Source organism: Acomys russatus, chromosome 23 (assembly GCF_903995435.1).
Source record: "Acomys russatus chromosome 23, mAcoRus1.1, whole genome shotgun sequence".
NCBI classification, from domain to species: Eukaryota; Metazoa; Chordata; class Mammalia; order Rodentia; family Muridae; genus Acomys; species Acomys russatus.
Genome location: NC_067159.1, coordinates 19258904 through 19330992, shown reverse-complemented (window position 1 = coordinate 19330992; position 72089 = coordinate 19258904). Strand labels below are relative to the sequence as shown.

The 72089-nt window shown below is 38.6% G+C and overlaps 1 protein-coding gene across 1 annotated transcript; it reads left to right on the top strand.

Moving 5' to 3' along the window:
* The first annotated feature begins 28995 nt into the window (after positions 1-28995).
* On the top strand, positions 28996-67742 carry Plppr4 (phospholipid phosphatase related 4). Its single transcript, XM_051165522.1, has 7 exons — positions 28996-29607; positions 48527-48712; positions 54100-54229; positions 57480-57675; positions 62461-62518; positions 63241-63414; positions 66362-67742. The coding sequence occupies exons 1-7, from the start codon at positions 29386-29388 to the stop codon at positions 67688-67690; spliced, it is 2295 nt and encodes a 764-aa protein (XP_051021479.1). The 5' UTR covers positions 28996-29385; the 3' UTR covers positions 67691-67742.
* The last annotated feature ends 4347 nt before the right edge of the window (positions 67743-72089 follow it).

Sequence of the window (72089 nt, the reverse complement as noted above, 5' to 3'; positions counted from 1 at the left end):
ATTGTTGCAAATGTTCACACTATATCATAAGTTTCACCCAAAGCTCTTTTGTATGTTTGGGGATTTTTTGTTTTGTTTTTGTTTTTGTTTCTGCACCCAAAGCTCATGATCAATTAGTCTCTTATTGAAATCCTGATCTCCTTAGGTGGCTTCTTTTATGATTGTAATATAGAATTATAAACAAGGTTGTAAATAATTATTTTTTATTTAATTCATATAATAACATATAGTTCTCTGAACCTAAGTTTGAAACAAATGTAGTGCTTATGTCTTTTTCTTGGCCAACTATATAGTGTGAATTCCCATAATAGAGTTTAGGCATTGTTGAAACAGTGGACAGTTGGTATCTTCCCAATTCTATTATCAATATTACAATGACAAAGATAACTGGAATCTGCAAATCCAAATTAAAAGTTAGAGAGTGGCACTATTTCCGTGTTTCTCTTGTAAATCCAGACCAAGCAATTCTGATGCTTTTGATGCACCATGTTGTAGATGTAATTATATTCTCTTTTCAACAACCTTTGAAATCCGTAGATGTATATAAAGTGCAAATAACCTATGAGATTCCACAGGAACGCCCCTCTGCCAAGACAATCTCTACAAGCCTGTACAGACTGAGTGCATTGGGCACCCTCTGAGGAAGGGGGTTTTTAGCAGCCTCTCTGTCTAGTGCATTCCCTGAACCCTAGTCCAGTAAGTAAGATGATAGAAGGCGATATCTAACCCAGCACGGCTGAAAGAAACCTTCTGACTAGCAACACAATGAACTCCATCCAGTACCACTCGTACTTCCAGAGTGTTTGTGGCCCAAGGTCATCCTACCAGGGACATCCAGGGGCAGATAGTGGTGGAACAGCAAGAGTTTAAACCCACACATTGTTCACATTGCTGTGGAGGCATATAATGGAGCTTCTGTGCATAATGAATAAGATGAGATAAGCTCCTTTTCTAGCAACTTCCTAGAGGGAGTCTCGGGAAAACCGTGATATCAGTGAAATTAATGTGGATGTTTTCAGAATATCCATCCAAGGTCTCAGAACTCAGGAAACGCCTTATAGATTAAAGTTCAATACACTCCCAACAGTGTGCTAGGATTCCTCTTTCCCCATGTCCTAGCCAGAACTTGCTTTTTTGATGATTGCTATTCTCACTAGGCTGGTATAGTAGTTTGAATTTGCATTTCTCTGCTGGCTAGGCATGTTGAACACTAATGTACATATATATATATATTTGGTCTCTGATGGGATTGAAGATAAGATAGTTTAGTCTTATAATTAAGCTTAGTTGGTTAGGGGTTAAGATGTTTTTAGGTCTAGATAGATGTTTTAAGTTAATAGAGATGAGCTATTATAGACATTGATTTTCATTCAGATATTGAGACCCAACAAGATAAGAAAGATGTTTGCTTTAAGTTTGCCAAGTACAAATAGCCAAGTCACTATCAATGTAACAGTTTTGTAACTCCTGATTGTTTCATGGTTCTTCTTGTTGTATGTAGTTTATTTTATTTATGTGCAATAATATAAATGTATATGTTTTTTAAAAAAGAAATGTGATTATAATAAAAAAGGAAAAAGTAGTCTACGAAACCTTTTGTGGCATGTTCATCTGGTTTTGAGAAGTGGACAGTTTGTAGAGCTGTCACAGGAGAGTGGGGTCTCATGGGACTTGTGGTTCCTCTGTTCCTGGCATATCTGTGATGGTATATGTTTTCCTTACTCGTAGCTCTCCCCAATTTCCCTCTGCTTTGATTTTGTTCTCTGTGTGTTCTCGCACTTCACTTGGATTTATTTTGGCAGGGGTGAGGTGTCAACTGTAGTAATAATTATTAGGTTTGGACAACTGCATGGGAAGATAATATGCTCTTGACTTCTGTCCCTTTGAGCTTTAAAGATAGGAGCACCAGAGTTCTATTAAACAATATTCTGGGTTCTGCCTCTAGGTGCAGAGTGTTTTCTGCTCGACATTGCTTTCTTTGAAGTTCCCCAGGACAAAGCTCATAGAGAATCTCAACTCATCAGACAGGAGTCCGTTTGACAGGGGATCCAGCTTCCTCTGCTTAAATAGCCACTGATCAAAGCCTTGCCCTCCAGTCATCTGCTCTCTCATCTCTACTCTTGCTTGTGGGCTTCTTGCATTCTGTGTTCTATCTCTCTGGCCTTGGATAGCCTCATTGACTCACACTGGGGACAGTCTTCCTATTGATAATTTAGCAGAAAATCAATAATCAATGCTGTTTCAAAGTCACACACCTGGAGGCTTCCCTAAGCAACCAGAGTCAAATAGGTCTGAGCTTTACAAGTCTAAAAAGAAATTTCTATCAGCAGGAAACAGAGAACAAATTCACAGGCGTGTGTTGTAGCAGATAGAGTAAAGTAGCAGAGTCTCTCAGGGAATTTGTCTGAGATAAGAACACATACAAGGTAAGCAGAAAACACAGTGTTTTCTATATTCTTTGATTTTGCTGCATATTGAAGCTGAATTTTTGTGAACTGTGGCTTTTGGGGTCACTGTCATCTAATCCTCCTGCACTTTTGGTGTAGAAACAGAACTGGGAAAGAAGACAAGTTGTAGACAGCCACACAAGTAGTTAACAGCAGCATCCATTCTAGAAGTCATGAAGTGTGGCTCCTGGACAGGAAGCTGGAAAGCAAGCTGTGCCCCACCTGCAAGTTAGGATCACTGAGGTACCACATAGAAGCTATTACTTAAAGACATAAAAGCTTTCTATTCCCAAGCATCTCAGAAGCAGTTTCTGGAGTGGTGCCCTAATAGGCAATGAGAATTATTGGAGCTTCCCAAAGTGCCCCTTCAGTCCTCCAGGGAAGTTTGCTAGCAGAGCAAATCTGGTTCACTGTACTCAAAGCAGCACGAAATGCCATATATTTTTAAAATAAGAATACCATCCTTCAAAAGAATGATTCTGAAGGAAATTCTGAAACACAAACAAATGGCCTATGTAACTTAGAAACAAAGAGTGTAGTTTGTGAGAGCTTGTTTTATAGGTGGAATAAATAATAGCATTGCTCTCTTCTCTTGCTTCCTCTGAAACAGAATGTAAGCCCTTGATGAAAGAATGTAAAACTTCAAATATCTGTACATTTTGGGAAACACTGAGCATTGATTCTTTTTCTCTCAGCCCTAGATGATTTATGTTTTATGTCTTTTGTGCCCATGTTGGGAGGAAGCTTATGCATGCCACAGTGTATGTGTGCAGGTCAGAGGACAACATGTAGCGATTGGTTCTGACAGTGTGGGTCCTGGGGATTGAACTTAAGTTACCAAGGGTTAGTGGCCAGGGCCTTTGCCCATTGGACCAGCTCAGTACCCAAACCATCAGATGTTCTTTTATGATAACTGATAGAGAAAAATAAGAATAAATGATAGTATGATCTTCATATTGTCCAAGAACCACAATGAATTCTGGGTAACACAGATAATACCAAATCCTACAAAGACTCTATTTCCTTTGATATTTATATGCTAATTAATAAACTTTAGTTGATAAATTAGGCACAATAAGAGATTGAAATCTATAGTTAATAATAGAGCAGGTCAATTAAAATAGTATACAGTGGAAAAGGTTGTATACATATAGTCTGGTTTTGTCTTTTCTGTCACTTTGTGTAATATATATATATATATATATATCATTGTACTATATTCCCCCTCCTCCTTATAATAATATGAGATGATATAATGCCTATATGTTGACATAAAGTGAAGAAAATGATGTAAGCATTGTGATTTATATTTAAGGTCTTACATGAGGTTATATGAACATAAATACTGTGATACTTGAGCCGGGCATGGTGGCACACACCTTTAATCCCAGCACTCAGGAGGCAAAGGCAGGTGGATTGCTGTGAGTTCAAGGCCAGCTTGGACTATAAAGCGAGTCCAGGACAGCCAAGGCTACACAGAGAAACCCTATCTCAAAAACCCAACAGAAATACTGTGATACTTCAACATTTAGCCAGATAACAAAAATTGAGTGATTGACAGGTGTAAAGGGCGTACAGAATAGAAGCACTGAACAGTAGATGAGTCATGTTCCAAGCTGAAAAAGATACCTAGGGAAACAGATATTCTGGAATGTGTGTGTGTGTGTGTGTGTGTGTGTGTGTGTATGAAAGTGTCCATATGTACACAGGAATGTGCAGAATGTGCACACATGCATGTATGTATGCATGTTTGTGGAAGATTAGAAGACAACACTGTCCACCATTTTGTGAGGCACCATGTTTGCCTCTAAGTCCTCTAGTTCTAGAATTTTATAATTAATAATTTTGGACTATGATTGATGTCAGGTAACTAAAACTAAACAAAGCAAATGGATGATAATGAAGAAAGTCAAAGAATTATATGGATACAATATAACAATAACCATTGAAGTGGGTTTTCAACCAAAGAAGTCACTCATGTCTAAAAAGGCAGCTTTCTTGACCTTGGATCAATTATTTTTGAAAACCCTGTAATAGCTTTCTCTTTTATTTTAAATGTGAGATAACATATCTATATAATATATGATAAAATATCTATACTAACACAAGAAAGCATTACCTAAAACATAAAAAATAATTGAAACACAATAAAAAAAAAACATTTAAAGCAATGCTGCACCAAAATAGTACGACAAAGCAAAAAAGAAAAAGGGATTATTTTGGTTCATAGTTCAAGTTAGCAGTTCACCAGGTTGCAGAAGTCATGGCAGCAGAAACCTGGGCCACTGGTCAGATGTTTCTGCAGTCATTAAGCAAAGAAAGATGAGCACTTGTGCTCAGCTCATTTCTGCCACTTTATACAACCCAGGATCACAGCCTAGGGAATGATACCACTCAGAGTGGGCAGATCTTTACACCTCGTTTAATGAAGATACTCTCTGGCAGGCATGTCTACACGTGCATATTCCAGATGACTCTGGATCTCATCAACTTCACAATTGTGAAGTTCCACCAAACCAGATATGAGATCGTTACTCTGATCTTACAATAAAGACTACATCCATTTTCCACTTTCCTTCAGAACAACAGAACTCTAACATGTTAAGATTGTATGATTCTTTTCAATTACTTTCCCCTGGTGGGGATGCCTTGTCAGGCTTCAGTGAAAGAGCATGCCCTCAGTCCTGCTCTGACTTGATGTGATGGGGAGTAGGGGAGGGGGTGTATAGGGAAGAGAGAGGGAGGTGGGACTTAGAGGAGAGGAGGAAGGGACTGTGGTTGCAACATAAAGTGATTAAAAAATATCTGATGAAAAAAGATTGTATGACTCAGAAAAAGCATTTTAAATTTAATCCTGAAGTCTCTTTTTTATTTATTTAAAATTATTCATAATAACAATTTCAGGCTGATAAGGTGGAGTAAAGATTAAATGAGATAGTGTTCTGAAGCTCTTTAATGTAGTTCTAGGCACAGCATAAATTAATTAATATTTGTTGAATCAACAGCACATTTATAAGCACACTTACAAAGACAGTTTTGTTTTAAATTTTGCTTTTTAACATCATGAGTCTTAGATGCAACTTTACCACTTGACACATGGAAGAACTTCCACACATGTGCATCTAAAAGACATTTGAAGAGTTCAAAAAGACTTCCAATAATAGCCAATTTAGAAAATGATAAATCAATATCCATACACTTTTAGACAGAGTGTAAATGTGAGCTTAACTGCCAAACTCAAAATAGAGCTGGGAAACTTGTAAATTCCTGGCTTTAGAAATTAAAAAAAATCAATTACGAAAGTGCAAGATGTGAAGAATATAGCTTGGAAGCAAGTCATAAGAAAAATATTGGAGCTAAAAGTAGACATAAAGCCAATACAAGCTAACAATGTAACACTGCTAAAGTCCACCAAGTTATTAATAATTAGAGCAATTATCAAGACAGATGTTTTAGGCAATCCAGTCCTTAGTCCTACATAGATATACCAAAGTTTGCAGATTAGAAAAGAGAAATTTGAAAAGGAGTTAATTTTTAATATATTTTATTAATTTATTCTTATTACATCTCAATGGTTACCTCATCCCTTGTATCCTTCCATTCCTCCCTCCCTCCCATTTTCCCCTTATTCCCCTCCCCTATGACTGTGACTGAGGGGGATTACCTCCCCCTGTATATGCTCATAGGGTATCAAGTCTCTTCTTGGTAACCTGCTGTCCTTCCTCTGAGTGCCACCAGGCCTCCCCATCCAGGAGACCTGGTCATATATGGGGCACCAGAGTTTGTGTGAAAGTCAGTCCCCACTCTCCACTCAACTGTGGAGAATGTCCTGTCCATTGGCTAGATCTGGGAACACAGCTAATGTATAAATGAGCTCCTTCAGATTCTGAATTTAACATCTATTCGCTGTCCCATGTAGACTATTTATTTGAAGGTGTGATGTGGTATTCAGATCAAGTGGGTTGTGGTAGAAGATGGTCACTTTAAAACTGACCTTCAGGAGGATCCCATGGAAAATGCTGATATTGTATAAGAAACAGTTGTGGAGACAAAAAACACATATCATTTAGAAGAGAAAATGTTCACATTAAAGAAGTCTAGCTGCTAACAAGCACTGCAGCTCTGACATTCAGGTAACATGATCAGATGACTGGTTTAACCAGCAATGCAGACAAGTTTCAGTGGAGTACACGGTAGGCTGATATCATGAGTACAGCCAGCACTATATAAGGCCTCTTCCAAATGTAGCACATTTCTTTTTCTTTTTTTTTTTAATTTTTAAATTTTATTTTATTAATTTATTCTTATTACATCTCAATGGTTATCCCATCCCTTGTATCCTCCCATTCCTCCCTCCCTCCCATTTTCCCCTTACTCCCCTCCCCTATGACTGTGACTGAGCTACCAAGAAGAGACTTGATACCCTATGAGCACATTTCTATTTACTGACCATGTTTCATTCCTGTGGAGTTTAATTTCATTGCTCTAAGGAGAGCTACTTTCTAATTTCAAGGGTTTCTTAACTTAAAATAATTACTTTCTTTTTGGTGCTACCTGACTTCCCCTCTTTTTTTTTTTATGAGAAATACTCAAAAGCCAGCCATGACTATCAAAGCTTGCCCCTCACTTCTGCTTAGGTATACACTTCAGGTTTGTCACTGATCCATAGCTTTGATGAACTAGGCTTTCTGTCCTGTCTTCTGTTATCACTTCTCTGACTCACACTAGTCCTAACTCAGTACATCTATTTAACGTTGGCACACCCTTTTCCTGCAAATAAAAGGTAATGATTCACCTGGGCACTTATCTCCTCTCTCCCACCTGTCAGATTCCTTTGAGTAGGCTTAGAGTCCACTGCCTACCAAGATTTGGACTTGACGTGGACTCTAGAAATTAAGGGTTAAGTAATTGTCAGAAAAGTAAGATGAAAACTTTTCAAGATGGTAATTTGCTGAAATTTAAAGTAACAAATCAGCTTGCTAATGCATGTCCTTTTTAACATGAAGTTTTGGGTTGTAAAGAACATGATCTCATATCTACTTGTCCTTGGGTAAATTGTTACAATGTACTTCAGAGAAGAGAATATTTAACTGTAAGTATCAACCCAATAAACCTGTGAGAACATATTCTAGTCATAAAATATAAACACAATCGTTTAAGTGAACAGTCTCCACGAATCTAGCTTTATGATATTCATTGTATTCTTTTTTCCTAAACTTATCTCCGGATTACATCTCCAGTTTACTTTGGGGTGATACTGATAGTCCTCAAGTAAGTAATGATTTGTATCAGTGGACCATCAGATCTATATTACCCACATGCCAGGCACTAGTCCAAACCCACACTTTTTTTCTTTTAGCAAAAGTCTATATTAGATGGATTTTAATTTTGACAAAATGTATACTCATAACTCTTACAAACAAATGTATGCCTCTGCCCTCTCAGCTTTTTCCTTGGGCTTTATCCTTCCCAAACACCTCTCTCTGCCAACCCATTCTTTTCTGATTAATATTGAATTCAACCCAATTCCCTTTCCATGCATTAAATCTCTATGAGTTTAGCTAAATGGGTTTTCCTAAATCAAATTCCTGAATTCTTATCTGTATTTCACATGTACATATATACAGCACATCGCATACTTACTTGTGATTTTTTGTTTGTTAATTGATCCATTGGGTTTGGAGAAAATCATACGCTCTCAGAACACAAATATTGGTTGGAAGCCCAAATTTAACCTCAGTGTTCTAAGAAAACAGCCATGGAAAACTCTTCTCTGAGCACTAGAGAAGACTAAGGGATGTATGATTAAGGGCTAAGCGCGTAAATGTTAATTTGCCCTTGCTCATGTAAATATCTCCCACCACAGCTCTTGTGTGAGACCCTAATTAATCGTAGTGAACTAGAAGAAAAACATGAAAATAGGAAGAAGACTAGGGCAGAAGGTGGAATTTGGTGGGAAAAAAGAAGGGGATAAGACAGGAAATAGGAAAGCTACTTTTGAAGGCTCTGGAAAGCAGCTTGGAAAGTTTTTCCTTGGATTCACGAAGGTATTAGACTGTGTCTAGCCAGGTGTAGAGTCAGGGTTGGAACGCTGTCTTAAAACAAGATATTTTAAGACAAAGCCAAATTTAAGCAACATCTGTCCACAAAGCTACCCCTACAGTAAATATTAGAAGGAAAACTCCAACCCAAGCAGGTTGTCTAGATCCAAGAAAACACAGGAAATAAATAATTGCACAAAAGAAGAGAAACACACACATACTAACACCCCCAACATCAAAATAGCAGGAATTAACAATCATTAGTCACTAATATCTATCGATATCGGTGATCTCGATTTCTGCCCCCCCCCCAAAAAATAATCAGGCTAACAGAATGAATGTGAAAAGAGGATCCATCATTCTGTGGTATACAAGAAACACACCTCAGCCCCAGGTAGCCATTACCTCAGCATAAAGGCCTGAAAAAAGGTTTTCTAAGCAAACAGACCCAAGCAGCAAGTTGCAGTAGCCATTCTAATATTTAGTAAAATAGACTATCAACCAAAATTAATCAAAAGAGATGGAGAAGGATGCTTCCTACTCATCAAAGGAAAAAATCCACCAAAATGACATCTTAATTCTGAACATCTACGCCCCAAATACAATGGCATGTACATTCATAAAAGAAACATTAATAAAGCTTAAATAACACATCAAACCCCACGTGTTAATAGTGAGAGATTTCAAAATTCCTCTCTCACCAAGGGGGACGAGTCATTAAAATAGAAACTAAAAAGAGAAATAATTAAAATAATTAATGTTGTGGATCAAATGGACCTAGCATATATCTGTATCTATAGAACACCCCATCCAAACACAAAAGAATGTAGCTTCTTCTCAGCACTTCATGGAATCTTCTCCAAAACTGATCACATATTCCATAGTGTATATGTACCACAGTTTCTTTATCCATTGCATTTGACCCTGTCCCCTAGAGGGGGAGACCTGGTGGCACTCAGAGGAAGGACAGTAGGTCACCAAGAAGAGACTTGATACCCTAGGAGCATATACAGGGGGAGGAGGTCCTCCTCAGGAACAGTCATAGGGGAGGGGAATAAGGGGAAAATGGGAGGGAGGGAAGAATGGGAGGATACAAGGGATGGGATAACCATTGAGATGTAACAAGAATAAATTAAAAAAAAAAGAAAATTAAAAAAAAACTGATCACATAGTCAGTTACAAAGCATGTATCAACAGATACAAGAAGATTGAAATAACCCCTTGTATTTTATCAGACCACCATGGATTAAAGCTGGAACTCGTCAACAACAGAAACAACAGAAAGCCTACAATCTTATGGAAACTGAACAACTCTCTACTCAATTATCACTAGGTCAGGGAGGAAATAAAACACTTAAAGACTTTCTAGAATTCAATTAAAATGAGGCCACAACATACCCAAACTTACAGAACACAGCGCTAAGAGGAAAGTCCATAGCACTAAGTGCCACCATAAAGAAACTGGAGCGATCTCATACTAGCAATTTAAAAGAACACCTGAAAGCTCTAGAACAAAAAGAAGCAAACACACCCAAGAGGAGTAGATAGCAGGAAATAATCAAGCTCACAGATGAAATCAATAAAATAGATACAGGGAGCACAATAGAAGGAATCAAAAAAATCAAGAGCTGGTTCTTTGAGAAAATCAACAAAACAGACAAACAACCAAACAAACTGAAGGGCAGAAAGACAATATCCAAATTAACAAAATCAGAAATGAAAAGGCAGACATAATACCAGACACTGAGGAAATCCAAAGAATCATTAGGTCTTATTCCAAAAACATGTACTCTGCAAAATTGAAACAATCTAAATGAAATGTTTGATTTTCTTGATAGATACCACCTACCGATATTAAATCAAGATCAGGTAAACAATATAAATATATCTATAACCCCTAAGGAAATAGAAGGAGTCATTAAAATTCTTCCAAACAAAAAAGCCCTCAGGCAAGTGGTTTTAGCACAGAAATCTACTAGACATTCAAAGAAGAGCTAATACCAATACTCCTCAAACTATTCCACAAAATAGAAACAGAACGCACACTGCCAAAATCATTCTATGAGGACACGGTCACCCTAATACCTAAACTACAAAAGAGTCAGCAAAGAAAGAAATTTTTAGACTAATCCCCCTCATCAACATTGATGTAAAAATACTCAATAAAATACTCACAAACCGAATCCTAGAACATATCAAAGGCACCATCCACCTTGATCAAATAGGCTCCATCCCAGGGATTCAGGGATGGTTCAATATATGAAAATCTATCAAAGTAACCCACTATATAAACAAACTGAAAGAAAAAAAAACCACATGATCATCTCATTAGATGTGGAAAACACCTTTGACAAAATTTAACAACCCTCTCCATGATGTCTTGGAGAGATAAGGGATACAAAGTGCATACCTAAACATAATAAACGCAATATACAGCAAGTCAATAGCCAACATCAAATTAAATGTAGAGAAACTTAAAGCAAATCTACTAAAATCACAGACAAGACAAGGCTGCTCACTGTATCTTTTCAATAAAGTACCTGAAGTTCTAGCTAAAGCAATAAGACAACTAACTAAAGGAGATCAAGGGGAAACAAATTGGAAAGGAAGAAGTCAAAGTATCACTATTGGCAGATGATATGATAGTATAAAAAAAGTGACCCCAAAAATTTTACCAGGGAACAGCTGACAAACACCTTCAGCAAAGTAAGTAGACACAAAATCAACTCAAAAAATCAGTAGCTCTTGCTTATACAAATGATAATTAGGCTCAAAAAGAAATTAGAGAAACAATACCCTTCACAATAGCCACAAATAATATAAAATACCTTGGTGCAATTCTAACCAAGCAAGTGAAAGAATTGTATGACAAGTACTTCAGGTATTTGAAGAAAGAAACTGAAGGAGATATCAGAAGATAGAAAGATCTCCCATGCTTATGTATAGGTAGGATTAACATAGTGAAAATGGCTATCTTACCAAAAGCAATCTACAGTTTCAATGAAATTCCTCTGACACTATTAATGGTATTTTGCTGTGCTTACAGACAGGAGCCTAGCATAACTGTCTTCTGAGAGGCTTCACCCAGCAATTGATAGAAACAAATGCAGAGACCCACACCCAAAAAAGCAGGCTGAGGCCGTGGAGTTTTGAGGAAGAGTGGGAAGAAAGATGGCGGGGGCGGAAGGGGTTAAAGATACTACAAGACAACCTACAGAGTAAATTAACCTGGGCCCATGGGGGCTCACAGACACTGAAACACCAACCAAAGAGCATACATGGGCTGGACCTAGACCTCCTACATATATGTAGCAGATGTGCAGCTTGGTCATCAAGTGGGTCTCCTAACAATGGGAGGAGGGGCTGTCTCTGACTCTGTTGCCTGTCTTTGGATCCCTTTCCCCTAGCTGGGCAGCCTTGTCCAGCCTTAGTGGGAGAGGATGCACTTGGTCCTGCTGTAACCTGAGCTGCCAGAGTGGGAGGAAGGGGTGCTCCATGGGGATGAGACTGGGAGGGGAGGATAGTGGGGCTGGGATCAGTCTGTAAAGTGATCAAATAAACAAATAAATGAAAGGAAAAAAAAAAAAAAAGAATGGCTACTTAGCCCAGAAGTAAGGAACATGCCCAACCTAAACAAGTGGAGATAGTTGTAAAGAAGTGGGGAAACCTGTAAACAGGAGAAATCTGTTGGGAAGTTGTTCCAGTAACTGATGCTAAATGGTTTTCCAACATACCGTAGACAGACTTAGAAGTACATGAGAAGAATAACAGACTCTGAAAACAGAAGCTTAAAATTTTTATCTTGTGAAAATGTGTGGATTCACTTATTAAGCAGTGGTAATGTTAGACTGAGGAAGACATGACTAACATTCTATACATGTCTCAATCTAAGTAGATTGCAACCTAATGAAATATTCATATAAACAACTGCATAAAAATGAAATAGGGACTGTTGTGAAGGTAGATGCAAAGTGCTACAGGATGATATTGGACAGGGTGTCAACCGCCTCTTGATTTTCTGCATTAGCCTCTCCCACAGTGGTAAGAATACAGGATACTGTCTTACTTGTCTATTGCTGTGAAGAGACACCATGACCAAGGCAACATATAAAAAAGAACATTTAATTCAGAGCTTGCTTACAATCTCAGAGAAGTGACTCATGATCTTCATTGCAGGGAGCCTGGAAGAAGGCAGGCATGATGTTTGGGTAGCAGCTGAGAGCTCACATCTGATCCACAGGTACCAGGCAGACAGAGAGATTGGGCCTGGCATGGGCTTTTGAAACCTCAACACCCATCCCCAATGACACACCTCATTCAATTTCCATCTTTCAAAGGTCACATATATTAATGTCATTATGTTGGGGATTAAGTTATCAGTATAAGAATTGGCTTGGTAAACGCAAAAACCTACTAACCTTTTCCAAAACAGTTCCACCAACTGGACACCAAACACTCAAATATATGAGCCTTTGAGGGCCATTCTCACTCAAAGCCCCACAACAACAAATTCTAGATTCAATGAAACTCCCTGTCTCAATAATAATAAGAACAACATGGAAAATGATGGAGGAAATCATTCAATATGAACTTCTAGTCTACTTGTGTGCACACACAGGTGAGTGCACCCATACACACAGGTGAACACAGATATACCTCATACACACATACACCATGCACACACACACACACACACACACACACATCAGAAAGAAAGTGTAAGAGAAAGTACAGTCCGGTCTTGTGTCTACTGAGGGGTTATTTTCTTGTTCATGTCATATTCTTCTTACATCATCACATGGTAGAAGACACAGTGCCTTTGGCCTCTTTGATAAAGGCACCAGTCTCATGCATGAAGGCTCTGACTGCATGACAAGACCACCTTTCAAATGGCAAATCTCTGAATGCCATCATGTTGGGGATTAAGTTATCAGTACATGAACTGGCTTGGCAAATGCCAAAATCTCCAGATCGTAGCAATGGGCTATGTGCTTCTTGAGGTGTGTGTGTGTGTGTGTGTGTGTGTGTGTGTGTGTGTGTGTGTGTGTGTGTGTGCATGCGTGTATGGTCTGATTTTTTCCCTGAAAACTTAAGGAGGTGAAAAGAACACCATGTAGGTAGGGGAAGAGTGTGCCAGGTAGAGCCAACCCACTCATCAGCACTCTCAGGATAAAGACAGATAGGGTCTGCTCCATTTCTGTAAACTTTTGTCTCAAATGTAACTTACCAAGTTTCCGTTCCTTGTCCATCTTAATTATAACAGTCTCTTCTCCATGTGCCCCACACTCTGGCTTCTCTTTAGACTTATTTTTCTTCCATTATCTTCAATATCTAGAATGTCTTGACTTTTATACTTATTCCTTCTACTTCTTGAAGGGCAAAAATTAGGTTGTTTTTGCTTATTGCTCACAGCCCATGGCCAGATAGTTTTCATGTGTAGTAAACAGTCAACAATTATTGAATGAACAATAAGTAGTGGATTGCTAGTGTAGGGCTGCTGCTACCCTGCTGCTCACATTGTGTACAGATCACACACATCTTCTGCAGGTCCACTACTCTCAGTTTCTTTGATTCCTTCCCTTAGTAACGGTGAAGTAGTCCAGGGAAATTGCAGTGCTCAGCAGGTGCTCTTATCTAGTTTTTCATATTTCTTTTGCTTCCGCTCATAGTATTTCACTTTGAGGAAATAATTTCCAGAATTCAAAGCAACATTACATTGCAATTTTCTCCCTGTGGCTTTTTGAGGATTGTAGTCTCTGAATAGAAAATAGGTAGGAACACCCAGGATCTTATCACAAATAAGCCCTCTGTTTCCTGTTGCTACATGGCTGTAGCTTGAACCAGGAACCAATCTGAGGAGGAGGAATTTATATTTTTCTAGCTTCTTATGAGTGGACCAAGTTGACTGATGTGGGATAATAAAGCATCGGTAAAGGTATTGGGTGTTTCTCAATTAATAAAATGTTCTCCACAATGTTAATAAAAAACAGTTGTGGTTTTCCATTTCGCATATTGCATTATCATAGGTATGATTTCTGGAAATGTGATAAGTAATATATCATTGATTATCCAGACCTCTTGAGCCCTGAAGTCTGAAATAAGCACACAGAGGTTCTTTGCGTTAGTTAACAAGGTTAAAGGGGGCTATACACTGCATCTTAGTCCTACATAGATTTTTTTCTACCAACTTTTAAATACTATTCAGAGTAAATATGTTGAAAAATTCTCAAGGAAAACATGTTGAATAAATAAAATATTTCCCTTGACAAGAGCTGTTGGCAGATGTGAAGAAAGAAGAACCTTTACTCGGTGCTGAAGGGCTGTAAACAGGGCAAGGCTCCATAGAAACCATTATGGGGACTCTAGAAAAGCTGGAAATAGAACCATTTGATCCTATACTCTCACTCCTCAGTGTATGTACATTAACATACCGGAGACACTTGCTGTAAGTGAACACTCCTCAGTGTATGTACATTAACATACCAGAGACACCTGCTGTAAGTGAACATTCCTGGGCAGTGCCATACTTTCTTACATTGAACCTTCTCCCAGGCTGTGGTCGACTAAGACAACTTCAGTGATCACAGAGAGCTTGGGCTACTACAGGACTAGATCATAAATTTCAATCTATATTGAGCTATTTCTAGCACACTACTCCAAAAAGCTCTTCTTTGTGCACCTCTGTTCTGAGTCAATGTCCTTGTTAATGACCTTAAAAACGTTTTGGAATGTGTTAACAAAATCCTGGCTTGTGCCAACCAACCAAAAGCTTTAACGCAGCTGAGGGCTACAGCTGTGACTTGCTTGTTTTGCTATAATCTACCTATCTGGAGTTCCTACCCGTGTGTTTAAAAGTAACATGATTTGCAACTTTCCTAGCTATGGTTTGTATAAAACTGCCATTGATTCCTTACCAGGTTAAAATGCATACTTTTGGGTAACCAGAATATATATATCTTATAAGATCTGAGGTGAGAGTTGTATACTGATATTGATATTGTCCGTCCATTTTCCTGCTGTAGTTAGTACTTATTGTGGCCAAGTTATGCAATCAGCATCAGCCAGGATAAGAGTGGATAAATGGAGTGTGGGATGTAGAACCAATGGAGCTTTATAGACCATAAAAGGATGAAATTATGTAATTTGAAAGAAAGTGGATGAAACTGGAGATTGTCATATGAAACAAAATAACCCAGACTCAGAAAGAGAAACACTGCATCATTTTTCTTATATGCAGAACCCACATTTAAAATTATATGCATTTAAACTTATAAACATAAAGGGGTGTGTGTGTGTGTGTGTGTGTGTGTGTGTGTGTGTGTGATGTAGGTCACAATATTGGAAAGGGGGTCAAAAAAGAGAAGGAAGAGATCTTTAGGCCCATTACTTTATACACTAACCAAATAAGAATAAGAAAAAAAGGTAAAAAATAAAATAAAATAAAATAAAGACTTCTGGCTAGGTGTGGTAGAGTGTATCTGTAATGCCAGCACTCAAGAGACTGGTCCATGTGATCAAATATTTCAGGACAGTGAACCTTGCAAAATTAATTGTCAGACAGTCTTGGGCTATGCAGAAAACTCCCTTTTAAACTTTTGTCCATACAATTATTTACTTATTTCTTGTGATTTCACAAGTTACCTACAAAAACACTTAGTGAAAATAGTCAAGTGCTTTAAAAAATATATCAGTATTACAACTTTTGGTAGGATAAGGCAATGTGCCCAGCTTGAAAAGATGGCCCCATTTCCATTAAATAGTTAGGCCTTTGCCCCATTTTTAGAAAGAGAAGCTAGTGACTAAACTAACTCAAAGTAAGAAATCAGGACTAAAATATGTACTTACATTGTGTGTGTGTGCATGTTTATGTGTCCTAGGTGTGCTTCTAGAGTTGTTAAAAAGCTGCTGGAGAGTTAAAGATTAATTACTAGAGCAAAATTAAAAGAGAAATAAGAAGCCAGAGAGGCGCTTGAGTGCAAGCACTATAGAAGTTGTGGGGCAAGCATTGATTCCAGAATTCAGACCTATCTGATGAGAGCCTGTGGGCAGCAAAGACAGACTCAAGGCCTCCAGTGAGGCTTGCATCCCTCTTTCCCCCAACCTAAGCTACAGGAGACAACATCCCCAGGGTAAAGTTGAACCAGAAATAGAACGTCCTTGCATGGCATTGCAGACCTATTTTAAATTAATTGCCTGACTAAGATATCTCAACTTGTAATTCAGCTGAGGTGATTTCAAACGAGCAGCGCTGCCCAGTAAAATGAGGAACTGTGCTTTCATGGGACAAAATCTATCTTAAACATAAACTTCTACATGCGTTTCAAAAGCACCAGTGTTTCTACTGTGGTCACTAATATACTGAAAGAGCAGTTAGCTCTGTCTAGGCTGGAGGCATGAACCAATACGAACAATAGGAACTTCTGCAGGATTTCAAATGATGGAATTATTGGAGGCAGACTATAGAACATGTATTTTCAAATTTTATGAAATAAATACATAATGAAATTATTAAGTAAATAAAACTGTCATTTCTCTCTGACCCTATAAAGAAAACTATGGGTTAAGTCATGAGGACGATGGCGCCATGCCTATGTGTGTGCACTTGTGTGTGCATTCATGTGTGCCTGTGTGTATACGTGAACCACAGAACACATTTTTTTCTGTTCTTTATACATGATGTCCTTTAAAAAAAAAGGATAGTAGGGCTGGAGAGATGGCGCAGTGGTTAAGAGCACTGTCTGCTCTTCCAGAGGACCTGGGTTCAATTCCCAGCACCCACATGGCAGCTCACAACTGTCTGTAGTTCCAAGAGCTGACACCCTCACATGCAGGCTAAACACCAATGCACATAAAGTAAAAATAAATAAATTATTTTTAAAAAGAATAGTAATATGTTGCTTTTATTTTAGCAGTGTGTGTGTGTGTGTGTGTGTGAGTGTGTGTGTGTGTGTGTGTGTGTGTGTGTGTGTGTGTGTGTGTGTGTATTTGGTTTTGGGGGAGGAAGGGAGGCAGGCTCTTCCTAGTTAATCGAGATTGTCCTGAACTCACTCATGATCCTTTGGCATTAGCCTGCTGAGTTCTAGAATTACAGGAATGCATGTGCCACCCTGAATAATGTTTTCTTCCACTCCTTTAAAAGCCACCAACACTCACCTGGAGACCTACAACCATCTGTAACTCCAGGCCCAGCCACCCATTTCTGACCTCCTACATATCAGGCACACACAACTGACACACATACATACATGCAAACAAACTACTCATATACACAAAATAAGATGAATAAATGTTTTTAAAATTTTAAAGTTTTAAAAATTCTTTAAAATACTTTATCCCAAATTTCACTAAATATTCAAAGATCTATGCAAAGTGGAATGTAGGCACCTGTCCCCTATGTATGGCTGTATATTTATGTTTGGATATATGTGAGTATATGCCAAAATACCTTTTTAAAAATTACATTGTTATAAGAGCCAACAGGCAAAACATTTTCATTTCTACCAAATCAAATCCTCTTTCTCTTTGATCATTACAGCAGTTGGTTTCAGTGTTCAAATGATGTTAAGACCAAGTTACCATCTGCTTTTCCTGAAATATTGGTTAATTTACACTGATTAGCATGCCATTTTTACATAACTTTCAAAGAACTCATCACAGATTGAGCAAATTAAAGATATTTGTATAATGTGGCTTTTGCCATTTTATGACATTTTAAAGCTTAAAGAGTCTCTCTGAATAATATTTGCAAAGGCAAATAGATGCCTGAAGTTTAAATGCCACATTAAACATATCACTCTACCCACTTCACATAGTATTAGAAAATATTTTATATTTCCATAAATAATTAAACTTCACTAAAAATAACTTAGACTGTACTTTGTGTTCATGTTATTCCCATGTGTCAGTAGGAATGTCAGCGATCTACTGGGTTTAATGAATTCACACCTATGCAGTGTGACAAGAAGAGCCAAGCTCTAGACATCGCGGTTTAATTAGAAGTTGTAGAATGATTCAGTCACGACAGACTTGTTAGAAAGTGAGTATGAGGGGAAAGGGAGGCTTCATTCTGGAGACAGTGAGATCAACCATATGTGTTGGGGGCCGTGCAGGAGGAATAGCAAAACAGCTCTAGAACTCACGGAACGTGGCCCACCGATACACACAATGGGTGTGTCTCGGTGAGGCGGAACCCTGAGAAGTATGTGTCCTGAGGACCTGATGCTGTTATGGAGCATGGCTCTGCTTGTTACCTTTGCAGTTCTCATAATCCTCCTAATACAGGAATTGTGTGATTAACATAAAGGGGGCTTCCAGCCTCCCATTGGACAGTATCACTGGCGTAGGTAAGAGCAATGCTTGATCTCCTTCAGGCATTGCTGCTGGAGCAGGCTAATGATTCATCCACCACCCTTGAAAAGAACCTAGAGATACAGATTGCTAACAATCTGGGAATAGGGAACAATTTGGGAAAAAATTGTTTAGCAAGATTAAGTAAAGATGTTTTTGCTATTGGCTCTGATACAGAAGATCTTAGGGAACAATTTGAAGTAAAGAAAAAGTACACTCTTAATAGTAAAGGTAGGTACTTTTTGAGGTTGGTGAGCAAAGACAATACCCTAGATTAGGACCAGCTGACTTGATGCTCTCACTGAAGCTGAAATTCATGATGACTAATTTCTTTCTTTCTTTCTTTCTTTCTTTCTTTCTTTCTTTCTTTCTTTCTTTCATATAAGTGTTCATTTTTTCTTGTTTCTTGTTTATTAAATATTTTTACATATACATTTATCTTATTACACACATATATAATAAACTACCTACAGCAAGAAGAACAAAGAAACAATCAAGAATTATATAAATTATTAGTGTTTTGGCTATTTGTATTTGTCAGCCTTGAAGAAAACACCTTTCTATCCTGGTGCATTTAAAATTCTGAATATAAATCAATATCTATCATATCTCATCTCTATCAACTTAAAACATCTATTTAGACCTAAAAACATCTTAACCCCAAACAACTTAGCTTAATTGTAAAACTAAACTATATGGTCTTCAACCCCATCAGCGACTTGAGAAAGAATAAAATTGATTGCCTTCGGCTTCCTGATATGAAATAATAGAAATTATTAGTGAGTAGATGAGCACCTTTAGAATTTAAAGTAAAAATGGCTGATTATTTTTAAATAGAAGTTTAGATTTGTGATTTTTTTATAAGATCTTCATATGATTACTTTTTAAGATCATTGATGCTTTTTTTGTAACAGTAAATTGCAGCCTGCCAATAAAGAAAAGCTGTATGAGAAATTACCTTGCTTATTCTCTGTTAATATATAACAAGTTGCTTAGTTACAGACGTATATGGGTTTTTCATGTTTGTTTCTCACCCATAATACATAAAACATTTGATCATGTGAAGGTACTGAGGAACATGTTTTTCTTACATATGCTCATTGTAGCCATTTACTTAAAGAAACTAGTGTGAATTTTGTACTGTTTGAAAGATCTTTCTGGGATATATAATCTGTGGTGGAAATAATAAAGTTGTTGGAACTCACTCTTTGTGGAGTTTGTTCCACCCACCAAGGTGTGTGTGTATGTATGTATTATGTATGTATGTATGTATGTATGTATGTATATACGTACATAAATGTGTAAAGTGAGAGAAACTTGAAAGAAGAAGCTTGTTGAAACCTACCTACTGAAGTCTGTCTTACTTCATCATCAAATGTGTGTGTGTGTGTGTGTGTGTGTGTATGTGTGTGTGTGTTTCTTTCCTTTTAGACACTTGACACCATCAGTGGAAACCCCACTAGAAGCCAACAATCCTAGCTCCTGAATTCCACTATCAGTGGGAGCCATCGCCAGTAACAATCAGCCTGGGCCTGGAAGGTTGCCCTCAGAGAAAGTCTGCAGGGTCACCAGTCAACTGAGAGATCTTTGCCCTACCTCAGTTTCCTCAGTTGATATCAAAGCTATTCTTCAATACATATGGGAACAGTGTGAATTCAGGCTAAAGTCCAGAATTAGTAAGGACATAAAAGTGGATACTCTAATTCTTGTGAGCTTTGTGATCTGTGTCATAGCTAATTGACATTGTCATTAGCACCAACATGGCCAGCCCAGGATGGCATGAATGCACTAGTGCCACAGTTACATAACTGCTCTTTCCTGACTACTCAGATCCTACGTTTTTGGGTTGGGGTCATTTTGCTGGTTAGATTTCTCTCAACTTGACACAAACTATGTGGGCTCCACAAGGGAAGCACGCTTCTCAGCTGAGAAAATATCCACATCAGATTGGTCTGCAGACAAGCCTGTGGAGAGTCTGTCTTCTTGATTAGTGATTGATGTGACAGGGTCCAGCCCACTTTGGGAATGATAGCCCTGAACAGTTGGTACTGGAGTATATAACATCATTTTAGACTCTAGTCCTATACTCTAAGCCAAAATAAACATCATTTCTTAAGTTACTTTTGGTTGCTTTTATCAAAGCAACAAATATGCAACTGGTATGCCTTGTATTAAGAGTGGTGGGACTCAATTACTGCACATATACCACTTTTTCACTGATTCACTCCAAGAAGGCTTATCTTTCTTCTGACCTGCTTAAGAAATGCCATTAACCAAGTACATTTTTAATTCAGATGGAAGAAGCCAGTCTGGAAATACTAGACATTCCAAATTGCAATCTCTATTTTTCAAATTGTAAATTGAGCTAACATTTCACATCTTGATTCCTTTAGACTGTCGGGGCCCTGACATGTGGACATCCCGGAATCACCTCTAACACAGACCTAACACACAACATGCACAATGCACCAATAAAACATTCCAGCTCCAGTTATCAGCACTGAAATATGGGCATGGGCAAGTCCTTGCCATTAATGAAGCTCCAGAGCCACCACAGGCATGGGCTTGGTCGACATCCTTGTCATCATTCCTGCCTGCATTGTGAGCGGCATCACATTAAGCATTGACATGTACCTTGCATTAAGGTTTAATTTATAGTCTAATTTACAGTCTGCATTCTGGCTCATCACAGAATGAGTTGTGGCTGGAAATCAGATGGCACCAACCACTAAGGGCTCATATCTTACTCCTGTAGAACAATCCCTTCAAGTTCTATAGTACTATCCACACTTGTGTGTTTTGTATAGTATACCTTATACAGGAGGCATTCTTGGTGATGAGTGACAGGAATTCAAAGAAATGTAACAAAGAAGTTATTGAGAGACAAGTTTACTGATGCACACATCTGAGCCTCAGGGGTAATTGTGTTGGATCTCTGTTTATAAATATGGTAATTTAATTCAGGAGCTAAAACTTTGCCATATCACATACTTCTTATTCATTCTTCCAGACTGATAACCTTCCTTTTTTTTCTGTTACATGTTTTCTTCTTTTGGTGAAGGAAATACAACCAAGAGGCAACTTAGTTGCTACACCTGTACAGTCTTGTCACCAAAAATAGAAGAATGCTCTTCCTTCTTGAAGCTATTTATTTATGATGCTTTTAAGAAGCTATTCTGATAGACTTCCATTGGTTTTATAGCCATTTCTGAACAATTAGATATCGGAACTCCTATTAGAAGTCTCATTTATTTCAGTGTTCAGTCCTTTATTAGCTCTGTGAACTCAAAAATGTCCCTACTTTCTGGGACCTCATATCAGTAGATATTTGGGTGGAAGTCCTCTTGATTCAAAAAGAGTTTACTCAATTACAAAATAATTACACAAAGTTCTGTGCAGGTATGTGTCAATGAATCAGTCTCCTCTTTTCCAGAAACACACTGGAAATCCTAATTTATCTGAAGTGACAGTATCCATTAAGTCACATCTGGTGTAATTTGGGTCCATCACAGCGAGCTGTGTATGAAAATGGTTTCCTTTCAACTATTAATAAATGCATATCAGTGGAGTAACTGCAGATAAGTAAGGAGGAGTACAGTTTTAGGTATTTCATATATTGTGTTATTAAGCCATAATTCCATTTTGTTGTGAAGTTAAGTGATACCCTGATGTTAAGAATGAATAATCTTGCTTCAGCTGCTTTCACATGACCTTCTGCTCTATGGCGACACTGCCCTGGATGCCCCTTGGTGCCCCACAAGCCTTTCTAGCACATGCTTCATAAAGAAAAATGGATGGATGTCTGCAAAGCTTAAGAGCCTCTGCTTCCCATGGCCATTTCATGACCATAGTATATTTCATTAATTCTGCTTCCCATGGCCATTTCATGACCATAAGTATATTTCATTAATTCTGCTTCCCATGGCCATTTCATGACCATAAGTATATTTCATTAATTCTTTTTCAAAAACCAGTTGGATCCCTTCTTTCCTTTTTCTTAGAACTGGTTATGACACATAATGGCTATCTCCACGACAGTTAAGTAAAGTAAGCACATAAATTATGATTCATGTGAAAATAAAATAATAGTTACAGCTCACAAAAGAGTTACACAGCTAAGTAACCTACAGATGGAAAGATGTTTGAAAAGGCTACGTGCACACATGGATATACAGAGATTAAAGGAGACAAATGACAAGTACAGTATATAAATTATTTTAGATTTCTATTGTGTGAAGACAGCCCTGGAAATTTTCATAGAGCAAATGTTTCCTCGGTAGAATTTAGGATAAATTTGCAAAACAACATTTAAGAGAAGAGGTGATGGCTAGGAACTGGGAAGTGAAAGGGTTATAGATATACTTTATTACAGCATATTTCTCAGTATCACCAAAGAGATGGTCAGAACTTTTATATAGGACTAATTATAATCCAACCTCCGATTACCTACCCATGGATCATAACTGAAAGGTGGAGAGGACAGGAGCCACTCTGAGCTAATTAAGATAATTTCTAAGTTGCAGATGCCAGGCTCTTTCTGCACTTCTTGTGAGAGTTGGAAATTATCATAAAGAATTCAGGGGTAGCATTTATTCTGAGAGACTAAAATATTATGAAACCCTTTAATTAATCGATAACTGTTCCTTCAGAATTGTTATGTTGTCCCTGTGTTGACTAGTCACCGTGACAACTCAGGCATGACAAACCTGTGGCACACAGTCAAATGCATCTAAAATAGCTATAAATGCAGCCCAATACATTTGTAGAGAACAATATCTTGCAACAATGCCAAAAATTTTTGACACCCTACTAGAGGATAGAAATTGTGTAATGTGCACACTCAATGAAGATTTGATAAAATGTTGGCATATACCAAGTACTATGCCAATGGCTCAATAAGAAAAAATGAATTAAGCATTTTTTTCACATATGTAAGAAACAAAACAAGGCAAAATGGAACAGGAGCTACTGAAGATGTATAAAGTCCTAAATATCCCAGAGACATGAAAGAACAAAGAAAGTATATAAGAAACTACGTATTTGAAGTTAGAACAGAAGGAAGGAAGAAAGAAAGAAAGAAAGAAAGAAAGAAAGAAAGAAAGAAAGAAAGAAAGGAAGAAAAGACGAAAGGTTTTAATTCAAGAAAATAAGGCTTATTCATCACCACTGCAGTTCCTGCTTGCAAACAGAATAAAATAATAAGATGCAAAGATTGGTGAGGATTAGGCTATGAATGATCTTACATACTAAGCTTCTGACTTTAAGACCACTTTCCTAGGCAATCTAAAGTCATGGGGCATTGTACTGCGCTGTGTTATATTGTGTTGTGCTATATTGCACTGTATCTCACTGTATTGTGTAGTAGACATAAACATGTTTTTGTTTTGATCCCAAGTGTTGGTTGTGAATCAGACTAGTGTGAGGGTGTGCAGTGTTTATCAGCTGACAAAGACCATGCCCTGCAAAAAGCAGCTCCTCTTCTAGAGACTCTTGATCTCAGGCTCATGGGTTTGGGCCTCACATTGGGCACCACCTGTGGGCTTTGAACTTTCCAAACTGACTTTATTTGGGGTTCTTTAATGCTATACCTCCCTTCCAACCCATCTACCCTAGGCAGGAGAGAAAAGAGGTTAATAGGAACAGGAGACATAGACCTTTTTAGACTCAGTTCCTTGGAGTGATTGCACTCTTCATCGTCAAGATTCCAGCAGCCCCACTAAACAGCAAACCAGCAGTTAAGCAAAGATGACTGCAACCTCAGCAGCCAGAACCTGGAGCAGCAGCCGGAACCCAGTACCTATTCTCTAGGAGTGCCTCACAGCAGAGCAATGGGAAGCAATGTCAAAACCAAAAAGCCAAGCCTTTCAGAGTCTGTACTAGGATGTTTATCAGCTGGCAAAGACCATGGTCCCACAAGAGGCAGTTCCTCTTCTAGAGGACAAACACCACGTGTCCTCTCACGAGTCTGTTTCCAGCAGACAAACACCACACACCTTCACACAAGTCTGTTTCAGTGTTGTGTTTGTGTTTGTATGTGTGAGAGAATGTGTGTGTAATGTGATTTTATACCCCTTTGTATGAAGGTGTGCATACTTATGTATGCACATGGATATGGAGGCCAAAGGTCAATGATGAGTATATTACTCTCTCATTCTTCACCCTATTTTTTGAAACAGAGTCTCTCTTCAGTGAACCTGAAGCTCCTTGATTGGCTAGTCTCGTAAACTGGCTAGCCATGGAGCTACTGCCTGCTTCGGCTTCCCCAGGAGATGGGGCTACAGATGCATGCTGCCACACCAAGCTTTTATGTTGGGTCTGATGATCAGAAGTCAGTTCCTCAGACCTATAGAGCAAGCAGTTTATCCGTTGAGTTTTCCCCTCAGCTCCTTCTTGAACACCTTTTGCATGAAGGTGCAGCCCAGTCATTACTGGACCTTAGGAAAATTTTCCTGGTGAAAAATTACAGGCTCGATCAGAAAAGGAAAATGTTGAAATCAGAGGAATTAAATAAGATGCTCTTACAAAATCATGGAGATGATGACAAATTAAAATGGTGAGAGAAGTGGAAAAGAGGAGTCAGGAAGAAGAAAAATGGCACTGATAATTTTTAATTATTCCTTTTAAATAGAAATAAAAGAATAGTTCATAATCAAGTTCCAGATTGCATAGTTGAGAAAAAAAATGGTGTTTGGAGAGAGAAGTCACTGAGAGCTGGCAGAGAGGGAGTGAAATCATATATGTGACTTTTGAGTACATTTCTGAAAGAATGGCACATAAATCTAGTGTATATATGGCTCAGAGAAGTTTAAGAGAAGGGAGGACACACATCTGCAGAATGAGACACAAGCAGATGGCTGAGACAGGGGTTCTAGAAGGGGAGCTTCACAAGATGGTGGAAGAGCTTGAAGCTGGACTTCTGAGGGCAAAACAAGGCCTTTTATTTTAATCTTGTATTTTTTGGTAATTTCATACACAAAAAAGTAAATTTTGCATCAATTTTACTCCTCTCTTTTCCATTCCAACTCCCCCTGTGTCCCCACTTCCTTTCAAGTTCATGATTTCTTTATTATTACATACACACATGAGCTCAATAGTTTCAATCATAAAGTAATTTATATGTTATATTACATATATATCACATATATACAATATATAATATATACCACATACAGTTATATATACCTACATGTAAGACATGTATGTACCCACCCTCTCTCAGCAGCCACTGATCTACTATAGCACTTTATCTAGGGATGGGGTCTTCCAAATTTTCTCCCATCCATGCTGGCATGCCAGCTGGTACTGTCATTACACCAGAAACCAAGCTGTAACTGATGCCCATGGAAGTGTGCAGACAATGATCACACGGACAATGATGTATTGGAAAGCCAAAAGATCTGGAGACAAAGCATGAGAGGCAAATTTCAAGAATGATGGGATGTTTAGACTGGCTGATGTGGCCATTTAATACTTTAATAGCTTCTGTTTGCTTCTCTCCAGTAAGGTATATGGGAAATATTTGCATAATGTATCAATGAAGGAAACAACAGACAATTTATGTGCTTGTGTTTCTCAACACTTTGACTCATGCAGTAGTAAATTAATATAACATTTAACTGCAAGCTAAAACAAAAATTAGGACCAGCTATATGAAAACTTTGTAGAAAAAAAAAGTAAAACCGTTTACAACATTGAGGGTACCAGGAGACCTTCTTAAATTAAAAACTGTGCTCTACCCATTGTCACTATGTGAAAGTTTCACATCTGGAAAAAGAGAGCGCATGGATGTTGAAAACTGCTTGAAGTATGCTAATTGGAGATCTAAACAGCAATGAAGAAGCAATTTAAATATGCTTCCCAGAACTTGACTGTTTTCAATGGAAATCTTGCTCTGTGGAAAAAAGGCACCCACTGGTGAAGCAGGACTCCTACATTTCAAGACATATTCAAGCACCAATAACCTTGGGAAGGTGTCCCAAATTCGTTTGACGTCATTATTCAGTCTGTTAGTTTTCTCAGCTAACAAAGAAAAAAGTTAAGTTTCTACGTTGGTTTTAGGTGTTCCTAGTGAAATGCAAACCATATTCCCTTTCTTAACAAATATTCTCCTGGGAGTGTTTGCGTGGCATTTCCATGCAAGGTCATCACGTTTATTTCATTTACTTAAGCCATATCATTACCTGAAGCACTTGAAAAGATTATGTGAGAATTTATTGCCTTTTTCTAAAAGGGAAAGTCAATAGAACTCACCGTATAGTTTTGGGAGGCAGGGTAGGTGCTGACAGGAGAAAGTGCCTGGCGACGAAAATGGACTCCCCATGAGGTGTGGGGATTGGACATTTTTAACTCAGCAATTCAGTTTCTCCCTCGCCCCCGCCCCCGTCTAAAAATAAAAACTTCAGACGGGTGAGATAGAAGATCAACTATTCAAATACTTCTAAGTTCTAAAACTAAAATCAAAGAATATAAAAGAATAAAGGAAAGGCTGGAGATGTGGCTTGGGGTTAAAGAGCACCGGCTGCTCTGCTCTTCTCGGGGGGTGTGCTGAGTTTAGTTGCCAGCCACCTCATAGTGGCTTACAACCATCTACAATGGGGTCCAACGACTTTTCTGGTATGTAGGTATGTATACAGACAAAGAGCTCATATAAGGGAAAAAACACTTTAAAAGAAGGAAAAGGAGGAGGAGGAGAAGAGAAGAATGGAAGCCTTGGCTTTTAATTTTGTAATATGCCATAGAAAATTTTGCCAAATGCCTACGTTTTGAGGGGACACACGGAGTGCATGAGTGGTTACCTGTGCAGCAGTGACCGACTTGCACCCGTGAACATATAGGTAGAGAAGAACAAATGTCCTCGGGCAGTGAGAAGCTGAAGTGGACCTCCTCCTCATCATCAGGCCCAGAACACTCAGTGAAGGCCCAACAAAGTGAATGCCAGGATCAAGGATAAAATAAAGAGTGTGGGGATTTTTTGTACATGCTGGGAAGCTTCTAGAAGGGTTAACCAGAGAAATGAAATGACTAATTGTTTTTCAGAGGTCTTTCTTTGCTACTATATGAGGAATGAGGAGTGGCATGAAGATTGTTGGGACTGTTTGTTGTCATTATTGTTGTTTGATCGTTTGGTTTTTTTTTTTTTTTTTTTTTCTTCCAATCAAAGTAAGGCATGGTAGTGGCTGTGGGGGGAGGGGGAGGCAAGTATTTCTTTTTTAAAGATAATATAGTCTTTTTCTATAGCTTCTGTTTTCTGAGTGAGATAAAGTCATCTGATTATGTGGCCTTCGAGAGGTTAAGAGAAGGCAGCCTGGAGCCCTGACCAGTGGATGGAACTATGACCCACTAAGAAAGAAGCACTAGGATGTGAGGTGGGGAGACTTATAGCTGTAGCCCCAAGATGACGCGTTGGGTTTTTATTCTGTCATACTTAGCTGTTCAGACAGACATCTGGTTTACCTGGGGATAGATACTAAGTGGGTATGGTGCATCGGGGACAGAAATGACAGCTCCACGTCAGGCCTCTGAAACCTAGTCTTGGCAGAATGAGTACGGGCAAGGCCCTGCATGAAGAATGAAAGATGAATGTTGGCAATCTAGCCCCTGGGTTGCCAAAACTCCACTGGAGCAGCAATTGAAAAAGCCAACTGAAAAGTAGGCTGGGGAGCCATAGCCATGTGCTTGACTGGGAGACTTTGGAGGTGCAAGAAATGACCTAGAACCGATAATCACAGGAGTGGGTAATCATCAGCATGTGTTGCTTCTGTAACACTTGATACTAGTGATTGCCAAAAGAATCACAAAGTTGAGAGCAACCATGGACCACGCCAACTTGGTAGAGGGCTTCGCTTAGACTTCAGTGTTTGCAGCCATGCCTCCGTAGTTATGGCCGTGACTCCCACGTTGCACTAGGGGATAAAGAGTGAGGTTAGAACATTTCCTGGACTTTCGGGCCAGTGATGGTGCCTCATTCACCCTGTGTCTTCAGATGCAGGAAACCCTTACTTTGTTCCCTAGCTGACTGGAGCTTTTCTTAGCGCTTCCCTGGGAGTTACCTCCCTGGAGATCCACAGGCAGGGCTGTCACGCTTGAGAAGCAGCCAGCCTGCAGTGAATTCCCTCCATGGCCTACTTGTCAGTACGAAGTCCGAGTTTTAATTCAGCACAAGTGGAGATCTCTTTTCTTGCTATGGACAGGGGTGCTGCGCAGGCTTCTGCTCTCCAGGAAACCAAGAAGAAGCCCAGGTAGGGGGACCATCTGAGACCAGATGCCTTGGCTCCTCAGCCTAGCTTCTGCAGAAACGAGAAGTGCTTCCCCCACTTTTTCCTATTTTTGACGTCAAGCTCCCACAGCCAGCAGAGGAGCCTGGGCGGTGGAGAGCCCAGGGAGGGTGGCACGGAGAGGAAGCCATCGCAGCAACAGCTTGGAAGAGGGAGCTGGCTATCCCTTGCAAGGGCAACCCAGGCTAAAGCTGTACTGACTGAGAAAGGAGACCTGCGGCTCAGGGAACCGCGGGGTTACTGCAAAGAGGGGCGGGGAGAAGGCGGGGGCGCTGCATGCAGCGCGCTGGCTCCAGCGGTGCCCGCGGGGAATGTGACATCAGAGGCGCCGGGCGCTTGCGGCTGGAGCAGGCAGCTCGCCTCGGCCGCTCGGTGCACACTTCGCCCGGGGAAGGACGCGGAGCCCGGCAGGCGGCCGGGATGTCGGCGAAGGAGAGGCCAAAGGGCAAAGTGATCAAGGACAGCGTCACCCTCCTGCCCTGTTTTTATTTCGTTGAGGTGAGTTGGCCCAGCGCCCTGGCATAATGCAGATCTTTTAGGACAGCGAATTCGGGTCCTAGGTAGGATTGGTGACCACACCACAGGGAGTATCAGGGTGTGAGCCGCTGTCATTCCCAAATGCTGGACCCTTTACCCCCACAGGTTTTTCTCCAGAGCTCCCCTGAGCCTTCCTGTGGACAACTGCCAGAACAGGCTGGTTATCATCAGGGGTGGCTTGTTGGGTGGCCTTCCGGGAAGAGATAACCTGTGAGAGTAGGAGTCTAGTTTTCCTCCCTGTAGTGCCAGGGTGCACAGTGTGCATCAGTGCCCCAGAGGGGCCATGATGCCTGTATTTTGAAATTTGTGTTTTTCAATTTGCTGACTGTACCTAGAACTCTGTGAGCTTTGGGTTGGAATTGAAATACACATAGCTTTGCCTAGACTATAGGAGCAGAGATGTGGTGTTAGGATTATTGGTGGCTTTTATTAACCCTCCCAAACCCTTCTCCTACTCCAGTTGCTATGGTACTCCATCTGCTTCTAAAATTAGGTCATTTCTACATGTCAATCATCAATCTGCTGGCTTTTTGCCATGGTGTGTGTGGGTGTGTGCACGGATACATACATAAATTCATATATATGTATATAGCTCAGTGTAGATCCATACATAAACGTATGACTATATATTTTTAATGCATGACATCATCTGGGTACACATTATTTGTATCTATGCTTTTATTTTGACCTGTGCAGTATTACAGTTAAGCAATTTACATGGGTTACACTCATAATGAATCTCTCCGACTTACCTAATGCAGCATTTGAGGGAGGAACAGTTTATGGGAGGGGTGTAAAGATTGACAGGTACAGGATTTCATGTACTGTGATCCACTGCATTCAGAAGACATTTTTTTAAGGAAGGGGTTTGTTAAAGTACAGGGGGAGAGGGGCTGTATTGCACAAGTTTAGGAAAAATCTAACAATTTTAAGGGTAAAATTGTATTTCATGTAACATCTCAGGTTGAATATAGAATATTGAAACTATTCCTGCATTATAAATAGCCTTTCTTCGTTGTCTTTTCAGCCAAACATGGAGGTTCTCACTTCCAAGTACAGATAGCAGATTCTATATTTGATGGCTGAGAGGCTTATCTGGATTGGGGAAGAGCAACTGTCTTAAAACTTGGAGGAATACTGTGTCAAGCCTGTCCTTAGAGATTACCATATATCTGGAAGTTTCTTTTAAGTGACTTATATTTTTAAGTGATTTAAGTTTTAAGAGAGGTGTATGTGACCTGCATAAGTTTCAGAGAAATGACCTGTGACTCCTTTATCTAACACCTATAGAAAACACACACACACACACACACACACCACAGAGGGAGAGAGAGGAAATCCTGTTTGCTTAAAATCATTGTTTTGTTTATTGTCCTTCTTTTTACAAGGCAACTTGTGGCTATTGCTTAGGTGATTGAAAATATGGGCCCAGAAGATTTCATGAACAGCATAAAGGAGTAGAAAACTGGGCTACCTGCCTTCCAGATCAGTGGCTAGACCACTTGTGGCACTGCTAATCCTTTAAATAATGTTTAAGACTTATTCACTTTATATCCAGGTTGTAGTCCCCTCCCTTCGCTCTTCCCAATTCTACCCTCCCTCCCTCTTCACCACCCCTCCCCCATTCTTTGGAAAAAGGGGAGCCCCCTACCCACCCACCCCTTGATAAAGCACTTTTTATCACATTTAAATCTATAATATTTATTGGAGAGAAATTAATGAGGTGGTTTTTTTTTGTTGTTTGGTTGGTTTTTTTGTTTGGTTTGGGTTTTTTTGGTCTGTCTCTAGGATATATACACCTAAATTCAGCTGGAAGCTGACAACACCAGAACATAGCTGCATGGCTTCCAGGAACATTTCCTGAGTAAGAGTACAATCCAAAAGAATTTAATCCTTTTCTTAAAGAATTTAAGTGGAGACTCTTGAGGAACATTTCAAGGAACACAGGGCCTTTAACCTAGGACATTAAACATAAAGGTGATTTACAATTCATAGGGATGGAACAAACATCTTACCAATGCTATGCATTTTCCAGGAGTAGAAACCATTACTTTCACTTTGACCCACTCTGACACCCTCTGTGAAATCATTTCAGGACAAATTACAGGAAAAAAAAAAAAAAAAAAAAAAAAAAAAAACACTTGAAGACGATTACTGAGTTTATTATAAGATTTGTTTTTGTTTTCACTTCCTTGTTTTGTGTTTTCTTTGTTTGGGTTTTGAAATGGGGTGCCACTGGGCCCAAGCTTTCTTCAATCTGACTGGTAGTAAAGCTGGCCTTGAGTCCCTGACCCTCTTGCTTACCTTCTGCATACTGTGTTGACAGGTATGCACCACTGGGCCTACTTCCTGGAGTTTAAATGAGCATCTATAGCACTATATTTGGGGGATAATAGACTTCTAATAGAGTCCTAGAAATTTGGATTGCAAATTACCTCCTTGAAACTTAAATGCATGATGAACCTCTAAAGAGACTGCAGAAGATGAGAGAAAGCATCGGTCTTCCAGCTATTTAGGAGTTGGCAGGAAGCATTACCCAGCTCCTTAGGAATGACTCATTTTGAAGCTAGTGGGATGAACCTTTGCAGGATGAGTCTCTTTTGCAAGATGAACAAACAAAGCTTGAATTAATAAGCCAATAGAGGCACTAGAAGAATGGCACTTGGCTTTGGGACATAGTTTCCCAAGATCCTAGGGATTAAGATAGATTGGCAAAATACAAGTAAATCTCCTTCTGTCACATATCACCATAGATATTATAATTAAAGTAACAGGAAGAATGTGAGAGGACCAGTATTCAGGGAAGAAATATTGAGGTCTTGTTATAGTGGTAACAAAGCTATCTTTCTTGAAGACATTTGAGCCATTTTAAAAGTTTGTTATTCACAATATCTACAGAACACAAAGGAACTTTATTGGTAAATTTTCACTTGGACAGAGAGAGTTAAAATCAACCTAGATTCAATTCTGGCAGAAAAATAGCAACATTTGGTTGATTGGGAACAAAATGGACCTTAAAGATAGATTGACCTGGTTCAAATATCACCTGTGCCATGCAGTGGGTAATTTTGACCATATTAGCTCTCTCATTGCACATTTCCTTTTATGTGTTAAAAATCGTGTACCCTTAATATTAATACATACATTCATCCATAATAGAAAATAAGATGCCTATTTCTTAGCTATATCATATAATCTGTGGTTAAAGCATCATGCCTGTGTTAAGGTGGGTACATTGTGTTGCTTCATTTTCTCTTTTACAGTTGCCCTTGACCTGAAGTGGATTCATCTACTGCTAGGTTGGTCAAGACCTATTCCATTAGTTTACACTGTTCCCCCAAGAAGCCATGTCTTCCTAACTTTCTAGAAGGGGTTCGGGTTTCTCAGGTTCCCTGGAATCAGTCTGTAACGTTGGTCATAGGTAGGGACGGTGGAGTGTAGGAGATATGACCTTTATTTATAAGGCCTTTAGAAGAACATGCACCTGCTTGCTCATTCTTCAGCGGTTCTGTTTTAGAAAGAAGCCACTGAGTCCATGAGATGGCTCAAGCCTGATGATCTGAGTTCACAAATGCATGGCGCCAGCACGGTAGAAGTGTTAGAAGGCGAGGATAGACTCGTTCCCACGTGTTACCCTCTGACCTCTATACCATAATGTGCACCACCACACATACACACACATACATTCAAATATGCACAATGTATTTTCCAATAAAAGAGGTTATCTATATTTTTGAAAATAAATAGATAGAAATTAAATAACACAGTCAAGCTCACAAAACAAAGGTTGAGGCAGAGTAGGTACCAACTCAGACAGACAAAATTACTCCCTCTGCTTTCTCTCCATTAAAAACAAGATGGCGCCTGGGGTGCTGGGGTGGAATGATCACTGGAGTCCAGGAGCTTGAGGTTAGTTCTGAGCAACATTTTTGGAACCCTGAATCAGAAAGAAAACAAGCAAATAAACAAGCAACAACAAAACAGGAAGATGAGGTGAGCACATTGTCAAAGGTGAGAGGGGTCTGTCTGGAGGGAGACCTTTCTAACTGACCAGCGGCTAGTGTCTGCCCCCAGGCTAGGCAAGAGCAAGGAGCCCACTTGCTCTGCCAAAACACCTCTAAAATCCTGTGGGCACAAGTCACAATGTTCAGCTTCAAAGTTCAAGCAATCCTGTCCTGATTTACCACCACACACCCAACAGTCAGTTAATGGACAGAATGTTTGAGTGTTTAGGGTTTGTTTTGTTGTTGTTGTTGTTGTTGTTGTTTTTAGTCTTTGGTTTAGCTGATAAAGAGGTCCATGGTTGACAGTAACATCCTGCAATAGTTGGCAAAGCAAGATGGCTTTTAGAATGACACCCTACTTTATGGATGAGTTGGATAATTCATTTTTTCACTGTTAACATGAGCAAAGAAAGGTCAGCTATGGCAGGACCTCAAACAAGCACATACCCAAGGCAATATTAGAATCAACCAAAAATAGAGCAATTGAGCTCTCCAAGTGATAGCTGTCTTACCTGTGTTGGTAATCGCAGCTGGGAGCAGAGCTAGCAGTAGCTGAAGGGTTTCCAGGTTTAATCAGCCCATATTACATTCAATGATGCTGGTAGTCTGGGTGGATTTCCTTTGTTTTAAGCACTATAACAACCCTCCTGTGGGCATGCTTATAATTTTTTTCTCATCAGTCATACTTCTCAAACATAATTCCATATGTATGTAAATACATAATAAGTCATTTGTAAAGTGCCCCAAATGGAAATTATGAAAGTAAAATAAATGGGTGACAGATTTATTTTTACTTAATCATTGTCCAATTTTGTGGCATACTTTTCAGTCCATGAGATAATGCCTACCTGTGGAAGTAGAAGAAATGTTTAATGTATATTCATATATTTTAAGGGGATATCCATAAAGCCAGGACTAAAATATTTTGTTTTATGTAAATACATACACATGCTCAGAACGCAGCACACAGACACATGGGAACATTGATGGTGTGAAAATATCATGTTTCTCCACTTGGCACATTAAACAGAATTAGAAACATTCTATAACCATGGCTTTTTAACCTAAAGATAAATGAAATTATTTCTTTTGAGAAAGTTTTGAAAAGAAATTTATGTTTTAACTTTAACTAACAAATCCACATTTCTGTGTTCCGCATCATCTTTTTTTCAAGGTTATGTGGCTTATTTGATCTTTCTACGGAATATCACTTATTTTCTTTTATATGAACATTAATATCAGCAAGAAAAATAGTATCACAGCATTTCTGTGTTTCCATGAACCAAAATAGTAGCTGTGAATTTTCCCTCCTTTTCTGGATCAGATAGAGTTAGTCTTCTCAAAAACTACTCTAAACGCTGCCAAGTGAGATGAGCTGGCAAATCGCCCCTCCCCAGTTAGTTACAATCCACAAAATTGATGCAAAAGAGAAAGAGAACAGAAAATAGATTTCTAAGTCCTAGAGATAGAGTTAAATGAGGGCACGTGGGCACCATCAAGTATTAAGTACATGGCCTTCTGTTAGTGACTTCTCTCTTCTCTTCCAAGACGTGACCTCTAGTATTTTTTTTCTCCAAGAGCAAATCATTCCTTCATTTATATGTCAGGAAAATATTAATTCACTTCTGTCAGTTTCGAGGAGAGTTGTAATGGTAGTGTTGTTGACAATGGTGGTAACAAGGATCTTAGTCATAATAAGAATGAAGAATGGTGAATTTCAAGTGTTCTTTATGTGGCAGAAGCTCTGGCTATATTACTAATCCTCAGAAATATCACACCAGGGGGTAAGTTTGTTCTTGTTTGTTTGATTGTTTTGGGTGTTATTGTTGTTGATGATGATGGGTTTTGTTGTTGTTTTGTTTTGCTTTTTTGCTTTTGTTTGGTTGTTTGTTTTGTGTGACAGGATCTCAGTTTGTAGCCCAAGCTTGTCTCAAACTTGAAGCCTCTGGCCTTCACCTCTCAAGTGCTGGGCTTGTGCCTAGCCTCAAACAAGGCATTATTATCTTTGCTTTTTAAGCCAGAAAATTGTAGCTCAAGGAGATAAATACTTTTACCAGAGACATTACAAGTAATGGGTGAAGCCAATGGTTTGAGCACAGGCCAAATTTGCTCACAGTGTGATTGCACCATGTAATAATGCCGGGTGTAGTGACCAAAGTAAAATAAAGAGACACTCCTCTCTTCGACTTGGCTAGCTTCATAGTATTAGAGGTCATGTGCTAATATAAGTCTGGTTCAGATTTTGTCAGCTCTGAAAAACAGATTATTTTTTTCTGTCCATTTAACTACTGAATTGACTTTGCTGGTGCTACTTTTCTGTTTGGTGATAAGTGATTTCCTTCTGGCATGGATGTTTTGAAACTATGATGATTGTGCACTAGCAAAAATGTTTCCTTTTAGCCAGAACAAATGGAATTCATCAGGTGCCTGTGAAAAATAATGAGGAGCTGCATGCATGATGGAAACGGAGACATGGGACTCAGAGTTTATGGAGGAAGGATGGCTACAATAGGTTCACAAAATGTTACAGCTAGGTAAATGGCTCTCAGTAAATAGAAACGAAGTGAAGCTAAGTGAAGCAAGGTTAGGAGAGAGATCTTAAGAAAACAGGAGCGTGTGCATGTGACCTTCTTGTAGCTCTAACCTTGAAAGTACCTTGGACACCTCTTTAGGCATACAGGGGGTCTAACGTGACATGCATCTGAGGCATAGCGGTTGCCTTTCACGCTGGAAACTTGTTTCAAATGAACTGGGAGCTTATGGGTGGCCTTGTAATGTCTAGAAGACACTGTTTCTCAGTAGTCTCCCCCCTTCCCCCAATTGCTGGTTCTTAAAACCTTTCTGCCTCTTCCTCCACTCTGTTCCCATTCTTTGTAAGAGAATGTTCTGGTCTGCAGATGAGCTCATGGCAGGTCATTCTAACTGAGCATGTGTATGTGCCTGCTGCCCATGCCTGTTTCTCAGTGCCTGCCATGACATCACACTAAACAGCACGTTACAGCAGTGAGAACTGGATCTGCCCTGTTCCTGAACTGTGGTCCTTTTATTTATTTATTTTGATGGAGCATGGTTGCACCCAAAGATGAACATACTAAAAAGTTTATTTTCCCATCCCAATGCCAAACTGCTCACATATAATCTCACAATTTCTTCACTTGATGTGAATAGAGCCTTCCTTGCACAGACAGGAAAGGAAATGCTGGGAGAAACAAGAATGTGATTTAAAACAATATTTGTAAAATAGCTGAATTTCCCACTATTTGTGAATGTAATTTTTAATTATATGCTGCCGTCTCATCTAATTCCCAAACACAGGTTAAGAGCAGATATTAACTCTCATTTACTAGTGAGTTCTCATTTACATAGACTGACACAGGGAAGTCGAGGGACTCGCTTAAATCCCAAGGGAATGGAGAAACGACTCAGAAGTTGAAACACTTTCCCAGAAAGACCAGGATTGGATCCTCAGCTGCAAAACAAGTGTCAGGTGGGAATGGTGAGCAGCCTACAGGGAATTCCCCAGAGCAAACTGGCTAGCAAGACCTGCCATATCACTGAGCTCTGGGTTTGATTGAGAGAGACTGTTTCAATAAGTAAGGTGCAGAAGAGCAATGGAACATGATTCTCAACAGCAATTTCCATATGCAAACACATCTATACTCATGTTCACCCACACACAGGCATATGTACACATGCATCACACACATGTACAGAGAGAGAGAGAGAGAGAGAGAGAGAGAGAGACAGAGACAGAGACAGAGAGAGACAGAGAGAGACAGAGAGAGAACGTCTACCAGTGCTTTTCTATCATCTTGCCATAAGGAAATATAAAGTTTGGCCTAAACAGTGAGTGCCATGAGCATCTCAGCTCTCTAAGGAACCTTCTAGAGTAGGTTAGAACTGATATAACTATGCAATGGCACAACTTCTTTCTGGTCAAGTGGGTTTTGAAATGTTGAATGCCAAGGAGAAAATGCTAATTATAACACAATAAATGTTGTTTTGTTTTTTCCTCTGTGAGTAATTAGACCCAGAAACAACTGGCACTGAGGTCCACTACTTTTTGCTCAGTTGTTTTGAAATCAGAAATAATGTCAATCAACATAGGAGAAAGGCCAGTTGCTTGCTTTTTGTAGCAAAATGGTTTCTGACTATTTCAAAGTTGACCCACTCATTAGGCATATTAAGGAGAAAAAGAAATGAGTGATTAAAACCAATGCAATATTGGTAAAAGTAAGAAAACATCAGTATACTTAACAGACAAATATTGTTGAAAATGGAAACAATAGAAACATGTGAGAACAGATTGTCAAAAACTTAATGTGGCACTAAAAGCCTGTTCTTAGGCCCTGGTTACAGATGACCTGCCACCTCAGAAGGTTCTGGCTTCAGACACTGGTTTCTCACACATGGCAGCTCAACAGAGCCAATTATACTCTGTTAAATAAGAGATGTTAAAATGATGTTCTGGGGTTGATTTATTTTATAATTTCATGATCATCTATTTACCCATAAATATGTTATTTACTGATTGCTAATGATGTGCCTCTTGGTTAGTTAGATGGAAGCAGTATCTAAGTATTACTGGATGGTTTCCTACAAGGAGGGAAACTTTTAGTAAATTTTTGAGTGTATTAAATCAAATAAGCTAATAGTAGAAACATTTGCTTTTCATTTCACTTTTCATAATAGTGAGATTAAACACAAGGTGTTGCATATATTTGTGCAAAAGCTCCACCACTTAGCTACATCTCCAGCCCATAGGTTTTTAGTAACTGTCAGATTTAGTTTGTGGAAACATTATTACCTGTAAATTACAGAGGGTGCTACAGCAGGAACATTGCCCTCTCCTCTTGATGATTGGAAGACTGAAGATTAGCATCACTGCCTGTGGTCTAAAGGAGTCCTCATCTTAAAACTATACTTAAGCTTATTTTATCACTTAGTGGGAAAATCCTATGGAATATCTGTTTAAGATACAGAGAAAACCAAAATATCTGTATAGTTTCTCTTTTGAAATGAAATCAATAATTGGAAGAGAAAACACCACTCACTACATGTTCACCTTACTTTTCTTTAAAAGATATCAAGAAACATTTGCTGAACACCACTCAGCAGATGGTATACAAAGAAAGATGGTTCCATATTTAATTTTAAAGTTCCTCACTGATTTGGGGAAAGGGTAGATCACTAGTAGATGTTTTTCTTTTTCTTCCTTTCTTTCTTTCTTTTCTTTCTTTCTTTTTGTTTTTTGTTTTTTACTTGGTTTTTCAAGACAGGGTTTCTCTGTGTAGCCTTGAATGTCCTAGATTCTCTTGTAGACCAGGCTGCTCTTGAACTCACAGAGATCTGCTGCCTCTGCCTCCCTGAATGCTGATATTAAAGATAAGACATGGGTCATTGTGTCCAATTGGTAGACGTGTCTAAGAAAGGATAATATAGATACAGCAATTGCAAACATGAACTCAGGAACCGGGTGCCTTGAGTTGGCATCCAGCTACCAAGCTGTGTAACTTCACAGAAATCATGTAATTGATATATGCTCTGTTTGTTTACCCATAAGACATCTGTAAAATGATGAATGAAACATGGGGATTGCCTGAACTCAACATGCAAAAACCTTTAAATAGCACCTGTCAAACATCGGCAGCATTAAATTGCTATTAGTACCATATTTTTGAAAGTCATCTGTATGTTACAGAGAAAGAGAAATTAAGCCCATAAGAATGGATTTACACAGCAATTACTTTCAACACATAAAATACTGGTCCCCAGCCTTGGGCCTTCATCTCTAATTTGGTTTCAAGAACAAAATTATTTCCAAGGCAATGCACATACTGCAGTGTCTAATCAGGTATAAGAAGCCAATCTTCAGTGCCTGGTGTTAAGGCAGATGCTTACAGAACCCAGCCCCCAAGCCTCATGCTAGATCAATATTCAGGTAATAAAGCAGCCACTAAGTATTATATGAGCCCTTACTACTAAATCAATGAGTGGTTGTAATTAGTCTTCTTCGAGTTACAGAAGTATAATTTATATTCTGGCATAAAGACAGGGAACAGATTTTTCTCCATTGGATTAACATACATATTAGGTATGGTAGCTATCTCCTATTAACCAGTACTGCTATTGGGAGGATCCGATTGAAGTTTCTTGTGTCCTTGAACACTTGGAAAATTGTTAGAGTGCAAACAAAACACTAACAAAACCATTAGAAATTCAAAATACAAAATATTTCTGTTCGTGGGTATGATTGATATAAATAGGATCTCAAGTGTGGGATTTTCTTAACTACTCTATATGACTATTCTCTCTCCCTCTCCTTCTCTCTCCCCATACCCCTTCTCTCACTCCCTCTCTTTCCCTCTCTCTCCCTCTCTCTCTCCCTCCCTCTGTCCCTACCTCTCTATCCTTCTCTCTCTCTCCCTCTGTCCCTACCTCTGTATCCTTCTCTCTCTCTCTCTCTCTCCCTCTCTCCCTCCCTCCCCCCTCTCTGTGGATACTTTATACCACAGGAACAACCTAAGCTTATGTCATCTCCCTTAATATCATCCACAGAGACATTAACTTAGTCTATATTGAGGACCATCAATATATCAGGAACAAGAAGTAAAAAGGAGAGTTTCTCTGCTCTAAAAAAAACAAAACAAACAAACAAAAAACCTGTTGTTTGAATAGGGCAAATTGACAAATGGGCAATTTCTATTCCAAATAATGAGTGATGACAGCTGTGACCCAGAAATCCTCAGGACATCACAGTGTTTCTGAGGTAGGAATCCAGAAGCTCTAAAAGCCAGAAACATTTTAGAGCCTTCGATGTGCCTAATTTCTGATATGTTAAAAAACAATTCACTTTCTCACGTACTCTGGTGCCTCACATTTGACCATGTCTCCTGGAGGGGGAGACCTGGTGGCACTCAGAGGAAGGACAGCAGGTTACCAAGAAGAGACTTGATACCCGATGAGCATATACAGGGGGAGGTAATCCCCCTCAGGAACAGTCATAGGGAAGGGAAATAAGGGGGAAATGGGAGGGAGAGAAGAATGGGAGGATACAAGGGATGGGATAACCATTGAGATGTAACAAGAATAAATTAATAAAAAAATAAAAAATAAAAACAAAAACAATTCACTAAGTGGAGACTAAATCAGGCCACATGTTGTGTATTTAAAGTTTTCAAGATATTGCCAATACAAATAAAAGCAAGGATCGGTTTGGAGAAACTACACAAAGAACCTCTAAGACCCGGGACTACTGTATTAGTAGAACTGTACTTTGGAAATCTGCAGGCTCCTTCATTCTTGATGCTGCACAAGCCCATTGTGCACATGGCTCCTTCTAACCTTCTGTCCTTTGAGCTGGCATGGTCATTGACTCCTGGGGCTATCTTTTCCTGAAAAGCATTAGGCGAGTGCCAGATGGCGACATGTGACAGAACAGCAGGAGGATGTAATGGGGGCATGGGATTCCAGGAATTTAACAGAGAAGGATTCAGTTACTGGCCTTGCCATGCAGGCATCAAGCACACTGCTTAACTTATCTGGGGCAGAGTCGGAGGAAACATATCTATCCATATCTAATCATCACTATCCATATCTCTCTCTTTAAGAATGACTATGTTGAATAAATTCTGATTTAAGTCAAAGTACAATGGTATCTAAAAATCTATTAAGGGCCTAAAATCTGGCCGCAAACAATATTGTAAATAAATTATATTCTACTTCCTTTGACAGTAACTTCCTGGTCTCCTTCAGTTAATGCTTCCAAGCATTTGATGAACATATCCAAAACACTAATTTATACAAAGATGTGACATTCAGATTCCTAATCTTAGGATGAGAGTAGTAAGATACAAATATCTATAATCAAAGGCAAATGAGCATGTTTTTTAATGAAGATTTGTATGGAACATAGGAAGTAGAGGCCTCAGTTCTGAGCAGAGGGCAGAAAAATCTCAGAGAGAACAAGATGTGAAACAATATTTGTTTTTTGAAAAAAGTGGGAAAAAAACGCCAGAATGCAAAGATTTACAAGATGTCACTTCTAAGCTGTAACCATTATAGGGACCTGAGACATGTGTTTTCAGAATGTATGGCATGTACACATAGGTCAATATTTATAAAAGAAAAATGTCATACACAGAATGTTATCGTTAAAAAAAAAAAATCCTCCCATGCTTCCTTGTTACCAAGGTGCTGTTCCCTACATGGTCAGATGTGAATTCTGTGAAAATCAGCCTGTTAGTCCTGGTAAGAGGAGGGGAAAAAGAAATAGACCGTGAAAAAGCCATATAGACAGGAAATTTTAATGATTTTCTTTAGAATGCTGATGACTAAACAAAGTGGGGGAACTTATTTTCTCAATCATGTTTCATGTGGGAGATTTTAGAGACAGATAGTGATGAAAGAAACCCCTTACGTCACCGGCAGCAAATGAAGACCCAACAGGTTTAAGACTTGCCCAAATCCAGAAAGCAACAGAGTCAATAAAGGAAAAGCTGGCTTCTCCAGGTTCTGAGGCCAGCACTGGTTTCCTGTGCTCTGATTGTCCTGTTTTAATTTGATCCTGTTTTATGTGCAAAAACCAATTCATATTTATGGACCTTAAGATAGTAAATAATCATTCTAACCTGTTCCTTTATTGAGATAAAAAATGTTGGTTTGCTCTTATACCCTGTTTTTAAGGTCCATTATTACTCATTGAATATACTACAATTAAAGTAAAGCTGGTTTTAGAAATCATAAAGCTTCATACTATATTGTTGATACTACTATTTTCAATATTTTGAGGATATGGTGTTTGTATTGTCTACACACCAAAACACTGCTAAAGGATGTCATTAAATATTGTATAACAAGAAGGTGAAAATGTCCTTATCACAGTGTCTTGGCAACCTTTGCAGCAACCTTTCAGATGGTCAGCCCTCAATAAAACTATTTTGACCTATTAATATTTTTTGGTTTGAATTCCATTTCAATATATGTATCACTCTGTGAAATCTCATATTTTATGCTTGTGTTCATGTGTGTATGAACACATTTGTGCATATATGTGGGAGCCAGATGTTTGCTTTAAGCTTGCTCCTCATTCTCTACTGCGTTAGTGTCCCTTGGCTAGCTGTCTTGAGCACGTCTGGGGTTCTCCTGTTTCTGCCTCTCATGTTTATCAGATCTCTGGGATTATAGATGTGCCTACTGCAGTCATCTTTCTTGTGGGTTCTATGTAGTTGTGTGAGATTACAGAGGTTTTCAGCTGTGATCCTCATGCTTGCTCAGTAAGTGCTTTATCTGATGAACGATATCCCGGCTTCTCCACCTCACTTTTTGAGGCAGGGTCTCTCAGTGAGCCAGGAGGTAGACAGTCCATCTGAAGGCAGCAGATTCTCCTAGCCCCTCTCTCCACCTCAGCACTGGGATTACAGTGAAGGCCACCTGGATTATTTGTCACATGGGTGGCAGAGAGCAGATTCAGTCCTTCATACATGCAGCAAACACTTTATAGACTAAACCATTTCCCCAGCCCTCAGTTTCTCAATGTTTTTTTTAGGTTTGGGATATGTGTCAAAATGGCTTTGAATACTCCCATTTTAAATTTACTATTATCTAAAAATTTGCCTTTGAATATTTTGTATAAACAGGACATGGTGGAGCATGCCTGTAATTCCAGCACTCAGAGAGGCAGAGGCAGGCAAATCTACGTGAGTTTGAGGTCAGCTAGGTCTACAAAGCAGTTGCAGGATAGTCAACGCTATACAGAGAAACCCTCACTCAAAAACCAAAAATAAATAAATAAATAAATAAATAAATAAATAAATAAAACCATAATTATATTCTTCTCCTTCTTGTGGCATTACTCATAGCAAAACCAAGATAAATTTGAATTTTTTTGTGCCAATATAGTTCTTCAAAAGTGAGAATGCTTCTTACATTTAGACAATCCCATGACCATGGCTGGAGATTCTTCCTTCCTCATAATTTTTACCACCCAAATACCACATTACAGTTTGCTTAAAGATTCAAGAAACATCTCACTTTGATCAGCTGTAAAACAGCCCTAGTTCTGTGTCACATAACAGCCATCTCCTCTCTTGGCTGGACAGCTAGGTCTACTCTGCACCCACTAGAATTCAAGTCATGTGAATATAAGAGTTCTTCCCTTCCCATGTAGTTTGAGCCATACACTTAAACAAGTGTCTTACATCTGTTACATACAAGCACCCATTTTACCAAGTTCTGAAGGGTGTTCAAACTTTCACTCTGCTTCTACTTTAGAACGCCTGCTGTCTATCCTCAATCCCATACCCAGAGTGACCTCGGTAAGAGAGATTTTGAATTCTATTATAGCCCTGTTTCATCTCTCCAAATGTTTCCAGTTTTACCTTGTATAAAAATCACAGCTCTTGCTCTTAACTCCAATTCTTTGCCAGGTCTACCTCTCTGAAATCATCATAGGGTACTTTTCCAGTTGCATACAATTAGATGGCATCTAAGTTAGGTCTTGCCTAAGGTATAGAAAATCCAGGAGCTTAACTATTACTACTTTCTTATTTAGAAAAGATCAATTTTTCCAAGATTCTTTCATAATTTTTGCTCACCTTTTTGAATGAGAACAAATATGCATTAGATTAAGATCTCTGGATAATCAAAACCTGAACAATGACTTGTGTGTACATGCAAGCTCTCAACAGAGATTTATGAAAGAAAACAGGAATCAAATTATCCAACAGTGCTGTTTTTGTTGTGTAACCTTTTATGAAGATGGTGCCACTGCCTTAAGAAGATCTTCTAGAGACTTGATACCCTATGAGCATATACAGGGAGAGGTAATCCCTCTCAGGAACAGTCATAGGGGAGGAAAATAAGGGGAAAATGGGAGGGAGGGAAGAATGGGAGGATACAAGGGATGGGATAACCATTGAGATGTAACAAGAATAAATTAATAAAAAAAATTAAAAGAAAAAGAATTTTAAAAAAAGAAGAAGAAGATCTTCTAGGATTCTGAGTCCACCACGGCTATAAAACAGGCCCAAGACAGAAACCAACACATGTTCGTTCCATCAGGTGGAGAGCAAAGTGAATGCTCCCCAGTGGGATGAAGCGAGTCCTTATTAACAGCATGCTAAAAGCAAATAAACTACTTGTCCCAGATAAGATGTCATGGTAGATTGCATAAATATGTCACCAAAACTGATGCATCTGTAGATTTGGGGTTTTTTTAACCTGACATAAGAAAAAATCAGCATTATGCAGCAAATGTGATCTCTTAAAATACCCTTTCTTTTTCTTAGCTTTGTGCTCCAACAGTTAACATTTTATTTTATTTTAAATTGCTCTATCATTTTCACTGACAAGTTCCTTAGTACATGATAATTATAAGAATCAATCTGTTCTTTTTGAAAACAGCTTTTCTACACTTCAGGTAATTTCCCTCCTCTGTACTGCTGCATAAAGCTGGTTGGCTCACACTTATTTCTTAGCTATATAACAATTAAGGAACAAAATATCTATACTTGCCTATATAGACAATTTTGTCTTCAAGATCTCATTTTAAGTACTGTCAAAGTTCATGTCCTATTATATGCATATAAAATTCAATATACGGATGCCCAAATCAGCACATCTCATGTGTTAACTTTCTTGAATTCAAAAGAAACTTCTGTTGCTAAGCACCTTAAAGATGAAAAGATACTTTTGATGACAAGTATGACAGGAGAAAACATTATGATTTAGTGCATTGCACTTGGGTGCTAAAAGACAGAAAAAAAAAATGAAAAAGACAGAAACTAAATGACATTTTAAGAAAAAATGAAGACACTAACATCAAAGGAGTAGAAAATTATTCCTAATTTTGAAAACAAGTAAAGGTATTGAAACAGGCCTCTACTGAAACACGGATAGCTTTTATACAGCTACAAAATTTGACTAATGTGGGGAGGACATTTTTTTAAAAAGCCTAAACATTTCTGAAAGAAATTATTTAAATTCATATGTTAACTTACTGTGTGTGTGTCTATGTGTGTGCATCTATTTGGAAGTCATTATGATCACCAAATATTAACAGGATGGACATTGGAGATCACAAATGTGAAAAATACATACAGAAAATACAAGAAATTTTCTAGGAAAAAAACAAAGTGTATGGAGAAATCTGTTAAAAGTGGAATATTTAGCATCCAAACAAATAGAGAAGATCTTTCCAATTTTATAGAAAAAACACATTTAAGAGAAAGTCCTTTTAGACTAATGTATATTTTAACTAATGAGTAATAAATACAGAATAACTACAAACCTATCAGTAATCCTTTACATTGATGCTAGTCATATTTCATATTAACTATGTATTTCTATTTAATTTTTGAAAAGGATGATAGAATAGTGTTTAATACATAAGATTCTGGAATGAGCTTGGTTCAGAATCTAACTGTGCTACTTAATGTTATGACTGCTTATCACTTGCAAAAAATAAAAATGAGGACAGGAACTCCCTATCTGCTGTCTTGATAATATTTAAATGAAATGAGTTAAAAATCAATGAATTAATTTCCAAAACAGAAAATTATCTGGCATGTAGTAGTGATATACTTGCTAAATTAAAAATAAAATATTAATGTAGATTGAAATGAACATTTCAGTCAAATGCACACATATCAGGAAGAGCTGTTTTATTGATCAAGATGGAAAATTACTATTCCTGCACACCAGATTAGGCAAGAGTATGAGGAAAATACCGGCTACTTAGAGCCATCAAATAATAATGGATAAGAATACCATAAATATTCAGAGCAATGCTTGTTCTGTGAGACAACCCACTTGGAAACCAGGAAGATGAAACCAGATTAGTCACCATTCATCACTAATTTTTCCAAAAAAAAAAAAAGACTTATTGGAGGTAGAAAGTGTGATTCCATCTTGCACATTCATTTTTAAACAAATAATCAGAAGTCATTACTTGTTAATAATATTCTCATAAAAATCATTATGCTTTGACTATGTAAATATTCTGAACTCCACAAACAATAAAACCTTAAATGAAAGAAAGGGAGTAGGGAGTCCTGTGAGGGTGTTCTTTGAGGAGGCATGGGTGTCTTCTTCAATCACTCTGTCTATTTTTGAGATGAGTCTTCTCACTGAAAATGGCCTTCAAGGATTCTGCTAGACTGTCTGGTCAGTGCACTTTAGGAATTCTTGTCTCTCCATCTCCCAAGCTCAGGTTAAAGGTGTGCTGTGGCCAGCTCACTGCATGGATGCTGGGGGCAAGCTCATACCCTCACATATGCATGATAAGCAGTTTACTGGCAAAGCCATCTCCCAACAACAAACTGAACATTTTTGAATGATACACAAGTTTGTATCATTAGACTTTGACAGGTCTTCTACTGAGCAGGAAAAATCACACTTTCTTATTGAGAGTAGGTCCCTCTCTAGGCCCCACCCACCCCTTGATAATCAAGCATATTCCATGTATTCTATGTGACACCTAACACCCAGTGTAGTGAGAGCCTGAAGTATTGTAGGTTGAATGAAAACATAAATTCACAAATTATACAAAACAAACTGCTTTAGAAACTACATTATAATTAATTTAAGGGTAGTCACACAGATAGCCAGTGAAATTAAAATCTCAGATAAACAATGAATAATTCTCAGTACATTTTTCAATCATTCCATGAGGTATTCTTAAAATAATAATTAGCCATTGCAATCTGACATTCTTATTTCAATGGTTAGCATGCATTTTTTTTTTTTTTTTTGAGACAGTGTTTCCCTGTGTAGCCTTGGCTATCCTGGACTCCCTGTATAGACCAGGCTGGCCTTGAAGTCACAGAGATCTGCATGCCTTTTCTTCCCAGACTGCTAGGATTACAGGTGTGTGCCACCATGCCAGAAAAACATGCATCTTTTTAAATTTACTAAATCTGAAAACACCAATCTACTTTAAAGTTTACACATTCATTCAGTTAGTCATTTATTGATAAGTTTTTATTGGCCATTAAAAATTACTAAATGATGTAGTAGGTATTAAAATGCACTATTAGTAGTTTTATGCTCTAGAGACTCAGCAATAAATAATGTTGACAGATTCCAGTGTTTATTTCAGTAATGATTTATAGATAAAAACTAATAAGGTAATTGTTAATTTGCTCATATAGTCTTAACTTGTGAAGTAATTTTGAATCATAAGTGCTACTGAGAAAAATCAAGATAGATGATAAGGTTGATGATGGATCAAAGGCCACAATGGCTAGAGGGTACAGGACCATACCACTAATGATGGAGCAATGCCCTTCATGAAATGAGCTAGGGAAAGGCCATTAAAGGAAGGAGTCTTGGACAGGAGTAAATATGACTCCCATAGGGCAAGCATGAAAAACAATCTGTGTGTGGTCAGCAGCAAGTTGAGGGGTGGTAGAAGCGTGGCAGTAGGAGAATGAGACAGAAACAAAAGCTAGATAGTGGAGAAAGTGCCATTCCACAGCAGAGCACTTGGATTTTATTCATATTAGACATTTGGATTTGGTTCAGATGAGAAAGTCAACCAACAGGATGCTCTAGGTGGGAACTGAAATGAATTGGAGTATTTCCAGGAGTCTCCTTGTAATGGTTCTGAGTATAGGGCATGGATGAGAGGATTGGTAAGTGAAGAGAAAGGTGAACACAGCAGGTAAAGGGTGACAAGACTGAGAGCAGCCTGGCAAGGATGAACAAGAGACATACTGTGAATGTCAAATCCACAGAACTTTATGAAAGTATTTTATTGTGGCCCTCAGAAGGGTCATGAAAGAAGGGGAAAATTCCACCAGTTCCAAGCTTCAATGTACTGTTTCTATTTGTCCTATTTACAAAAATAGATTGTCTCCTGTGTCTTTCACCCTCAGTTGCCTATATTGGCATCATCGGTGGTTAGCCTCTACTTCCTGGAACTCACAGATGTCTTCAAACCGGTGCACTCTGGATTCAGTTGCTATGACAGGAGTCTTAGCATGCCGTACATTGAGCCAACCCAAGAGGCAATTCCATTCCTCATGTTACTTAGCTTGGCTTTTGCTGGACCTGCAATTACGGTAAGAATTGACACTCAAATTGCATTGTTCAGTCTCAGAGAACATAGGATGATCCACTTAGTGTAGTAAGCCTGCTTAAAAGCAAACAGAAAAAGAAAAGAAGAGAAGAGAAAAGGTTGAAATTTAATCCTCGTGTCTCTGGGAAGATCTTGTCTGGGATATATTATATATATATATATATATATATATACATATATATACATATACATATATATATAATCATGTAATTGATTTCTTTAAATTGTAGGCATTTAAAGTTTTTTAAAAAATTACATGATTTCCAAAATTATCCATTTATGTTTGTACATCAGTATGAAAAGTGTTTGTAAATATACAGTTCTTTTTAATAGGTACTATTATATTACTGATACACTTCTAATTGATAATTTTTGTGTGTTTATTTGCTATTTAAATTCTAGAAAGTTGAAAATTAATAATATACCCAACAGATTCTCTCTTCAAAAATAATTTTAGTAACATTTATAGGTTCATTTTTACTAACGCAACACTTTATGTCGATTATGAGCAATGAGGCTTACCAACTGTAAAGAGTATAAAATTCACCATCCAGGCACGCATCATCGCATCATGCACACGTACTTACTGCATTCTCTCTCTCTCTCTCTCTCTCTCTCTCTCTCTCTCTCTCTCTCTCTCTCTCTCTCTCTCTCTCTCTCATGCACACAGGTGGACAGATAGACATACAGAATGAGATCCTTCAAATTCACACTAGGCATTTAAATTTAAAACGTATATATACATAGGGGAGGGGAGTAAGGGGAAAATGGGAGGGAGGGAGGAATGGGAGGATACAAGGGATGGGATAACAATTGAGATGTAATATGAATAAATTAATAAAATAAAAAAGAGTAAAAAATAACATCTAAAAAATAAAACATATATAGAAAACCACTTCAGTAAACCTCTTTACCCTTCAAATAACCATTAGGAGTAAAAGCTGTGGCACTCCATGTTTTGTTTTAAACTTTTACTAATGCTTTTATGGACTTATCTACAACCAAAAATGGAGTCTATGACAGGGTTAGAATTGAGCAAGTTGTTTTATATCCTCTTTCACAAGGAACGCGGGTTCATTGCCTTCTGCAGCCCATCCTCATGCCCTTAGCTTTCTTTGTTCTTTATTCTACATGATATATTGTGTCCATATGCACACTTGTTGACTATATGCATGTATTACTGCCTAGATTCCTCATGCTGGAGAGAGCAAGCAGGTTTTTTCAGAGATTGTATAACATTGTTAACATTGTACGTTCTAAGTTCATTTATTTGCCTACAAATTTTGTGACTGCATTTTTCTTTAGACCTGAATAGTATACCATTTTACTATCCATTCAACTGTTGGTGGGCAACTAAGTTGATTTTGATTCATTTCTATAGTGAATAAAGCATCAATAAACACCGGGGTGCAAATATATCTAGGATAGGCTACGGCCTTCTCTGGGTATATCCCCAGGACATATTGGAGTCATAAGTTAGGCCTATTTTTAATTTTTTGAGAAATCTCCCAATTGATTTCCACAATGGTTGTGTTAGTTTTTGCCTCCATCAAGAGTGAGTAAGTCTTCCCTTCCACATCCCTTCCAACCTTTCTTGTCACATTTATTGATGATAGCCACTCTGACTAAGATAATATTGTAAGATAATTTTAATTTTCATATTTATGAAAGCTGGGAATACTGAGCACTTTTAAAATATGTATTGGTCACATGTTTCTTTTATGGAAATTATCAGTTCATTTGCCTGCTTGTTGGTTGGCAATTTTATTTCCTTTGTACTTAATTTTTAAAATGGTGGTTTTAATGTGTTTATACATACCACAGATTAACACATTTTATGTAAATTCATTAATAAATAAGCTTACCCAAGCCTTGTTGCCACTTCTTCAGCCCCACACGAGTAGCCTGAAGGACAAAAACCATGCCTCTAGAGCTGCCATGCTGGCATTGTTTACTCACATGAGAAGGCACCTTTGCTCATCTCTAGTCCTTTGACTGCACTCGTGAATGTTGAACACCTGTAATCACATTAAAAGGCACATGTAAATGGAACATTTATGAAATTCTGTGATGCACTGGCTCTTTGAGTTTCAGTACATCAGTACTTTTAAAAAGCTTCTTTATAGGCCTTCTAAATTCCATACTTTCGTGTAAACCTGAGTCTGTATTCAAAGTACCACCCCTATAGTAAATAATAATATATTATTGATATTATAAATATATTTAATAAAATATTTAGATAAAGTAATTAAACCCTAATTTATTCACTTTGTTAATTACTGAACTCCGGTGAATTTGAGGGGGGTGTAGAATTATTAATTATGTAGTTGGATGCAGAGCAAGCTTTTTACTGCACGATACTGCTTCAGGTAGTAGTGCCTTCCCATCATTTTGCTTAGTCGTTACACTATAGCAGAAAAAAATATTTGTTTTAAACCTATCACATCAGAAAAGATTTCTGTTAGAATGCTGTAAACTTTTTTAAGTGATACATCTGGAATAAAATTCATAGATACTACATGAGTGTGTATGACTCTAGGAAAAAGACTTTATATGTGATCGCTTGAATAGTTCACTTTTTATAGATGCAAACATGTTTATTTACTAAGCTATCTTACTGAGTCCCTTGGAAAATGTCTAATTGCTACCTTCTTATCACATGATGATCCCTCTCCTGACATTGTTGTGTGTGCTGGGGACAGTGACCTTAGCCTTGTCCAAGCGTTCCTACTTCTCCTGACTCCCTTGCACAATATTCTCAATGCACAAGATAGTGATGCCTCTTAGGGCTTTGGGGCTTGAAGACCTGAGAAATCCCCTCTCACTCAGCGGACCTGGGAAGCCCAGTAACCACCTCCTTCCACAAGGTATAAGTGTACGGCCTCCACTCTTAATGCTTCTTAAACAAAGAGAAGCGAATCAGGAATGAATTATGATTGGGGATGTTACATATCCCTTGAAGGCTTTTAAGACATTAGTGATTTTTTTCCCTACTTCAGTGGTTTCATAAAACTGGAGCAAACAACTCAGCATTGAGATGAGCTTTGGCATTGCTCACATGTGAAAGATCTGTCACTCCTCTCTCTCCAAATATATATATATAATTCTCCTAGTTTTGTTCCGATTTCGTTTTTCTTCGTGCTTTGTAAAGCCTTCCCCCTAAACAAGTGCTTTTGTTGGCATGGATTCTGTGGCAAGCCCAATCATTAGAAGACCATAATTCTGTCTATAATCTTCCTACAACCTTAGATGCTACCTCCATCCTTAACTATCTCCTTAACTTCTACCTCCTTCCCCTTTCCTGAAAGTGAAAATTGACATCTCTGACCATCAAAGATGCTGATTTTCTTTTCATCTTTGTAGCTGAATAAACCTATTACAAAATTGGGATCTTCCTGGAAAGTAGGAAGACCAGATATGGCTTCATTTGGTTTAGATTTTAGATCAGACTGGTGTAAGGAGAGGGGCTAACTATGCAGAACAGAGAACCTAGTGTAGTCTCAGGTCTCATTTGAAGTAGTAATGTTGGAAAATATTATTCAGAAAGTATACATAGTTAATTTACTATTAAATAATATGAGGTAAATTATCCTTTATCATTTCTATGCTGATTGACTTTAAAAGTTATCGTACCGTGTGATGTTTGTGGTTGGCTTATTTTCAGAATTTTTTGAAGAACTTTATATACAAATTAAGAAGCATTATAATGATATGCAGACCACATTAGCTATACAAGTAAAAATAACTAAGGGAGCACTTTAAGCACTTTGTAAGACAAATAATAGGATTTTAATGAGGACTTAGAAGCTCACCCAGAAACATCTACCCATAAACACTGTCTGACCCTAAGTACATCCATAACTACTGTATCTGATCTACTGTATCTGAGAGACTGTTCATCTCTTGAACCCCTACTTTCCTCAACTCTACATATTCATGAAAATCACTAACTTTCACAGAAATGTATTAGGGATAATACTCTCAAATGTTTGAAATCTTTTTGATAAATAAAAGTCATAAATTTAAATGTGGTTTGTATTACAAGTAGCAACTCAGATTTCCAGAATAGTGAGCACAGCAAAAATAATAAATCCCATATTTTCAGGCATGATGCCTAAGATGAGGAGAACTAAGACTTAGCTCTTCCCTTGGAGGCTCCTAGTCTAAGGAGAGACAAATGTTTGAGTAGCATCCAACTCAACAAAACTACTCTAAGGAGAAAGACAAGGTACTAAAGGAATTATATAGAATGTGATACAATTCACGACAGGGTATATTAAGAGATTTAAAAAAGAAAAACATCCTGAATGAAAAGCCACCTAAATAACATTGAATTCTTTTATCGCTCTTATATTGCTTAAAGTCCCACAGCAAACCCCACTGTTTATATCTTAAAACACTCCTGGCGCTGCAATGTGGTTCTTTCTCTATTGTAAGCATGTCTTCTGAAAGCTTATCTCTCATAAAGACTACACACTCATCCAGAGTCTCCTGTCATCTGCATTCTCCAACAAGATAGTCACTCAGCATGTGGCTTTTCCAAGTCTAAATATATTTAGTTTTAAAGTTTTAATGTAGTACTAGTAACATTAAACATTTGATTCATTTGCAGTGCATACATTTCCAATTCCTGGCAGCTATGTGTAAGTGGTGGCTACCATATTAGCCAATATAAGACATAGTTCTATCACTACAGAAATGATTATGCAAAGACTATACTCAATAGTACTTTTATACCCCGACCTATCTGTGCGTTTTTCCTCATGCTGAATTAAAAATTGTTTAACTGACCAAATGTGCTTGTCAAACATTCCTGAAGCTAACTCTATACTTACTTGATTTCTCTAAGGCATCTTGGGATTGATGTCAAGCATCTCAAAGTTAAGGCAGTATCAGTCACTGTTTAGTTGATTGAATCCCTTTGTGTGATGGGCAGAAAGCTAAAGGCTGATTGTTGCAATCAAATTGAACTTCTGAGACTTTTCACACCTTGAACCAATGCACAGGAGTAGACAAGATGCAGCCAGACCTCTTCACAGAGCCCCATTGCTCATTTTTCACTGCTTGTTAAATACCCAAAAAATACATTTCTTGTGCTTCTGAAGTGTTGAGAAAAAAAAATATCCCACCTGCTCTCTGTTGAATACGCGATGTGTGAGGGGGATGGTGCACAGTTTATAAGTGTGAGTGTGTAGATGTGTGAGGGGGAGGGTGCACAGTTTATAAGTGTGAGTGTGTAGATGTGTGAGGGGGAGGGTGCACAGTTTATAAGTGTGAGTGTGTAGATGTGTGAGGGGGAGGGTGCACAGTTTATAAGTGTGAGTGTGTAGATGTGGCAGTGCTTGTGCTGACACCATGTGGACTTTGCAGATCATGGTGGGAGAAGGGATACTGTACTGCTGCCTCTCCAAAAGAAGGAACGGAGCTGGATTGGAGCCCAACATCAATGCCGGGGGATGCAACTTCAACTCCTTCCTCAGAAGAGCCGTCAGATTTGTCGGTGGGTTTGAGGAGCCAGAAAGAAAGGAAATGCTTCTCTGCACAGAATTGCTGCGTCTAATTACAGATATTAAGCCCTTAAAGCTGTAATTTAGATGTGTATGTTCAGTATGTGATGAGCTTTACATTATACAGGAAACTGTTTTTTTAAAAAAGAACATAATCTAGGCTCTCTTTCTACAATGTGTTATTTAGAGTCAAGACCCTGGCTTTGTGTGCTAGAACATCACACATTTCAGGGCATTTTGCCAAACTCTGGCTCAAGCATAATTTACTTCAAAATCGTTTCACAAAGTGTAAGTTTTAGGTTTTTTTTTTTCCAAAGGCAGAAGGAAAGAGTAAAGACAGAAGAGGAGATGCAAGGTCCATGTAGCACTGGATAGCTTCAAATTACTATGTTACTGAGGCTGGCCTTGAACGCCCCAGCCTCCTACCTATGCCTCCCACGTGTTAGAATTACAGGTCTGTGGCCCAATGCCGTATTTTGTTTTTTACTTTAAATGGAGAATAATTGTCAGTAGGTCATCATTAATTTACAGTGCTTCAGAAATTATTCACATTAAATGAGTCTGTTTTTAGTGGATTATTATTATTTTAGTGGTTTTACCCAGAAGTCACGGTACATGGAAATGTCACCATAGGCTGCTGCATCATGGTTACTTTCTCGTGGTTAGAGTCTTTTGTCCCCCCCTCCACTTCACCTTACATTTTTTAATGAAGTCTATAAGAAAATTACAGGCCAGACTAACCAGTATCTGAATCATTCCAATACCTAAATCACAATTAGCATGGAACCATCTTAATGCAGTCTAAGCCACAGACTTCTCCCCCTGATGTAAGCTGTCTTCTACAATATCACACTCCAACCTAAATGTTTTTACATTTTACTCATTCTATTTTGACAGTATATTTATTTATTAACAAGTTTATTTATTTACCAACATTTATATTTCATGTATTATTATCTTCTACTACTTGATTATATTAATATAGTATGTTATTGGTTTTTTTATATTATTTTTACTTTATATGCTATAGCATGTCAGCATAAATAAATTGGTAGTTTCATGTAATATCTCACAAATACTTAAATTAGATCTTCTCTCCCATGACAAAAAATACTGGTTCTGAATCATTCACCAAATTCTGCTCTTTGCAGTTGTCTTCTTACCATTATAGTGATATGGTTTTTAAAAAAAATCATCCGTCCCCTTCAGCATCATTTGAGGCAAAGAAACAGAACTCCAAGACCCAAAGCTGAACCTAGAGACACGTTTCCATAACAGAATATACTGCTGTGGACATAGAAGTGTTTACTCTGAAATGTCAGCAACCTCATCCTCCTTGGGTCTGGGGAGTCTTATTTTTCAAAGATAAAAAGGCCTTTTGCCTTTTTATTCTGCCTTACCTATTCCATGCAAATCTCGGGCCAAACTGCCTGCTCTCTGTGTTCAACACACAGTGACCTATGGTACACAGTCTTAAGGTTGAATCCTAGGGGAGCTGGAGAGACGTCTCAGTGCCTACTAATGCTTGCTGCTCCTCCACAGGACTGGAGTTCAGTTCTGAGCACCCACGGCAGGTAGTTTTCACCTGCCTATAACCCCAGTTCCAGGGGACCTGACACCTCCCCTGGTCTCCATGGACATCCTCACACTATTGTGCATCCTCTCATACCTACACATAAATTTACAAAAGGAATAGTCCTTATTCACGCTTCTAGGAACTGGAAGTCAGAGATAAGCATTCTGTGTCATACACCCCCGGTGTCGTTGGAAAAGGAACCAGGGCTGTGATGATTAGAAGACAATTACCAGAGAAGAAAAATGGTAGGTAATGTTCGCACTCCAGTACTCCTGGTCTGGGGGTGAGGAACATGAACCTCTCAGAATGACTGCTGGGAGTGACTCATGCCTCAGCATCCAGCCAGTGAGTCAGAATAAGTGCAGGAACCCAGGACAGCCTGGGAGGAGTGGGCAAGTTCTAGAGGATCTATCTCTTAGAGGGAACTACTGGCATGGTGAGCCAAGCAAGTGAGTTCAAACAGGCATGGAGCTTGAGGCTTCGTAATATAAGATTGGTCCCAGAAGATAAAATTGGACTTTTGGCAGGAGATAAAAGAACATCATCACCAAATAAGTCAGTTTCCGCAGTTACACAGGCTGCAACTGCTGCTGGTTATTAAGACAAAGCCTGCCTTCCTCCTTCTCACATAATTAGCCTTCTTAGCAGCACCGTGCTTTGCAGAGAATGAGAATGTGGATTCTGTAGGGTTTGGTAACTGTACCTAGAGTTATAGACCTCGGTGAGAAAAGAGTCCTGACCACGCAGACATGCTCAGAACTTTTACATTATTTTTTAAATTTGCTGTGTACATCTTATCACAAACTTAAATTAGTTTCATTATATTTGTCCTTTGACAGCCCTATACATGTATCTAATGCTTACTGACTACTCTCACCGCCTGATTCATTTCTATATCCTCCCATCCTTGTCAACTCCTCCCTTTCCCTAACAGTTCTTTTCCACATTACTGAACCATTTAGCTCCTGATGGATCTGGGGAAGGAGTGGTCCCTGTCTTAGTTGCAAATCCACCAGGTTCCGATGAACAGTTCAAAGACCATAATCACACAGATGGCCTGACTATATTTGGCTGATCACAACACAGAAAGATATGACTCTAAAAGAATTTTTAATTCTACTGCATTCCTCAAATTCCATCCCTCTCTAAGCATCCCTCAACTTGCCCCAGGTAGATGACACATGACCCATGGAAAATCATGTTGAGTTGACCTTGAACCCTGGAGACACGCCTTACCAGTTAAAGACACACACCGCTCTTGCAATAGAACCCAGGTTGTTTTTAGCCACTCACAACTGCCTGCAACTCCAGCAGTCAACATCTGACACTTTTCTTCTGTACTTTGCGGGCACCTGCACTCACAAATGCACAGACCTACACACAGACTCACTTAATTGAAAACGAATATTCATATATAAAGGATTCACCCCAATTACCAAGAGTGGCTTTAGTATACTTACTGCTTGGGGAATTCTCAGCGCACTGTGTGGCCTTTAAGTATCAACTTAGAAGTTTAGAAAATTTCTATATTATCTCTCAAAATTATCTTGGAGAAATGACAGCATATTATAAGGTCAACACGTCGGTGTGCAATAAAGATGTTAACACTCATAGAAACTCATCTGTGGCCATCGACGTGGTAACGGTGTTCTCCGTTTTGCTTCCAGGTGTCCATGTGTTTGGACTGTGCTCCACGGCCCTGATCACAGATGTCATACAGCTGTCCACAGGCTATCAGGCACCATACTTTCTGACTGTGTGCAAGCCAAACTACACCTCTCTGAATGTATCCTGCAAAGAAAACTCCTACATCGTGGAAGATATTTGTTCAGGATCAGACCTTACCGTTATCAACAGTGGCAGGTTGAAAACTATTTGCACTATGCTGTCATTGCACCATCTAGGCATGCCATTTTCAGTCACGGTGATTTTTAGTCTGCTCATATTTTCATTGAAACAATCTCTTCAGTGACGATAGCACAGAGATCTGCTAGTGACTTGTTCCAAATTCTTCTATTGAAGTCTCCAAATTTCTGATTCATATTCTTGCTATACGCCCACCTTTCACTGAATTCATATTTTGTGTTCGACCACAGTAGGTTTATGATATTAATAATCCATTATAGCCAACAGACAATATGTGTTTTGGACTCACGTCAAATACCAAAAATCTGTGTTATATCTCTTCTTTATACTTTATTTAAAATTAAAATTTAAATAATTAATTAAATGTACATTTTGCTTTCCTCGGTTTTACAAAGGAGTAACACCCGCAGTAACATCTGCTTTCCTTGAATGAACACAGAAATGTTAAACAGCTTCTGACTTTACATTTCAGAAAGTTAAAAACATGTAAACCCAAGAAACTACTAATGCATTAATCTTTTTCAATTATCAAAGTAAAATAAACTTATAAGACAGAAGAGAGTTCCCGAGAAGCTCAAAAGAAATAAATAAAGAGACACAGAGCTCTAAATATGAAAATTGGATTATTTAGTGACTTCTCAAGGAAGCAAATTCCTATGGACCATTCAGTAACTTGAATCTACTCTGAAGAACTATGTTCTGTATTCTTTCTCAGTTCCTACATATTCTTATTTGTGATGAATAGCAAGTATCAAATAATTAGAAAAGTGATAGTTCAAATCTCCTTTATTTTCATGTTTTTACTCAATTGAAAGAAACTTCTCATCCTTTTTCTATGTGTCCTTTCCTATGTGTGTTACCCTGACCAGTATTCTAAATGAATCTTGATCATTAAGTTGTTTAACTTAAGAAAATTCTCTGTTGTTTTAGAGGTAACAGTCATGTGTAAGTGGGCTAAGCAGAGAAACAGTTTGTTTAAAAAAAATGGGCTTTTTATTTTTTAACACATTTTATTGAAAAATAAAGTAATTCATATTACATCTCATTTTCTATCCCATCCCATGCATTGTCCCATTCCTCCCTCCCTCCCACTTTCACCCCAATCCCCCTTCCCTATGACTGTGACTGAGGGGGACCTCCTCCCCCTGAATATGGTGCTAGGGTATCAAGTCTCTTCTTGGTAGTCTGCTATCCTTCCTCCGAGTGCCATTGGGCCTCCCCAACAAAGGGACATGGCCAAATATGGGGCACCAGAAATCGTGTGAAAGTCAGTCCCCAGTCTCCACTTAACTGTGGAGAATGTTCTGTCCCTTGGCTAGATCTGGATAGGGGTTTGATGATGACTGCACATTTTGTCCTTGGTTGGTGCCTTAGATCAATCAGAACACCTGGGCTCAGATCCACCCATTATAATGCTCCTTTTGTAGGTTTCTAGGACCCTCTGGATCCACCTACTTCCCTATCCCCTACATTTTTCTCACCTAGAGTCTCAATAGGATGTCCTCACCTCTATCCCACTTTCCTGATAGGTAAACACTTTCATGGGACCTGCCCCTTGGGCTAGTGTCCAGTTATAAGTGAGTCTCTCTAGCTCACTCATTATGATCATTTCTACTTCAATCCATTTGTCCACAAATTTCGGGAATTCTTTGTTTTTAATAGCTGAGTAGTATTCCATAGTGTAAATGTACCATAGTTTCTTTATCCATTCTTCTACTGAGGGACACTTAGGCTGTTTCCATGTTCTGGCTATTATGAATAAGGCTGCTATGAATATGGTTGAGCAAATTTTCTTGTTATGTGCTGGAGCATCATCTAGGTATATTCCAAGGAGTGGAATAGCTGGGTCTTGAGGAAGCCCTATTCCCATTTTTCTGAGATAGCACCAGATAGATTTCCAAAGTGGCTGTACTAGTTTGCATTCCCACCAGGAATGAAGGAGTGTTCCTCTCTCTCCACATCCTCGCCAGCATGTGTTGTCACTTGAATGTTTGATTTAGCCATTCTGATGGGTGTAAGATGGAATCTCAGAGTTATTTTGATTTGCATTTCTCTGATGACTAGAGATGTTGAGCATTTATTTCTTTAAGTGTGTCTCAGCCATTTGATATTCCTCTGTTGAGAATTCTCTGTTTAATTCTGAGCCCCATTTCTCAATTGGATTATTTGCTTTGGTGGCGCTTAATTTCTTGAGTTCTTTATAAAGTTTGTATATTAGACCTTTGTCAGATGCAGGGATGGTGAAGATCATTTCCCAGTCTGTAAGCTGTCGCTTTGTTCTTTTGACAGTGTCCCCTGCCTTACAGAAGCTTCTCAGCCTCATGAGGTCCCATTTATTAATTGTTGACCTTAAGGCCTGGGCTGTTGGTGTTCTGTTCAGGAAGTTGTCTCCTGTGCCAATGTGTTCCAGGCTCTTCCCCACTTTTTCTTCTAACTGATTTAGTGTCTCTGGTTTTATATTGAGGTCTTTAACCCATTTGGACTTGAGTTTTGTGCATGGTGACCAGTATGGGTCCAATTGCATTTTTCTACATGTAGAAATCCAGTTAGACCAGCACCATTTGCTGAAGATGCTATTCTTTTTCCATTGAATAGATTTGGCTTCTTTGTCAAAAATCAGGTGTCTATATGTGTGTGGATTCATATCTGGGTCTTCGATTCTATTCCACTGATCAACCAGCCTATTACTGTGCCAGTACCATGCTGTTTTAATTATTATTGCTCTATAGCACAGCTTGAGATCAGGTACAGAGATTCCTCCTGAGGATCTTTTATTGTATAAGATTGTTTTAGCTATTCTGGGTTTTTTTGTTTTTCCATATAAAGTTGAGAATTGACCTTTCAATGTCTTTTAAAAAATTGTGTAGGTATTTCGATAGGGATTGCATTGAATCTGTAAATTGCTTTTGGTAAAATGGCCATTTTTACTATGTTGATTCTCCTGATCCACGAAGAAGAGCTGGTTTTTTGAGAAAATCAACAAAATAGACAAACCATTAGCCAAACTAACTAAAAGGCAGAGGAACAGTATCCAAATCAACAAAATCAGAAATGAAAAGGGAGACATAACAACAGACACTGAAGAAATACAAAGAATCGTAAGATCCTATTTAAAGGCATATATGCCACAACATTTGAAAAATCTAAGGTAAATGGACATTTTTCTTGATCAATTCCACTTGCCAAAATTGAATCAAGATCAGATAAACAAATTAAACAGGCCTATTTCTCCTATAGAAATAGAAGCAATCATTGATAGTCTCCCAACCAAAAAAAGCCCAGGGCCAGATGGTTTCAGTGCAGAATTCTATCAGACCTTCAAAGAGGAGCTAATACCGATACTCTTCAAGCTACTCCAAAAGATAGAATTGGATGGAACATTATCAAATTCTACGAGGCCACAGTCACATTGATACCTAAACTTCACAAAGACTCAACAAAAAGGGAGAACTTCAGACCAATTTCTCTTATGAACATAGATGCAATAATACTCAATAAAATACTCGCAAAACGAATACAAGAACATATCAAAGATATCGTTCATCATGACCAGGTAGGCTTCATCCCAGGCATGCAGGGATGGTTTAATATACGGAAATCCATCAATGTAATCCACCATATAAACAAACTAAAGAAAAAAAACCACATGATCATCTCCTTAGATGCAGAAAAAGCATTTGACAAAATCCAACACCCATTCATGTTTAAAGTGTTGGAGAGATCGGGGATACAAGGCACATTCCTAAACATAATAAAGGCTATATACAGCAAGCCAATAGCCAACATCAAATTAAATGGAAAGATACTCAAGGAAATTCCTCTAAAATCAGGGACCAGACAAGACTGCCCACTTTCTTCATATCTCTTCAATATAGTTCTTGAAGTCCTAGCCAGAGCAATAAGACAGCACAAGGAGATCAAGGGGATCCAAATGGGAAAGGAAGAAGTCAAACTATCCCTATTTGCAGATGATATGATAGTGTACATAAGTGACCCCCAAAATTCCACCAGAGAACTCCTTCAGTTGATAAGCACGTTCAGCAAACTGGCTGGTTACAAAATTAACTCAAAAAAAAAAAAATCAGTAGCCTTCCTATATACAAATGACAATCATACAGAGGAAGAAATTAGGAAATCTACACCCTTCACGTTAGCCACAAGCAATTTAAAATACCTAGGAGTAACTCTAACCAAGCAAGTGAAAGACTTGTTTGAAAAAAACTTTAAGTCCCTGAAGAAAGAGATTGAAGGTGACTTGAGAAGATGGAGGGATCTCCCTCATTCGTGGATCCGGAGGAAAAAAAAATGGGCTTTTTAAAAATACACTGTAGAGTATGAAAAATACATTAAGATCTATTGGTTTGGGAAAGTTTTTGTTATTTAATGTAATGAAACTATCTTGGAACATAAAAAATGTTTAGAATAGCACAGCCCTGCATTTTATTAACTTTTACAGTGAAATGCTATAATTGTAACCAAAGAGTAGCTATGTTTCCCAAGCCAGTTCAGAGTTCACCTCACATGTTTCTTTGCTAACCTGATACTTATTTTCTACTTTGTTTCGCTAAAAATACATCACTAACATTATTTAATGCTAATGGTGACCAGCAGTGCTCCTGAGGGTGGTAAAACACTCCACTTTTCTCAGTAAACTAAACATAAATTAAGGTTATTGCTAATTGCTTTGAGGCTTTGAGTTGAACATCTTACCCAGAGTTCTTTAGAGATTGCTGGCAGCACATTTAAACTAAAATGCATAACCTGGCTGTCTTCCTTTGGCAGAAAGTCATTTCCGTCCCAACATGCAACCCTCGCTGCCTTTGCTGCTGTGTATGTGTCTGTAAGTATGGTTTCCTCGTTGTTAAGTTGTGACCTATAAGAAAAGCTGAGTGTTTTTGCCAGGTGACTAATTAGATTATAATTTAGTTCTGCCTCCCTTTAATACCGTAGCATCTAAAGCAATTATCAGATGCTACTGTAAAAAAAAAAAAGTATAATCAAAGGATTTTTCCTATAGAGAGTATTCATACTTGTTTAACCTTGGACCATTTCAATGCAATACTTGGAAGGAAGATATTTATGAAATACATAAATATAACAAAAACTAAAATTAAAGGATTTTTATTAAATATATAAAAACATAGACAGGAACACAGCTTTTCATATTTATGTGACAATGGTGAGTTCTAGGTTGTTGTCAAGTAGATGAGTATTAGACAAGAAAGAACCCTTGTGTTTGATTGACACTATAGTCTTCTAAGTAGTATATTGTGAGACAAATGAACTAAATCTGTGATACAGAAGAAGAAGACTAGGATTCTCTGGCCAAGTCCACATTGCTTCAATGTTTTTCTAACTTTCCTGTAGTTCTGCTGATTATTTTGTGAAGGTCATCACGCATTTCCCTCCTTGGCAGGCTGAAAACTTAGCCATGACCAGGGGCATGGGTGAGCGTTAGCTGAGTGTATCAGTCAGACTTTTGTGTTGACATTGTTGTTTGCTTAGACTTTTCCAATATAATGGCCTTTCTGGCACACTTAACCCACGTCTTTCATTTTAAAGATGTACTTCAATTCCACGCTAACTGATTCCTCTAAGCTCCTGAAGCCTCTCTTGGTCTTCACATTTGTCATCTGTGGAATCATCTGCGGGCTAACACGGATAACTCAATATAAGAACCACCCAGTCGATGTCTATTGTGGCTTTTTAATAGGAGGAGGAATCGCGCTGTATTTGGTAAATAACACTATTATTATTTGGTGAAGTGCAGCTTAAGATGGAAAGGCTTGCCTAGAATGTTTTGTACAATAAGTTATTCATAATGTATTTTATATTCATGAGATAATCTTAGGGTGCATCTTCATTCTGAGCCAAATTACACTCTACTTCCAATAAAACGATTTAATGAGTTCTTCTTACAAGCCAAAATTGATTTGAGAATTATTGTATTTCATTTTTAAAGAGAGCCCAGAGAGAGAGAGAGAAAGAGAGAAAGATGCCATGCATATTGCAATTGTACAGGATTGTACAATTGTAAGGAAAGCGGGCATAAGCAAAAGGAGGGGAAGTGGAAGGTTAGCGAAAGTTGCTATAATTTCCCCAACAACACAAATGCAGCACTTTCCTGGATGGAGCCGCTTTCCACCTAACAGTGAAATTTTTTTCATTTTTTTAAATCTCTCCAACATGCTAAATATCTTCAAGATAAGTATTCGCATTATAAGGAAGTTGTTAGCACCTAGTGAGCTCAGTCATGCATACATGCATCCTTTCATTCGGCTTACTTATTCATTTTCTACCCATTGTCATCCACCAGAAACAAAGGGAGATGAGATGCATCCCTCAGACAAGCATTGGCATACAAGGTTACAACATGTTTAGTGATGGAAGGTGGGTCCTTGCCAATAGGAAGCTGCCAAAGGAGCATCAAGATCCTAGAAATGATATGTTTTTAAAAAAAAAAATATTTAAGAGTAAGAGAGTAGAAAACACACTCAAAAGGAAGAAATTATCCTGCAAAGAGATAAATATGTGAAAGAGCCGTTGGACAGAATCAGAAGTGTCAGAATGAAAAATGACAGCCAAATTTGTAGTTTGGAGAACTGGATTGATGGTGACAACATGAGTAGACCAAGTAAATAATCAAGTTCATATGCTGCTGGAAAGGCATGCAGCAGTTCATGATGAATCAAAGGCACTGAAATAGTAATGTCTGAAGGACAGAAGAGCCATGAGTACTTCGGAAGGCAGTGACATTACTTATAGAAGTGTCATTGTGAGTTTTTCAAGGCATGTAAAATTGCCAGGTCACAGAATGAAAAAGAGCCAAGGATAAGCAATAGGCAGGCGAGAGACAGGAACCAGAAACGAAAAGGAAACTAAGAGAGGCTGACAGAAATAAAAGTCAGTTGCTCATAGCCACAGTTCTCAGTCATGTGATCTTAGTGCTTGTAAGAATGGAATAGCACAAAAAAAAATCATTAAAAAGAAGTATTTCTGAAGTGTGCAATAATTTCTTCTTTATAAACAAGCAGATCTAATGGTTAAACTTTAAATTTTACTGTTACACACTTCCTTCATCAGAGAAGGAAGTGATCACATTAATGTCACATGTCAGAGTGGCTAGGGGAGCGATGGCTGGCAATGAGGGTGCTACAAATGGAAGGGAAAGAGATTTCCACTCCTTAGTCTGTGCATTTCCTTTGCATTCCTGTGAGACTATGGTACCCTGACATCCACATGAGCTGTACAACAAACCCAAAGTTTAATTAATTAATTAACTTGCTTCATATTCCTTTAAAAATAAGGATTAAATAACTGTATTACCATTTTGAGCACTGAATACCATACAATAGTGTCAGAACTTGATGTTTAGTGGCAGATTTCCCTAAACATACAAATGTATGTAATTATTAATAGAGACAGGAAGAATTGGTAGCAAGAGCATAGGTATATAGTATTTCAAAGAAGACATTAACTAATATTTAGAAAAGCCAGGGCGATGTTCACTTCTGTAATCTTAAGAGATTGAAGCAGGGAAATTGCAATTTTAAGGTCAGACTAATCTACTTGAGGAAAAGAAACCTTCTAAAAAAATCAATCTAAATATGATGGTACATGCCTGGAATCCTAGCACTTGAGAGCAGAAACAGGTGAACAGCTGCAAGTTTGGGGCCAACTTGATCTACATAACAAATTGTAACTCAACCAGGTTGCTATAGTGAGTTCCTTTCTCAAAACAGAGAGAGAAATGGGAGGGGGGAGAAGGAAGGAAAGGGAGGAATGGAAGGTTTTATTCTATTTGGAACATTATCACCCCTAAGAATATGCTTCTCCTCAATGTGAAGCATTCTATAAAATACTAAAACCAGGAAACTGCGTTGCTTAGACTTTAAAAGTGGACCCATCCACCTTCAATTGATATTATCTCCCAGGCAGACACTTGTTTCATAATCTTATCTCTGAAAATCCAGCAGGTGTTAGGTCTCCTGTAATCAGGATAACAGTTTTGAAACTGAAATTTAACCTTTTCGGAATCTAAAAAAATAAAACTAATGAACTAAATATGAACACAAAATTAAATAAAGTTTGGCAAACATTTGGTATGAAGCAGCAGTTTATTCCAATTTTCCCCCTTGAAGGTCAGGTTTAAAGGAGAGAGGCAAGGCTAAAGTCAGTGTGATTTGCAACAATGTATATGTCCCAGCCCTCCTTTCCAAACTCCTTGGTGTTTTTATAAATGAGCCATTGTTCTGTTTCCCTGCAAATCCTCTGTTTGCCATCAGAAGGTATGACTTAAAACGGAAGGGAACACAAGGCATTGGAGCTTCTTGGCTTGTCACTCAAAAAGAAGCTCCTGGGTCCAGAAAACAAATAGCTTTGAAACACAGAAAAATGTTTTTATTTCTCTCATTGTCTATCTTTTCTTTTCAAAACACTCAGAGAGTGTGACAACAACATCTGCTGTGACTGAAAAGAATCGTCCCAATTTCTGAGCAATTAGCTCAGTGATCTAGACAGTTACAAGCTACCCCCCTGAGAAATTGTACTTTTCATTGTTTTATTGGTCCATGGCTTATGCTCAGTGCCTACCTCAGTTGTGTGTCCCTTGGGCAGTCTCAGGCAAGCATGATTAATAGCGCCTTCTAGTGTGTGATGCCTGTTGTTTCCCCTCAAACACCAGGGCCTATATGCTGTGGGGAATTTTCTGCCTAGTGAAGACAGTATGCTTCAGCACAGAGACGCCCTCAGGTCACTGACAGACCTCAATCAAGACCCCAGCAGGGTTTTATCAGCTAAAAATGGAAGCAGCAGTGATGGAATTGCTCACACAGAGGGCATCCTCAACCGAAACCATAGAGATGCAAGCTCCTTAACAAATCTCAAGAGGGCCAACGCTGATGTAGAAATCATCACTCCTAGGAGCCCCATGGGGAAGGAGAGCATGGTGACCTTTAGCAACACGCTGCCAAGAGCCAATACCCCTTCTGTGGAAGACCCGGTAAGAAGAAATGCGAGCATCCATGCCTCTATGGATTCTGCCCGGTCCAAGCAACTTCTTACCCAGTGGAAGAGCAAGAATGAGAGTCGCAAGATGTCCCTACAAGTTATGGACACTGAACCCGAAGGGCAGTCACCACCCAGGTCCATAGAAATGAGGTCCAGCTCGGAGCCCGCAAGGGTCGGAGTGAATGGAGACCACCACGTCCCTGGCAATCAGTACCTCAAGATCCAGCCTGGCACAGTTCCCAGCTGCAACAATAGCATTCCTGGAGGCCCACGTGTGTCCATCCAGTCCCGCCCTGGCTCCTCCCAACTGGTGCACATCCCTGAGGAGACCCAGGAAAACATAAGCACTTCGCCCAAGAGCAGCTCTGCACGGGCCAAGTGGCTGAAAGCAGCAGAGAAGACAGTGGCCTGTAACAGGAGCAACAACCAGCCGCGCATCATGCAAGTCATCGCCATGTCCAAGCAACAGGGCGTGCTGCAGAGCAGCCCCAAGAATGCTGAGGGTAGCACAGTCACCTGCACAGGCTCCATCCGCTACAAAACCCTGACAGATCACGAGCCTGGGGGCAACGTGCGAGTGGAAGCCCACCCCGAGAACAACAGGCCCATCATCCAGATCCCATCGACGGAAGGTGAAGGCAGTGGCTCCTGGAAGTGGAAGGCTCCAGAGAAAGGCAGCCTGCGCCAAACCTATGAGCTCAACGACCTCAACAGGGACTCAGAAAGCTGTGAGTCCCTCAAAGACAGCTTTGGTTCTGGAGATCGCAAGAGAAGCAACATCGACAGCAACGAGCACCACCACCACGGCATCACCACCATCCGAGTGACCCCAGTGGAGGGCAGCGAGATAGGCTCAGAGACGCTGTCTGTGTCCTCCTCACGCGACTCTACCCTGCGCAGAAAGGGTAACATTATCTTGATCCCGGAAAGAAGCAACAGCCCTGAAAACACCAGAAACATCTTCTACAAAGGAACCTCTCCCACGCGGGCTTATAAGGATTAAGCAATGGCCCTTCTTGTCATCATTTCGGTGACATTTGCCCCACCCCCACCCCACCCCAAGACTACACATTTATTCTACCTGGTTTGTTTTATTTTGTTTTGTTTTGTTTGGCTTTTTATTTCCCCTGGAGGACTTGGAACGCCTTGCCCAAATAGATTGTTCACTATCAGCCTGGAACTCTGATTGAACTACCACAGAAGTTGTGGCTATTTTACACCAAGGGAAAGAAAAAGCACAAAGCAAGATCCAAGCTAATCTCATCATCCGAACAGTTAGTTCCTTAAGAGCTGTCACTGAGGCTTTGCAGCGGGCACTACTAAGACAACGCGGTCTCCTTCGATGTATAGTATTAACTTTATGAATGTGCCAACTTTGGAGATTTTTTTTCCTCATTATAATTCGCTGTGGGAACCCAATACACACAGGTGTCCCCGACAGCCGAGGCCATGCAGTATTATATATTATTCATTTTTGCAGACTCTGCACCAGAATCGCAGACTGGGCGGTGCTGACTATAGTAGTACCTATACCATGTAAACTCTCAAACTCTACTTAGCTGTCAAATAGTGGTGTGCAACCCCCTCATCAGAGAAATGCTACCTTTTTCAGAAGATGCTGGCTACTTTGTGTTAGAATAGGCCATCTGTAGCTTCCCAGTAGTGGCTCTCTCACAGTCTAAAAGAAAAAAAAAAAAGTTGGAAAGAGTTCTGAGCATTTCTTTAAAAAAAAAATGCTTTTTTAAACATCTGAAAGTTTGTAGGAATGTTTTCAGTGAAAGGGGATAACTAGTTCCCTGATTCATTTTTTCAGCTTTCTATTTAAGTGTTAGTAATGCTGGTTTCTGCTATTTTTAGTTAAGTGCATTTGCATACTTAAAACATTGTTTTAGAGAAAATGTTGAAATTACTGTGATTATATTTTCCATTTTTATGGCTTCTCCTTAGTTTATTAAGTTTTTGAGGTTATACATATGTTCTTCTATTTTAAGAAAGCAAAAGTGACTGTTCGTGGTCCTTGTGCAAAATACACTGCTGTGAAGTCATAAACCTGAGCCAACAGTTGAACTGGGCGTTCCATTGCCAGACATACTGGTCAAGTTCAAGCGGTCTCCAACCCTATGGCATAGGTTACCACGTCAGTAAGTAATCCTAAGCCTTCATTTTGTTCCGGGGCGCTTCGTTTTTGCATTATCTTGATAATCAATAAACTGGAACCACGATGGGGTGAGCTTGACTCTCTTCCCTGACATTCTTTTAACTGAGCGACTAACAGTAAGAATCTAGGAAACGGCTGATTGATAAATAGAAGTGTCTCACCGTATAAATTAAGAAAGCATATCTTCAGAATATCAGAATAAGTGCAGCTTTTGTGCTCAGAGTATAATCGGCAGTTTTGGCTGCCTGTCTTGAATCTAACACCCTGAGCCTAAGTCAAAGGAAACCATAGTATTGATAGCAAGAAGACAACAACAAAATATTTTGAAGTGTTTGGTTTTTTCCCAAGTTAGATATTTAAAGTGTGGAGAAATATTTAGTTCTTGAAATTTGGTATTAAACCATTTTTATGCCATGTCTTAAGAATTATAATGCACACTTGGTGATTGCCAAGAGGGGGAAAAAAAGTAAACAGCAGAGGTAGTTGATCTGAACTCAGCGCAGTTTTCAATAAGAACAACAGCTTTCCAGCAAGGAATCATCTCACCCATTATCAGCTTCTACATTCAAAGGGCAGGGTTTTGTTTTTTTTTTAGAAAACTCAACCTCCTAAGGCGTTAGGAATTTAGCTGAAACCAGCAGAATTGAAAACTCTGGCAATAAAATACAGACTCAACCATAACCCTTCTGGCAATTTCCTTCTCGGAGAAGGAGGTGGGAGTTCAATGTTGCCTTCCCCACTCCTTATGTCACCACTGTCACGATGTCCCTGCTGGCCTGGCCAGTTCCTAGAGGGCAGGGTGGACTGGTTTTAGTACTCTGAAGAAAAACCAAGCTGCAGTATTTGAGGTGCAGTACGTTATTTCCTAATCTTTCCTATTTCTTAACGAAAAGATTTTAAAGTACTTCTCTAGCCATTGAATTTTTGTTCTTTACATACTATTGATATATTCTTTTTCTACTCAAAGTGCCAAAGGCTACAGTTTTTAATGACTTAACAAATTGTACCACATTGTTAAGGAAATATAATGATAGACACTAGAATTCAGACCTCTGCATGTATATTTGATAACACATCTTTTGTAAAAAATAAATAATTACAAAAAATTTGTTTACATTCCACTGGTACCTTAATTTAGACAAATCAGACTAACAGGTGGTATATCTCCTCAGTGTTCTATTTATTTTACTTGCTACTGAGAGCACTTCTTCTTTTGTTAGGCTGTGCTTTATTGACAAAACCAAGTATTGATAAAGAGAGTTAATTATCTTTTTAAAGTAAATAAAATTATGAATATATAATATATATAAAGTATTGTGTTTAATAAAATGTTAGGCAATGTTTTCCAAACTGATAAAGTTTGTAAAGTGCTATAAATGTATTTTGTTAAGTACAGATCAAAGCTATCGTGTGAGTATATTGTGCTAACATCATAGAAATAAAGATTAGATTTCTTCATCAAAACTGGAATATTTGGGTTTTTATTTCAGACAGAACATGAATTGATAATGAATTGGGGGAAAAAAGCTAAGAAACAGTATAAATGTGAGTTGGTTAAACTCATAGTTGATGAGAAGAAAGAGTATTGCATAAAGGAAATTTTGTCAAGCTATGTTTCCTTGTTTGGAAGTTTTATTTCCAAAGCCTAGAGATGTTTTCAGTGGATAACAACATTCCTTTCTCTTCTACGGGACCTGAGTTCAGTTTCCAGCATTCACATCAAGTGGCTCTCAACTGCCTATAATAGACTCCGTAATCTGGCCTCTTTGTGTACCTTTACACATATGGCAAACACATGCATTCGTACTGTAAATTAAAAATAGACCCTTTAAAAAATAATTCTTATCTTTTGCCTATTATGGGAGGTCTTTTATACTTAGGCATACTTTCCACATTTCAATAACATAAGAAATGAAATATGAAAGTCTGGTAGCCAGTGTATCCTTCTGAACGATTGCCTTTTATGACATTGTGGGCAGAAATGCTACAGCCTTTCTTAACATGTGCTTGACAATTAACTCTATTTTCATTCAAGCCATTAGTGCCCACTCTCTGACTCCTATATTTCATTAGAAACTGTTAACAAGTTTTTAAACTACGACCAATTTCTACGTGCTAATCCAGTGGTCTTCAAGCACTATGCTATGTGAACACAAAACGGCAGTTATCTAGAAATGCCACTAAGTTTATGCAACTGATCAGTAGCAACCAAGAAACAACATCACTGCTGTGGCCTCAACAACAGCTATTGCAGCCTACTCTAAAACTAGAGAAATATCTAGGAAATTATGCCAAGCAGAAAGGACAAGACTCGGATATTATATGCTTCTACTACATGAAATAAGTAATTTTGATATTTAAAAGCCCATATTTAGAAAAGGGGATTTGCAATCTATAACATATGACCATTTTTGTATTCAGTTTTGGATTTTTTTTTCTTTTTGGTATTTTTTCTTTTTCTTTTTCTTTTTTGGTTTATTGAGACAAGGGTTCTCTGTGTAGCCTTGGCTGTCCTGGACTCACTTGAAATCTGCCTGTCTGCCTCCTTGAGCGCTGGGATTAAAGACTTGCACCCGCTAACTCGTAACATTTCGTTTTATTTTGTTTTGTTTTGTTTTGTCCAAGACAGAGTTTCTCTGTGTGGCCTTGTCTGTCCTGGATACCCTTAGTAGACCAGGCTGGCCTTGAACTCACAGAAATCCGTTTGCCTCTGTCTCCCCGAATCCTGGGATTATAGGCACATGTCATCATGCCAGGCTCTAACATGTGACTTTTTTATTATTAATTTATTCTTGTTACATCTCAATGGTTATCCCATCCCTTGTTTCCTCCAATTCTTCCCTCCCTCCCATTTTCCCCTTATTCTCCTCCCCTATGACTGTTCCTTAGGGGGATTACCTCCCCCTGTATCTGCTCATAGAGTATCAAGTCTCTTCTTGGTAACCTGCTGTCCTTCCTCTAATTGCTGTAAATTTTCAGCAGAATGAAATCAAAGAAAAGCCACTTTGGCTTCAAAATGCTACATATTAGCATTTAGGATTCATAACCCACCCTATGAGCCTGAGCTATATCACCTTGCTGCAAAGGAGGCTAATGGATGTGTGTTCTAGCCAGGAAGCCTGGCCTCAACTAAAGTTTTATGTCTTCCCAAAGCAAGTAAATAATAGGAGTCATCCCAGATATTCTTAAAGGCTATATCTCGATCTTGGGTGCTAAGACCTGGGAAACCACTATTTCTGAAAAC

Bases quoted from the DNA above. Each gene is read 5' to 3' on its own strand.
- Plppr4 (XM_051165522.1), top strand. From the start codon at position 29,386: ATGCAGCGCGCTGGCTCCAGCGGTGCCCGCGGGGAATGTGACATCAGA. The intron at 29,608-48,526 runs GTGAGTTGGCCC...TTTCACCCTCAG, and splicing joins CCTGTTTTTATTTCGTTGAG to TTGCCTATATTGGCATCATC. The intron at 62,519-63,240 runs GTAAGTATGGTT...TTCATTTTAAAG, and splicing joins TTGCTGCTGTGTATGTGTCT to ATGTACTTCAATTCCACGCT.